The following is a 72,089-nucleotide window of genomic DNA, read 5'->3' on the forward strand; positions in this document are numbered from 1 at the left end:
GCGAAGGCGCGATTCCGGCGGCGCGATTCCTACAGCAGGGGTGGCGGCTGGTAGTAGGATGGGTGATTAGGGTTTTTTATTATCTCTTGTTAGTTAATATTAACAATAAGATGTTAATATAAACAAGTAGGTTAGGGTTTAGCCCATAGCAAAACCCAATAGGCTCCAAGCCCACATCACCAACCAAAAGCTCAGTTCAAACGTGTCCAGCCCGGTTAATAACTTAAGTGGGTTTATTGTTCGTTAATCTCGGTGTAACTCTTACCGGGTCACATTCGGGTCGGTCCGCGTTGACTTGACCCGAACTGACCATATATTCCAACATGAAACCGCACAGGCCCATAATTGTATTCTTCATTAATATATCGTAGATCAATTTGTTCAACTATTACACTTCATCCTTCTAATATTCGTTGAAAATTTTTAATCGAAGATTTAAATAAGAAAGAAAGTAACCTGGTCATGGCCTTGATTAGTTGATTCATTGAAGGAGGCCTAAAAACTTAGGAGTTTTTCCCCAAAGTAGTGTTGGTGGGAAAAGTATTTACCAAAATAGTGTTGGTTTAAAAATATTTACAAAAGTAGTGTTTTAGTCACTTGTTGATTTCTCACTCTTAATCTTATTGGATTGCATTAATTAATTAGATAATTATTGGCTTGATTTTCCTTATAACTACACTAATTATAATTTTCACTCTTAAACCTTAATATTATTTGATGACTTCAATTAATTAAATAACTATTGGACTAATTATCTTATTAACTATAATATTTTAGCCAAGTTTGTTACTTACGATTGAGAAAGTAAATCAGATTATTATTTATTCATAAAATTCATAATATTAAACGGCTAAACCAGAACACAACAATATCATTTTTCAAAATCAATAATATTTTTATTATATGATTCTTTTCACACGTTAATTCAAGAGAGATTAAATTAAATTTATATAAATGTATCATAAAGCTATATAATAATATAATTGTTAGTATTAGTATATTTAATTTTTTACTTTGTAATATTCCGGCAGCTTTGTATAAAACTTAAAAAGAACTATCAATTCTTTATTTTCAACAAAATTTGAGATAAAATAATATTATATTTTAAATTATTTGCATATTATTATATCTCTTGATAAATATTTAATAAATGATAAAAATAATTTCGATGGTAAGGTAAAAGTTATTAATGTTATGATTGATAAAATTTGTATTATAAACAATTATTTTTATTTTACCTTTGAAAAAAAATAAATAACTGAAGTGGTTAGAAAATTATAATTAGTGTAGTTATAAGGATAATCAAGCCAATAATTATCTAATTAATTAATGCAATCCAATAAGATTAAGAGTGAGAAATCAATAAGTGACTAAAACACTACTTTGGTAAATATTTTTAAACAAACACTATTTTGGTAAATACTTTTTCCATCAACACTACTTTGGGAAAAAACTCAAAAATTAGAACCCATAGAATAAAGCCTAAAGCCGCATGCCTCAGTCCTCACCGGCATACGGTACCACTACAAACGGCCAATCCATCAAATTGAAATCGAATCGTAACATGTTTAGGAAACGTTCTTTGACTTTGTTTAATAGGGTTTTTATTAATAATTTGTTTTGCTTACATTAGAGATTACGTTGTGTGAAGAGTTCAATAAATTTGTTATCAAAAAATGTTAGGAGAGACTCACGATTCATTTAACTATGTAAAATTATCATTCTATTACAATAAAAATTTTCATCATTCTAATGAACTTTGTTTACATATAAGATTTTAAGGGCCTTTTTTATGTCTTAAACATGGCCTCCGAAATCTACGAACCAACTCTACAAATTAAACGAAGAAATAAATGCATCTGTGTGAAAACAGAAGGCTTTGTGTCCACACCATCCTCATTCCTCATTATGTCTATAAGCTTAGTTAATCTCAGTAGTTTTAAGTGATATCCTAAAGCTTAGTATGACTCATTATTTGTGTTATGTGTTCCTAGTTGAAATTGATTACAAGATCGAGATAAACCATAGATAAGAGTTTTTTTTTCTTCTAAAGAGGATAAGAGAAGATGCCCTACTAGTGCAAATACATGTTGATATATATATAGAGAGAGAGAGAGAGAAAGAGAGAAAAGATGGAATACGCTAATCCCTATCGTACAAAACCGTACGCGACAACAGCAAGCGTCAATCTACACTTATCATTCAGTTGAAAGCGGTTGAGGCGATCCCGTGTATTTTAAGCGAGAAGGGTACGATTGTCTTTTTGATTTCTCATTTAAATTTGGTAATTTGCGTATAAACGGTTACGATCCTGATATTTAGCTTAATCAAAATCAATTTCTTATTTTACGAAACAATTTTTGTACCAAAAACTATCAATTGAGCTCTCTTGAGTACACGAATCAGTTTTTCAAACGATTTTTGTGATTTTAGGGGTTTGAAATGGAAGACGATTGCGAATGTATGTTTTTTCTGTGTTTGAATTAATCAACTGTAGATAATTGATTAGTCTAGTTTGATTTTATGATGTTTCATAATTTGAACGTATCATGAGCGTGTTACTATATCTGATTATAAGCTGATTATAACGTTGTATAATATGAGCGTCTTATGAGCGTGTTACTATTAGGATTAGCGTAATAGTAAATCTGTATGTTAGTTCTCATGATAATTACGTGATAATTGATTAGTCTAGTTTGTGAGCGTGTTACGAGCGTGTTCATATTAGGACTGTCTTTGATTTTTTTATGTTTCATAATATGAACGTATCATGAGCCTGTTACTATATCTGATTGTGAGCTGATTATAACGTTGTATAATATGAGCGTCTTATGAGCGTGTTACTATTAGGATTGTTAAAATGATTTGATTATAATTTTGAGCGTGTATGGATTATATATATATATATATATATGATGTTTTGTGTTGATGAATCAAGTGTTTTGGTTGAAGGTCAAGAGGTTGATATCATTCCTGAAGTTGCTTCTTCATACAGACCTGTTAAAGGAATGAGGTTTTCGTCAATCGATCAAGCATTTGATTTTTGTTGTGAATATGCTAAAAAAGATGGATTTGGGGCTCGTAAAGGTGGATCTTACGTGCATGGTGGTGTACTAAAGACCAAGTACTTTACATGTTGTAAAGAAGGTCACAAGCCAGCTAAAATGTATGATTCAAAAGGTGATTGCAATGAATCAAGCAAGCCATATTACAAAAGGAGGAAGAGGCCGACAATTAGATGTGGTTGGAGAGCACATATACAGTTGAAATCTGTTGACGGTTATTTTTTTGAGGTAGATGATTTTGTTGAAGGCCATAATCATATATTGGTTGCAGATTCTGATATGCAGTTTGTTCTTTCTGCGGGGAAGTTAACACATGTCCAAGAGGAAGCTATTTATGAGCTTTCTAATATGAACTTGGGACCTGTTAAAGCGTTTAACCTTATGAGAACACAGTACGGTGGTTTTGAAAAGGTAGGTGCAACTAAAGATGATTGTAAGAATTTTAAACAAGGTTTGAATTTTTATATTGGAGAGTATGATGTTGAGATGATTGTTCAGAGATTGTGTGCGAAGAAAACATTTTCATCCGATTATTGTTTTGAATATGATGTCAATGATGATCGTGAGTTAATTCGTATGTTTTGGGCTGATGAGACTTTAAAGAGTAATTATCTTGCATTTGGGGATATTATATCTTTTGATGCTACATTTAAGTCTAACAAGTAAGTTTGTGTGTATGTATAGGATTGTCTGTATGTATATGTTTTTGTGTGTATTTTATATTATTTTCTATGTACAGGTACAAGATGGTTTTTGTCCCGTTCATGGCAATTGATAACCATTGTCGTAGTGTTACTGTCGGTGCTGGATTACTAGCTTCTGAAACTATTGAATCGTACACATGGTTATTGCAAATGTTACTTAAGTCGTTTGGTCATGCACCGAAGGTTGTTGTTATTGATCAAGACCCTGCTATGAAGTAAGCTATTGCAGTTGTGTTTCCAAATACAAGGCATAGGATATGTATGTGGCATATCATGAAGAAAGTTGCGGACAAGGTAACTTCTTAATTGTGTTTTAGGCAGTTTGAATAATGAACGTTTGACAAGCGTTTAATGGCAATAGTCTTTTTCTTTTTTATGTTTTAATATGTGAGCGTTTTATGAGCGTTACATGATTATATATTGTGTCAACGAGCGTTACACAAGCGTTTTAACATGTTTTTTGTGTATCAGGTGGGGGCTGATTCATGTAACAACGAAGATTTTAAGAGTAGGCTATGTAACATTGTGTGAACCGATTTAATTAGTCCTTTAGAATTTGAGGAAAAATGGCATGCTATAATGGTTGAGTTTGAGCTTGACAAGTATAAATAGCTTACTGATATGTACGAAATCAGATTTGACTGGATACCTGCTTTTTATAGAGATGAACTTTTTTCTGGATTGATGCGTACAACATCAAGATCAGAGTGGCAACCATTTTTTTTTGGAAAAGCTACAAATTCTCAATTAACATTAGTTGAGTTTTTCAACCATTTTGATTTTTGTATGGAGATACAGAGATACAATGGCAGACGGTGTGATCATGATAGTAGGTACACGTATCCGCAGTTAGAAACCAGAAATTATCTTGAAAAGGAAGCGGTTAGGATATATACAAGAGCTATATTTAATGATCTTTAAGATGAAATAAATGAAATTGTTGATGGTGTTTCACAATTCAGTTCTTGTGAAGAAGAAGGAGGGTTTTTGAGGTGTAAAATAATGGATTTTAATGCGTATGTTTCAGGTTTTTTGGAGGTAATTATAAGCGTTTATTAAGCGTTTAGTTTAAATTAAGTTAAATAACAAGCGTTTAATAAGCGTTTTACTTTTTTCAACCATTTTGATTTTTGTATGGAGATACAGAGATACAATGGCAGACGGTGTGATCATGATAGTAGGTACACGTATCCGCAGTTAGAAACCAGAAGTTATCTTGAAAAGGAAACGGTTAGGATATATACAAGAGCTATATTTAATGATCTTCAAGATGAAATAAATGAAATTGTTGATGGTGTTTTACAATTCAGTTCTTGTGAAGAAGGAGGGTTTTTGAGGTGTAAAATAATGGATTTTAATGCGTATGTTTCAGGTTTTTTGGAGGTAATTATAAGCGTTTATTAAGCGTTTAGTTTAAATTAAGTTAAATAACAAGCGTTTAATAAGCGTTTTACTTTTTTAGGTTGTGTTTAAGAAGGATGGTGAGTTTGGTGAAGAGTCTATTGCAACATGCTCCTGCAAAAGATTCGAACAATATGGTTTGTTGTGTCGGCATGTTTTCTAAGTCATGAATATGCATCAAGTCAAGAAATTCCCTAAAAGATATATAAATGATCGATGAAGGAAAGAGGCTGCGGTGAACATCAGAACAATTCCAATGTCTGAGTTTGGTAATGATCAGAACAGGAAGATCAAAGAGATTTCTAGAGAAATAAAATACGCCGGTGAATACCTTATCAACAGTTATGTTGCAGATATTGATGAATTAATTAAAGTTAGAGATGAGATGAATTTGATGATTGAAAAAGCAGACTTAACTCGGTATGAAAGGGCATCTAAAAGGGATAGATTTGCTGCTGTTTTAGGTTTTGATCAGCCATCAGAAGTTACTGTTCATGTACCTACTGGAATAAGAAACAAGGGTCGTGGCTCGCACAAAAGAATTAAATCAAAGAAAGAGATAGTCATTAGTAGCACTGGGAAGGGTTATAGGGAGTGTCAACTTTGTCACATACCTGGTAGCGCTGGCAATTGGGTACCTGTTAAAGACACGACAAGACCTGTTAATCAAAAAAGTGTGGTATGAGAATTTTTTATTTTCTTAAATAATTGAAATTAGTAGGCTAGACTCCCTCATTATCCCTTATTGGTACACAAAACTTAAAACTGTCTTATAGTCATGACATATAAAGTAGTTAACCGATTCGTATTCAAGTTTGATATTTGTGTTGCACGCGTCGCCTCTTACCTGTTAAACCTGTTAAGACACGAATTGCCAGCCCTAATACCTGGCCACAACAGCAAAACTTGTAAAGCAATGCAGCAGCAACCGCAACAATGAATTCGTAGTTGAGTGTTTTAGATAGTAAGAGTTAGTTTTTTTGTGTTTTAGATTGTGTGTTATGTATGTACCTTTTTTTTACACAAGCGTTTCACAAACGTATAACAAGCGTATGATAAGAGTATGACAAACGTATAACAAAAGATAAAAATTTTGTTATTTTTTTTAATACATGGGGTTACACCCCATCAGACCCCGTCAGCCCCCATCAACCCCCACTGCTCCCTGTTTCTTGATCTTCTCATGCCCATCTTCCTTGAACTCCATGTTGGCTGACAAATTTGAAACCGTGTCAACCAAAGTACCATACACGGAGTCGTAGCATGTAGTCTGCTGCTTGAGGAACTCAGCAGTCTGTGACTTGAACTCACTGTCTGGTAGCTCCATGAGTTCATTGTATGCATCAAGATTTTTGATTTCTATTGAAGCACGTAGGCCTGTGAGTGTTGAAGGGCGTTGAGAAACTTCTCGTCCTTTTCTTTCTCAAGATCAAGCTTGACATTCACCATGCTTTTCACGGCTTTATCACTTGAAAACATTTTTTTGTTTGATATGATTAACAACAATGGATGTGAAATATATAGACATAATTTGGATGTCTACTAATTATGGGTAGTTGAGATAGAGTTTAGATGTTCAATGTCATTTAATTTGATTAGGCTATGATCATCACACAAACTGCATTTATTATTTTTTAAGCGTGATATATATATATATTTTTTAATCTTGTTTGGTTGTTGACATAGTGTAATTTAATTTAAGTGATTTGATGTATGCTATCATTACAAAAATCTTTTTTCTTTGGACATAAATTTTGGCAGATGAGTTGTAATAAATGTAATTTTAAGTTTTTGACATAACTTGATTAGAAATTAGTTTCTTTTTAACGAGATTCGATGGCTTAGCGTGTGAAAGCGTACAAGGGTGTATAATGAGCATCTCATTACATCGCTCATTACACGTGAGCATATAGTAATGAACTTACATTGTTTGTATGTTGCGTCCGTGAGCATGCACTTATGAGCGTTGTTCAAGCGTTTTGTCTTTTTATTATTATATTTTTTCACTATTTTGGTCCGTGAACCTGCAGTTGTTTGTTGTCCTTTTATTGTACTATTTGGTCCGTGATATTTTTCCTATATATATGCTATATTTTGTCACAGTTATATCCACACATCTCAAAATCAGTTATAATGGATGCCTCATCATCTTCATCATCTTTCAAGGAAGCATTGAAGATGTAAATTGTTGAGCAGGTAGCCGTCGACAAAGCTTGCCGTGACAAGCTAACACATGAGTTTGTGATGCTTAATAATAACATGGATTATAGGTATGTTATTACGAACGTTCTTGTCAAAATGCCTGCTAGTGCTATCCGAGATCTTGCGGTTTTGTTTATGGTTGACATAGGGAAGAATGAGTTAGAACAGTTCAAAGAATTATCAAATGCAATTCTTGAGCTAAACTATTCAATTAAAATGAAGTTGGATTTTCTCAAGTCACTATTAGAGTAGGAGGCAAGTGGGTGATGTTTGAGAGTTTGACGAGCGTTTTGTAATGTTTTTCTTAATCATGTACTCCGTAGTATTTTGTGTGGTAATAATAATATTCCATTGTTTTTGTTAGTTGAGTTTTTCTAACATAAGGTCATTGATTAAAATAGACAACAAATTCAAATTAGTTGTTGCCTTCTTTTGAGTTCTTCAACAATCTCCTCCCCGGACATTTCTTTGTCGTTTAGATTTTCACTAAATTCTCGCCTTCTTGATTAGATTATCTCTTTTCTTGTTTATATCCGACAGAAGGATCTTGGCCAAATACTTTGTCCTCAACTTTTTTAGTTGATTCACTTGTTTAGGACATTCCTTGTAAAATCTGCACGTCCACGGTTTCTTCCCATCATACTTCTCCATGTGTCTTGTTACACCCCAACCTTCGGCGGAACATGCCGGGGCGCGACATTAATTGTATCATAGCTCAGAAGACACTATGTAATTACACGTGTCAATATCTAAATTATTATTTAACATAAACCATACATTAAAGCACAATAATACATAGTTCTCAAAACATATACATATATCAATAATAAACTTAAATTAAATAGCATTCTTCACATCATCGAGCAACCTAAGGTATCACTACTTCAACAATCTTGAAGTCATCCAATAAAGCTACCTGCGCCATGCGTGAAAATACATATATTTGTCAACATAATGTTGAGCAAGTAAACCACAATTTTTGAGTATGTATAGTAATAAAATGACAATTCCAACATTAAATAAAAGTTGTCTTTTCAACCGAATCACATAGATAACGGTTTACTCCGACGGCGTATGATCATACTAATGAGGATGAGGATGAGGATGAGGATACCAACCAACATAAAACAGTAAACACATAGTCACATTTGCACATGTCAACTAATCGAGCAATTTTAATTACGCATATAAGGGAATCCTAGTGAAAACAATAATTTGATTGTGAACGCATAACGCCCCCAAAAATGTAAAACGGTAAAAAGGGGGATGTGGATTTACTTACGTTGCAATTGTGTTGATGAGGATGAGGAACAATACAAAAGACATTTAAACATCCCATGATACGTCAACGAGAGTTCCTAGATACAATAAATGTATTATTAACGGAAGACTAATAAAACGTAACGAACTTGAGAAGTTTAGGGAATGTTATGAACTTGAGATTTAGAGAATTATTATTTTAATAATAATTCTCTTGCGTTTATTTGATTTATACTTGCTTTTAACTAAAAAAGCAATAATAAGAAAAATTGAGATATTCTTATTGAAATAAATAAGTTAGATGTTAATTTTTTAGTTTATTGATGAAACTATGGTTTAGTTATAACATTTAAGATTGTTGATAGATGTTAGTACTAATAGTAATAGTAATCTCTATAATAATATTGTTAGTAATGAATAATATTGATAATAATTAGTAATAATAATGATAATAATACTAATAACAATAATAAAAATTAATAAACATTAATAATAATAATGATAAGAATGTTAATATAAGTTTAGTAAAATCGGGTTTAGGATGACGGGGAAAAACGACTATTTACGTCGGTTATAATAATTAAATGATTATTTGTGTAGAGGATAATTATGGTTAAAAGAAATAAGATAACTAAATAATATTAACAAAAAAAAATAAAAGCCAAAACCGGCTGGGCCGGGTTCGAACCCACGACCCAACCGTTACTATACTAGTGATCAACCAACTGAGCCAACATCAGTAGTTGTTAAAAGTCGGATTCGAGATAATAAATACACGAACCCAGACGAACCCAAGAACCCTAGATACTGAATCGAGAAAAACATACCATGTTTTCTCAATTGAGTATGGGGCTTTGATTCTCCTTCCAAACGTGAATCTATCCATATATAACACTCCACGTAACTCAGCCGAATCGTATGATATTGAGTTCAAGAGGTGTTCGGCCAAACCTGGCCTTAATTCGGTTACGCGTGATAATGATAATCGAATTAAGGATAGGGGAATGGTAGGCGCTAGAGAGTAGAAGGTTTGGGTGTGTTTAATCAGTTATTTCGAACGATTTACATAGGATCCAAAATTTAGGGTTCCTACGGTTTGGTTTTGGTAAATACGATTCAATTACGGCTAACAACGCGATGTTTACTAAAATTTATAGCCGATTAGAGTAATATACGGTCGAATATGCTATTTCCTTAAATTAGTTCGATCGATTGGGCGGGAATTGATGGTGATTTGCAAACTGGGTCGCGAACCGGGTTCGGTAGGATCCATGGGCAGACCGGTCGGACCAGGTTAGAAGAATTAGGTTTAATTTGATTAAAATATATTAAATAATAATGATATAATACTAGATTTACACAGCCGGTCCCTGCAGTTTAGGTTTGGAAATATATTTGGGTTAAAGCTTTGGTTTGGGAGAAAAATGCCAAGTTTCGTAAGTTTTAAATAATTGAATTATTAAATAAAAGTGTTATAACAATAAAATAGTCAAATAAAAGTGATGACTTTATTGATCAAGTGACCCGAACTATTAAACGGGTCGGGTAACATTAAATGAATATAACAGAAAATACCGAAATGTTACATCATTCACTACTTTAGGAAATTTCGTCTCGACATTAGGAATTAAGCCGTAACTTAGAGATGCGGGTTCTTGGACTCCACTTGGTCTTTTCATTCCCAAGTGAACTCGGAACCACATTTAGAAACAACAATTTGTTCTACGTCAAGAGGTATTTGAAGGTTCCCCTTGGTTAAGCACTTCTTGAGATTGGAAATGTGAAGGAGGTTGGATGAACATTGGAAAGTTCATTAGGTAGGTTGAAACGATACGAAATATTACTAACTCTTTTAGCTACCTTGAACGGACCAACAAAACGAGTAGGTAGCGTATTTCTCTTACCAAGATGAGCTACTCCCTTCCGAGGGAATACTTTAAGAAGAAAAATGTTCAACAACATTGAATTCGAGGGGTTCACGTTGCTTATTGGCGTAGCTCCTTTGACGGCTACGGGCGGCAAGAGAGTTTTGATGAATAAAAGTGATTCAATTGGGAGGTTTCTTGGACAAGCTCGGATTAACTATCGGTTCGCGGATGATAAGCAGCGTTTAGGTTAAGGAGGTTTACAATGAATTCCAAAGACGAGTGATAAATCGATTATCTCGATCAGAGATAATGGTCAAAGGCGTCCTATGATGGCAAATGATGTCCTTGACATGAAATCGGGCTACTATACTGGTAGGGCACTCCTCGCAATAAGGAATTGAGGAGAACCGACTTGGTCAATCGATAAACAATAACTCAAATGGTGTTATTTCGGCTTTAAGTATTTGGGGAGTTTTGTAACGAATTTTATGGCTCACTAATTTCCCATAGGAAATTGGGGGTTGATCGGGCAAGCCAAATAGCTCTTGGTGCTTGAATCTATCTTAGAATAAGTGAGGCACCTGGATGGATACACTGTGATATTTTTCTTCATTCCCGGCCACCAGAACATGGAAACGGAGGTCGGCTTACGTTTTAACTGCATCGGGGAGAATAGAGTATCGTGACTTCACGATAGGGAAACAATAGACGATTCAAATTATAGAGTGAGATGTTGCGTTTGGTTTCAAGTTGGAGTTCGGCGCAACACGACATCTCGTCGTATAAGTTATCTTCGGTGACGGAGCCGTGTCGTGCGTCGAAGGTGCGGTATTAAAGGTCATATTGGACGACGACGTAATTTGAGCATGAATGGATTTAATGTGGCTCTTAAGACTAATCTAGAGATTAAAGAATATTATTTCAATACCATAAAGAGAATTTTTACTTATGATTTAAAATAATATTATGATTTAAAATAATATAGAACTTGGGTTAGTTGAAAGATAAAACTAATCATATTACAGAAAGAAACTTACAAATCTAAACTTTATCATAACCCGGAACTTAAAGTAATAGAATAACGCTACTAATGACAATACGATAAGAACATTTATATATATGATATACCAGCGGCGTATCCACCATGTTCTTATCATCTCAACATTGTACCGTTATCCCAAACTACCATCGGTTCTAGGATTATGACACACGATTGTACATATCATGATTTCCATGCGAGGACTTGGGTAATTATGTATGCATCCATAATTGCTTAGGTCATTGGATGGTCCACATAATTCGTTCCATCGTGTGGGTTACAAAAGCGTTTGAAAACATTAATTTGTGAGGGAGCACAAGTTTTAAAAATGTATGACTATAAATTAGGAAAAAGTTCATAAATTTCTAGGACATTATTTAAATGTAAGTCCTTAAAGTAGTAAAGAAATAATTTATTAATAGTTGAGGTTAATAAAATGATTTGGGATGGTTGAGGAGGGTAAAAATGAGGCAGATATATATGTTTTAATAACCAATCTACTTAATTAATGTGAACTTTATTCGTAAAATACGTGAAATATTATTAGTTTATACTGAAATAATTTGATGCCATAAAAGGCGTTATCAATTTATAATTGAGAAAAGAATAAAAATAACTAAGATAGACTAAAGAACACAACACAAGTCTTCGGGTCTCTTGAGGGGTTAATGTGACAAGAAGTACCATGAGAAATTTAGTTCACAAAGGTCAAAGTAGATTATCTTGGAGTAGCTCAAATAGGTTGAGTTCGTAATTTGGAGTTGCGTAATTTGGGTTTTCAATATGGTATAAATGGGTAACCTGAGCTTGTGGGTATGGAATTGGTGAGGTAATAAGGACCGTGATTGACTAAGGAGACTTGAAGGATGCGGGGTTGATAGGTTTGACTTTATGAACAAGGACAAGTTGATGGCACATATTCCGGGGATGATTTGGGTCTCCATGATGGTATCAAGTGCAGTTATTAAGAACACCAGGTTGAGTATGAGCGGTATGCTGTTTGTGGGTTGGTCTGTACACTAGGCAAGGTACGACAAAAGTTAGCAAGGTGGCCATAGCGATGTGTATAGCTGGCACAAGGATTTAGCAGAGCGACAACGATTACAGATGAAGCACAACGGGTGAGGACCAGTGCATGGTTTCCTTCCTGAGGCGTCTCGGTATGTGTCGAGGTTGAGGGTTGTTTTTGATTAACAATATATCTTTGGTGATTGACCTTACGCTTGTTGTTGGTATTTGAAACAAATTTTAGGTTTCGGTTTAAGCGTCAGCGGATGAGTCGGTTTTGGTCTTGTCAGGAACAAGTGATGAAACAACACAATTAAAGTTGAGGATTTAAACTTGAGTCACGTATAACAGTTGCAAACTCTTTGGTGATCATAGTAGTCATAAGGCAGTTGTGAGAATTCAGCAAACGATGATGAAACGATGGTTTCCTATGAGAACATAGAATGAAATGTGATGATGGTAGATACAAGAGGAGCATGATGGTAAATTTTGACGTATGCCTTTCCTCATTTAGGATGTTATGTTTGGGTTGAGGTGGATTATCAAGGAATAGTACAACTTGACGTTTTTACCTGCGTTTTGCCAGTGTGATTGGTGATGAGGATAAGCAGGGGTAAGTGAGTTAAAATTTTCAAAAGTTTGTATGGTGCACAATATTGAGTTGTGTAAACCACAAATGAACTATTAAGAAAAACTGAATTTTTGAAGAGCTAGCGTTTACTCTTAACTTAAGGATAAGTTAGAATCTATATTGAGAATAAATCAGAAATTTTGAGCAATGGGTTTTATCAAAGTTTGATAAATTGATAAGTTTTAACAAATTTTTTAAAAAGAAAACTCAGGTTGAAAACTTGAAAATAGTTTCTGTGTGTGATACCATGAGTATGAGAAAGTCATTCGATTATTAAATAATGCGATAATGTTGTTGGTGTTTTAATAATGTGATAAAATAAATAGATGTAAATCAACTCAATAACAGAGTGTAAATTGTATGATTGACTCATGATAGTCAAGTCTCAAAGAATGAGGAATTTGTATCTAATTATGTGGAAAAAAATTCTAAGTGTAAGAATAGGTCGAATCAATAAATCTTGATTCAAAGGTGATTTAGTAAATAAGTATTTGATGTAAATTGATACTCGTATATTATAATAGTAGTTTGAGGTTAGGATTGTTCTTGAGGTTGAGAATTTCCAATACCTATGAATATTTAATTATAGAAATTTTATCATCTTTAACATTAAGAGAACATAATTTAAAATATAAATTGGTTTATTCGTTGGTTAGGGCTTCATGAATCACCATGGGTCATTCCAACAAAATGAAAACCATTGAAAACTTAAATAAAATCATTTAAAATCGAATTGAGGGGGGTGTTGTGGTAGACGGTTGAAGTAATTCGGGAACCACCCCGTATTTACATACTCCTCCCATCACCTTCAATAAAACACAATACGGAAAAAAAAACGAGTTTAGCCACGTATCACCGCGAATTCGGTTTATAATTTAAGAGTGTGATCATCACATGACCACATTTGATACAATGAGGGTAGTAGATTCGGTTTTGTTTGGTGTGATATGCTTTGACTTAATAAGTTTCACACCCTTACCGAACACTCCAGGAAGGCAACCGGGTCTCGCGGTTGATTGAGATTTATGCGCATTACACTTCCTTAGGCTCGCAAGCCTTGGTGTCAAATGTTCGGTAAACAAGTGTGCCACTCTTACAGTTTACTATATATCCGTCATACGAATCTTCCTCAAGGAGAGGCGAGTGAAAAGGCGAGATTTCTTTTCCTAAAGTTTTGAAAGCAATATTGAGAGTGAGGCATAGCCTCAGATTATGTGTGTGATTTTTGTGTACAGTTGCATATCATAAACAATTTAAATAATTCTAAGCTATGTACAAAATTAAAACAAGTAGGGTGCACACGTATTGGAAACACGTATAGGGACCCTAATTATGCTACTAGGTCATTACGTCTAACCACCTATTTTATAGCCTCGGATCTAATACCAATCTGTTACACCCCAACCAACGGCGGAACATGCCGGGGCGCTTCATCAATTGTATTATAGCTCAGAAGACACTATGTAATTACACGTGTCAATATCTAGATTATTATTTCACATAAACCATACATTAAAGCACAATAATACATAGTTCTCAAAACAGATACATATATCAATAATAAACTTAAATTAAATAGCATTCTTTACATCATCGAGCAACCTAAGGTATCACTACTTCACAATCTTGAAGTCATCCATTAAAGCTACCTGCGCCATGCGTGAAAATACATATATTTGTCAACATAATGTTGAGCAAGTAAACCACGATTTTTGAGTATGTATAGTAATAAAATGACAATTCCATGAGATAATTGTAAATCACTACAACCAGTATAACAATAAATAAAAGTCAACCGAATCACATAGATAACGGTTTTCTCCGACGGTGTATGATCATACTAATGAGGATGAGGATACCAACCAACATAAAACAGTAAACACATAGTCACATTTGCACATATCAACTAATCGAGAAATTTCAATTACGCATATAATGGAATCGTAGTGAAAACAATAATTTGATTGTGAACGCATAACGCCCCCAAAAATGTAAAACGGTAAAAAGGAGGATGTGGATTTACTTACGTTGCAATTGTGTTGATGAGGATGAGGAACAATACAAAAGACATTTAAACTTCCCATGATACGTCAACGAGAGTTCCAAGATACAATAAATGTATTATAAACGGAACACTAATAAAACGTAACGAACTTGAGAAGTTTAGGGAATTTATGAACTTGTGATTTAGAGAATTATTATTTTAATAATAATTCTCTTGCGTTTATTTGATTTATACTTTCTTAACTTAAAATCAATAATAAGAAAAATTGAGAGATTCGTATTGAAATAAATAAGTTAGATGTAAATTTTTTAGTTTATTGATGAAACTATGGTTTAGTTATAACATTTAAGATTATTGATAGATGTTAGTACTAATAGTAATAGTAATCTCAATAATAATATTGTTAGTAACGAATAATATTAATAATATTGATAATAATTAGTAATAATATGATAATAATACTAATAACAATAATAGAAATTAATAAACATTAATAATAATAATGATAAGAATGTTAATATAAGTTTAGTAAAATCGGGTTTAGGATGACGGGGAAAAACGACTATTTACGTCGGTTATAATAATTAAATGATTATTTGTGTAGAGGATAATTATGGTTAAAAGAAATAAGATAACTAAATGATATTAACAAAAAAAAAATAAAAGCCAAAACCGGCTGGGCCGGGTTCGAACCCACGACCCAACCGTTACTATACTAGTGATCAACCAACTGAGCCAACATCAGTAGTTGTTAAAAGTCGGATTCGAGATAATAAATACACGAACCCAGTCGAACCCAAGAACCCTAGATACTTAATCGAGAAAAACATACCATGTTTGCTCAATTGAGTATGGGGCTTTGATTCTCCTTCCAAACGCGAATCTATCCATATATAACACTCCATGTAACTCATCCGAATCGTATGATATTGAGTTCAAGAGGTGTTCGGCCAAACCTGGCCTTAATTCGGCTACGGGTGATGATGATAATCGAATTAAGGATAGGGGAATGGTAGGCGCTAGAGAGTAGAAGGTTTGGGTGTGTTTAATCGGGTTATTTCGAACGATTTATATAGGATCCAAAATTTAGGGTTCCTACGGTTTGGTTTTGGTAAATACGACTCAATTACGGCTAACAACGCGATGTTTACTAAAATTTATAGCCTATTAGAGTAATATACGGTCGAATATGCTATTTCCCTAAATTAGTTGGATCGATTGGGCGGGAATTGATGGTGATTTGCAAACTGGGCCGCGAACCGGGTTGGGTAGGATCCATGGGCAGACTGTCGGACCAGGTTAGAAGAATTAGGTTTAATTTGATTAAAATATATTAAATAATAATGATATAATACTATATTTACACAGCAGGTCCCTGCAGTTTAGGTTTGGAAATATATTTGGGTTAAAGCTTTGGTTTGGGAGAAAAATGCCAAGTTTCGTAAGTTTTAAATAATTGAATTATTAAATAAAAGTGTTATAACAATAAAATAGTCAAATAAAAGTGATTACTTTATTGAACGAGTGACCCAAACTCTTAAACGGGTCGGGTAACGATTAAATGAATATAACAAAAAATACCGAAATGTTACATGTCTCATAGCAAAAATCCCACAATCTACCCCGTTTTCGGTTGTTCTCCATGACATCCTTAATCTTGTGATTGGAGCCTTATTGATTTGTTCAGCAATGGGGTGATTGATTTTCTTAAGATACATGTAGAAGACGGTTCTCTAAAAATACATTAAAAGCAGTTAAGTATTTCACAAATTTTATAATAGATTTTTGTTGAGCGTTTACCAGGATTTGGGGATTCTTGTTGTATCTTTCTTCAAAAAGTCTTTTGATTTCTTTTTGTTTGTCTTGTGGCTTTTTAAACTTTTTATTAGCCAGTACTTCTTGATGTCCACTGTTGTCAAGCAACTCTATCACTCCGGTTTGAAGGTTGAAAACAACCACATAGAAGTGATCTCTATGTAGTATTGGCACGAAGAAAATAGCAACTTCCTTCATTATTTTGACATCACACCTCATCATCTCTTTCTTAATGTTGTACGTAAACGCATCGAGTCTTTGTTCGTTTGTGTGACCAAATGCTTTATTATAATGGTTAGTTGTCTGCATAAGAATTCAAATAAGCGTTTGATAAGCGTAGATACATAATACATGTCAAAGAGTTTAACAAGCGTTTAATAAGCGTTTTTAAGATAACATACCAGCAGTGTGCTTGTACCAAAGAACCTGAATGGTGATTCTACATATTTTTTTCTTTTCTTCAAAGTTCATGAGTTCACAGAATGCATCCATTGCGTTTGTTGTTATATATAAACCAGGACAAAAACTCTCAAAAATCACCTTAAATGAATCCGTGTAAGTAGTCTTGAAAACCTCTTCCCATATGTCGTCAAGGCAAAAAAAATATATACCCCGCAATTGTTTTTTCATCATGTGTGACTGATGTGTTTAGTTCAACCTCTCTTAAAACATATGGTGATTTCAATCCCGGATGTAACTTTCTCTTTCTTTCTTCTCTCACCAACTCTTTGTCTTTATTTTCTTGTATTAATGATACAGGAGATGTAATTTTGAGTATCATTTTTTAAGTTGATTTCGGTTTTATGAAATTTTCACTTGGTGACATACCAGCGTCAGCTTTTGAAATTTTCACTTGGTTTTTCTCTTCAACTCTAGTAACTTAAAAACAACAAGTTCAAGTCACTGAAGCAGATTACTAAATTTTTGTTTTTATAAAGCAAATGCATTTTTTTCTGTCTTACCTATGATATATTCGAGAGTTGCATCAGTGTTTATGGGATCAACACCATCTTTGGTTTCACCTCCTTGTATCATCTCTAATGCAAGGGCACTAGACTCTTGGGCATTTGTATGAACATGCACCACATTAGCTCCAAGTGAGATAACTGTGAAGCAATAAATGTGAGCGTGTAGAAAGCTTTTATGTATGAAACTGGTAAAAAAATATAGATAAGCGTTTAAGAAGAATTTAATACCTTCACTTCTTTTGGAATTTCAGTTTCTTTTGGATGCACCACATGAGCTCCAAGTGAGATAACTGTGAAGCAATAAGTGTGAGCGGTAGAAAGCGTTTATGTATGAAACTGGTAAAAAAAATATAGATAAGCGTTTAAGAAGCGTTTAATACCTTCAGCTTCTTTTGGAATTTCAGCTTCTTTTGGATGCACCACATGAGCTCTAAGTGAGACAACTGTGAAGAAATAAGTGTGAGCGTGTAGAAAGCGTTTATGTATGAAACTGGTAAAAAAATATAGATAAGCGTTTAAGAAGCGTTTAATACCTTCAACTTCTTTTGCAAAGTGTGTTCCATCTTGTCGTATTTAGATCCAACTTGTGAATCTTTCATATTAAATATAAACATATTAACAGAGTGTTTGACAAGCGTTTAAGTTTATTATTTAAGCATATTAATACCTTCTTTTGCCCATGCAAGTACTGTAGAGACAACTGAATCAAGTTTATTATTCCCTCCTAGTTCTGTTACTATAATTTCTTCATCTTTGTTTACTTGAAATTCATTACCAATGACAGCTATTATTTAAACTTTTATAAATAATATTCTTTTAAGTTGTATAAAAGAAGTTTTTAAGTTATTACCTTTTTCGGGCTCCACAACCTCCGTATTTACCACTGGATCACCACACCTTGCATCACCAACCCCTGCACCACTAGCCCTTGCATCATCAACAGTTTTCCCATATTTTTTCTTTTCTTCTGATAGATTATAAACTTCAGGAATCGTACCACTTCCTTCTTCACCAACCACAGTGTCTGAACCAACTACTGCATCTGAATGAACTGACTCAATTGCGGCAGCTGTATAAGAAGTGGGAACTTTCAAAGACATAGATATATATTTTGATAAAGAATTAGATTGATTTTCTCACCTAAATTAAGGAGTGTGTTATTTTTCATGGTTTCACTTTCTTGTGTTTTGGTAACCACATTAGGATTGAACATGTCTTCCCAATCACAACACCTAGCAAAGATATGTGGATTTGATAGATGTTTTTACTTCCCTTCACGGACCAATTTATTGATTTCTTTGCAAAGTATTTCAAATTTCTTCATTTTCTTATCCATTTTCTTATTCCAAGACTGTAAAATGAAAATATAGTTTTTAATTAAATTAAGATATTCTAATTTTATGGATGTCTCACATTTTCTTCCTTTGTTTCTTTTGGTGGTAGGTAAGCAGATATTCCAGACAGCTGAAGTGGGGTCATATAAAAGTCGACCAGCTCTTGCGTGTGTGTTCCCAATGGCATTTGCAAACTCAAATGTGAATACGTATCATCATCATCAAATTCGCCTTCAGCATAATCTGATTCTGTTTCACTTCCCCCCATCTGTCCCTGACATATGTTAACGTATCATTAAAAGAAATACAAATGTCATAAGTGTGAGCGTGTAGAAAGCGTTTATGTATGAAACTGGTAAAAAAATATAGATAAGCGTTTAATACCTTCAACTTCTTTCGGAATTTCAGCTTCTTTTGGATGCACAACATGAGCTCCAAGTGAGATAACTGTGAAGCAATAAGTGTGAGCGTGTAGAAAGCGTTTATGTATGAAACTGGAAAAAAAAATATAGATAGTCGTTTAAGAAGCGTTTAATACCTTCAGCTTCTTTTGCAACTGTTTTTGCATGTTTATCAGCAGAAGGAATATCAACTGTATTATTAGCAGCAGCTTCAGGAATTGTCTTGTCACTGGTGGCTGCAATCTCACCAGCAGCTGCAATCTCACCAGAAGCTGCAATTTCACCAGCAGCTGCAACATCATCTTTACCAGCATCAGCAGTATCAGTTGTAGGCTCAAGTAATCTTTTGTTTGTAGTTTCAACATTAGCTTCAACATCATTCTCATATGCAGGAGCGTATTCTTCGTTTTCAGAATCATCATCTAAAGGAGGTCCATTATTATACAAGTATTTCTCCATCCTTGCAAGAGTTGTTGTTGTTATGTAGTTGACTGTAGGTGTTGTGACCGGAGTCCCAAATGGACCATATTTCTTCCGGTACTCATGTGTGTAAAGCATCGTAAGGAAGGTGATTGGACCGTTGTATTGTTGATTGACATCTTTCCATTCTTCCTTTGTCATCTTTAGGTTTTCAATTACATAGCTGCACCAGTCCACATTTGGAATTATGAGATTTTATCGATTGCGGTGATGAATCGTTGGTTGACTGTTGTTGATTTTGTTATAAATCCTACACATGTGTTGAACAACACAAGAAAATTAATTTTAAACATGTCACCAACTCCTTAATCAGCAATCAATCTCTCTCTCTCACATGTTTTATAGTTATTCTTGGAGTCGGGAATTGGTTCTTGAACAGATCTGTAGTTGCATCATCCCCCAACCTTGGTCTACTCCTGTCTAAAACGGGTATCTTACCAATTGGTATACCCAACACCTCATGAATTTTTTTGTTGTTATCTTAATAACACCACTGCTGATGTTCAATTCATTAAACCGGTGATCATAGTTCATCAGCAACCAATGCCCTAAGATTGATGGAGTTTGGATAATTTGCAGGTTTAATATTGAACCAAATCCTATTTCTTTCAAACAATCTTTTTTTTTTCAGAGCTCATTTCACTCACTGCTTCGACAATGTTAAATGGTGCACATCTGAGCCGCAACTTTCTGTCTATAAATTCAACAAAAGGTTTCCTTTGTACCCTCCCAGCTGGCTTCTTTTCTTTAACAACCTTCTTTTCTTTAACAACCTTCTTCGCTGGTTTTTGAAAGTCTGAGTCTGAACTACTCTCTTCCACCTCTTTCCTCTTATTTGATAAAAATTTGTTGATTGGAACTTCAAAGTCCGAATCAGAGTTTGCTTCAACATGTTTTGTCTTAAGCTTTTTGACTCCGGCATCAACTTGTTTGTTTTAACCTTTCGCTTAACTAATCACACATAAAACTCAGATGTTCAGTTATCACAAACAAGCTTACCAAACGCTCATCAAACGCACAAGACCAGTTAAAGAACATGTTATTCGGTCATCACAAACGCTCATCAAATGCCTAATACTTGTATATGCAGAAACAGTTGTTCAGTTATTACAAACAAGCTTAGCAAACACTTGTCAAACACTCATCAAACGCCTAATACTATATGCAGAACCAGTTGTTCAGTTATCACAAACAAGCTTACCAAACGCTCATCAACGCACAAGACCAGTTAATGAACATGTTATTCAGTCATCACAAACGCACATCAAACGCCTAATACTATATGCAGAAACAGTTGTTCAGTTATCACAAACAAGCTTACAAAACGCTCATCAAACGCCTAATACTATATGCAGAACCAGTTGTTCAGTTATCACAAACAAGCTTACCAAACACTCATCAAATGCACAAGACCAGTTAAAGAACATGTTATTCACTTATCACAAACTCTCATCAAACGCCTAATACTATATGCAGAACCAGTTGTTCAGTTATCACAAAAAAGCTTACCAAACGCTCATCAAACGCACAAGAGTAGTTATTTAACACTTGGTATACAAATATGATGAAATCAACCCAAACACTTTTCAAACGCTTACAAACAGAGGTTAATTGACAACGTAATAACCAATAATTAAAAACAAATAATACAATTTAACATAAATTTAAACCCTAAAACGATTACATCCACTGATTGTTGTCAAACGCTCATGAAAACAACTGCTAAAACCTCTCTAAAACCTAAAACGATTACAGGAATAATAAACAAACACCAGATTTATTAATAATATGAGGTTTATCTTGTTTATGCTTTGATCTTCGTTCTTTCGTTGAAGCAGATGAGTTAGGGTTCTTTGTTTTATCCATCTTCATTACGATTGAATGTAGTGTGCTTCAGTTGCTTCGTCGCCGGAACAGTTGATAGTTTTAGTTGATTGAATGAGTACGCTTTCGTCGCCGGTAACCGCTCTCTTAATAGGTTGATTAATGAGAGTGATTTTAGGGAGACTAATTGACGATGTTACCCTTTTTGAAGAAAGAGGCGCGTGTTTTAAAAAACTTGACCGGACGCTTGATTGTGTCGCGTACTGTTTGTACGATAAGGGATTAATGTACGGTAACCGCGCTATATATATATATATATATATATATATATATATATATATATATATATATATATATATATATATATATATATATATATATATATATATATATATATTTGGGTCTACTAATTATGCAATATGCAATGAATTTGGAGTAATTGGTTTAACTTAGAAGTTTAAGATGAGCTCCATGAGTGAGCTTAGCTTTTCATAGGTCTTCACACATATTCACAAGATGTTTGAATTTACCCATTCATACTGCTATAACGCTATCTATGGTCTTGAAGGAGAAGATGTTAATCAAGACCTTACAATTGTATAGTAGGTCTATTAATCGGCTAAACTGTAGTCAGTGGCGAAGCTTGGACTGAGGCACCGGGAGGGGGGCCGAGCTCAAAATGTATACAAAATTTCACAAACGAGGGGGGGGGGGGCTCAAATTTTCGGCCAAAAAAGGCTAAACTTACATTACGTATAAAAATTTCTGGCAGAAAACGGGTAAATTTACATTACTGCGCAAAAAAACAAGGGGGCCGGGGCCACCCTGGGCCTCAATGAAGCTTCGCCCTTAGACTGTAGTAGACACCTGGTACAATGTTCTAAACATGTTTGCAAGATATCAAGCTAACCATAGACTGCCACATCTTACTAGTTTTGAGAGGTTAAAATTGTTGGACTTGGGCATCAAGTTGTTTTGTGTTATCATTCCCTCAGTCCGGTTCCATGAACTACGGTATCCCTCGATGATGTAAATTCAAGGACCAAACTGAACCCAATAAGTTAATATAGGAGCAGAAGACCAACCACAGTACAACATGTGGTCCTGTTTCGGCCATTCATCAGTACGGTTTCGGGTAAACTCGATTTCTGATCAGCCCTAGAAGTATCATGTCTAGACACATCACAAGTTGCATGCAATCAAATAAAAGACTAAGTTGAAGAAGATAACATGAAAAGTGGCTGGGTGGGAGATATGTGCATGTTCTGGGTTTGAGATTTATGCATAATGCGAGCAAATTGTTGCCCAGAAGCTTCAAACAAAAACATGAATAAAGATGGAATAATCTTGAACAAAATGTGCTCCGTTTACATTATTATAAAAGAACTAAAAAAAACTTTTCCAAACAGTAGAAAATTTCTACAATCAAACTTCTTAAATCACAATATCAGGAATTATCTTGAAAGCATCGATGCATCATCATACCTTCACATAAACACAAAAAGACAACACACTGACTGTCACGTGCTCATACATTACATGATCAGAACATATTGCAGAATCGCCTTCACTTTATTCTAGTGACAAGATTATGAAAGCGGAACACTGGCTAACGATACAAGCTCTCTGATCTTAGATTCTCAGCTATCTCGGTTTCCCACCTGTCTCCATTTTCAAGTAATTTCTCCTTGTCATACAAAAGTTCCTGTAAAAACAATATATACACATATTCAGATCTAGGTAATTGGTCAAAAGTTATATAAAACACTAAAAAGCTTACCTCGTGTGTCTCGGTAGCAAACTCAAAGTTGGGCCCTTCAACAATTGCATCAACGGGGCATGCCTCTTGGCAAAATCCACAATAGATACACTTTGTCATGTCGATATCATATCTGTCACAATCAATCACTGTTAGTGTGTGTGCGTGAGTGAGAGAGAGAGGCCGATATAATTTTACCTTGTCGTTCTACGGCTCCCGTCTTCTCGTTCTTCAGCTTCAATAGTGATAGCTTGAGCTGGGCATATCTAATATGCAATGAATATTTGATACAAATTATAAGAACTATATTATTAAAATTAATAACAGTAAAATAATCATGTAATGCTTACAGCTTCACAGAGTTTGCAGGCAATGCAACGCTCCTCTCCGGTTGGATAACGTCTGAGAGCATGTTCTCCTCGAAAACGAGGGCTCAGAGGACCCTTTTCAAACGGGTAATTAATCTGTATAAAAGTATTAATTGTGTATTAAGTCTAAGTAATTATTATTTGAAATTTTGGATAACAAGACATGGGTAAAGTAACTAATGTCAAATACTTACAGTAACTTTGGGTTCAAAGAAGTATTTGAGTGTTAGAGACAAACCGCGAACAAGTTCAGTCAGAAAAAGCGTGTTAATACTCCGCTCAAAAACTGTACATGATCAACAAGGAGTATAAATTTCATGAAAAAATTATGTAACATCGAAAAAAATTCCACATTTAATTACCAGAACTCCAATCTTTTGAGATCTCCTTTGCAAGCTTCTCTCTTTCTTCATCGTCTGTGATTGAACAGAAACGGTCAAAGATAGTCAAACGGTATCCATGTAAAGAAGTACACCACAATCATTCTCTATACATGCTATTACAAGTTGCATGCTGACAAATTCCTCGACACAATACTTATTCAACTATGAATTCTGTCACAAATGAATTAATAACATTGGAAAGTATTCTTTCAAAATGCATGTATATCCGTTATGCAAACTGTTTAAAGGATAATTACAAAAAAAAAAAAAAGGGAAACAGTGAGACAATCAAATATATATTTGAGTGTCAGATACCAACTGGAGCTTGTTTATAGCTTGTCCTTTTAAAACCATGTTTGCCTTAAGGTTTCTATATCCTGTTAAAAGAGCAACCAACCTCTTGGTTTTACATTAATTTAGCTAATCATATTTCCCAAACACTTAAGTAAATACTAAGTACACAATAGCCACTTGCTCCTTCAATCTAATTGTTACTTACCTTTACTACGCTTATGTATTAAAGTACCTTTTTTATCGTTCACTTTTACTAGTATGCAGACACCAACTAAGAAACCATACTACTTAACCATAATGTACCAAGTTCTAGTCTTCTTGTTACATGATATAGTAGGTTATCACATGTAGAATAAACACTAAAAGATATCCAAGAGATCATCTCTCCGCTGAAGAATAAACAAGTCACTCATTCATTTAACAGTGTAATTATAAGATAACTAGAGAAGTAAAAGGTTGGCAACTTCTAGAAAACAAATGGAGTACATTTTAGCTTGTGAAACCGACACAAAAGGCTTTGTGCATATATACAGTCAAGAGGAAACGATCACATAAGATACTAATCAACAGCATCAAGGATGTTCAGTACAAATGAAAACACATAGAGGCAGGTGTATGAAGTGTCTTATTTGACATCATTTTTCTATCCTAAAAGCAATTAAGTGCAAGCATTTCTTTCCTTTTTGTTCTTCAATATAGCATACATGCATATACATAACAATTTATACATCGTTACCCTTATCATGTAAGACTAAAAAAAAAAACTTAACAGCTACCTTTATCCGTAGAAAAGGAGTGTTTGGTTGCAAACGAGCGTGCACCAGGTACTGTCTCACGGATGATAGACCCCTGCAATGCTTGTCCTGACACAGCCTGGTAATAAGATGAAAGAAGCATATCATCGTGAGTCATGACACTGACCCAAAAGTATGTACTTTATGAAAACATAATTTGATTCTAGCTTTAGAGATTAATGTTTCTCTACTGTTCAAAACATTGGAACTGGTTTTCAGCTCATACTTTGAAATGTAAAGAGAAAGATAATAACTCTTGAAAGACAACATCAATCAAACTCAAAATCTCCGATTCCATTATCATGTAATGTCATACTTCAAATTCTTTTTAATTTGACTAACATTTCATAGATCTTAGGATTAAAATTAGTTTTTTAATTATTGTTTTCGGTTTTCTCCCTCTGAAATTGAATTAACTAACAAATTAAATTAACTAACACTTCTTCCCTCTGCAAGTAAATGAAACATCTTATTGGTAACTAAACACATCACAAATGCTAGTTTACGGCTAACCACAGGTACAAAACCGAAACTGTTACAGGTTTTATGTTAATTCGGGTTTCAGTTAATACAGGTTCGGTTATTGCTCACCCCTACCTTAAACTATAACAAAACTACAATTACAATCGAACTAATTTCAATAAAACTCATTCCCAAACCCTATAAAATTTGAAAACATATTAATTGTATCAGTCCTAAAATGAATTCAACAAAACTTATTATTTCAAAACCCTAAATAATCTAAAAACCTACCTACGATTACTGGATGTACCCAAACCCTCACAAATCAAAAGCGAGCTTCTATCGAGAAAATACACAACGAATCCAATTCGTGTGATCTCAAGCGTGCCCTAATAATAATAATAATAATAATAATATTTAGAAGGTGTGTTTGTGAGAGAGAGGAAAGAGGATAGGATGGATCTTACGAGGTGACGGTAACGAAGAGCAGAGATGGACTTGCAAGCTAAGATGGCGGCCATTGATGAGCTGATTTGATGGTGATCAACTCTCCCCAACGTTAATGGAGGTCTTCGTTTCAGTTCGATATTGGTATAAATTACGAACCGGCCTTGTGCGTCCACGTATAAACCGTACGAACCGGCAATTTACTTCCACGTACAACGATACCCAACCAGGCAACCATACAAAGTTACCAACCGCCGTTGCTTGTTGTTTGTAGTTCACGTGCAAACGAGTCGAGCCGCTCGTGAGCTACTTGACATCGAATCAATAAAAGTCTTGAAAATTAGCCGAGACATATCACGCCCGAGCCTCAAATAAAACACATTTACTTATTCAACCTACTACAAAAGATTGTTTAGGATCGTTATGACATAAAGATTCTAATTTACATTTTTTTAAAAGACCAAGAAAAAAATGTTGTCTGGTTACTTCGTACAGGGTGACCTAATGACAAAAAGGTCACCGTATGCTGGTCCAACCAAGTCATACGGAGGTTTAAGCGCCTCCAAGTTATTTTCAGTTTGGTGAAAACTCACCCGTCCGAAGGCTCACTTGTGGCAATACTGGGGCATCCTCAGGATCGAACCGGATATCACAAAGATCCGGTCTTCTTTCATGGAGTCACTTATGACCTCCCCAAAGTGTTGTCTGTGGGGATTGAACATTGGTTTCCTACCACTACACCAGTTTTTATGTTAATGAAACACAAGTTTCCTACCACTACACCACATTGAAAAGGACAAGCCTGGTTTACATTTTAGTTTTAACTTTTAACCATTTTGGACTTTTATGCATTAATTTTACAATATGTGTTAATTTTACAATTCACTGCCGAGCTTTAGCTTGTTTGAAAAGTTGCACATGAGTTCGAGCCAAGTTTACGCTCATTAAGGTATTCTCAAAATATACAAATATAATTAAAACGTGTATACATTAATTAGAAAGTAATAAAAACAAGTTGAGCCCAAGCTTTAAAATTGGAGATGGAAACAAGTCGGGCTAATCTTGAGATTCTGTAAGTCAAAACAAGCCGAGCTCAAGCCTAATTAAAATCAGGCTCGGATTGGTGGCTCGTCTAGTTTGTGGCATTCTATTTTTCATTTAACATCGTATATCCAAAAGGGTGTAAACCACAAAGTCTCAAAAATAAAAAGAAAAAAAGAGATGTGGTAGGATGTACCTTGGGTGGTGAACGACTTAGAAAAGGAAAACGAGAGGAAAACTAGAAATTTTTGGCGAGAAATCAAGGAATTAGGGAGTATTCTTCATCCTTGAATAAGTAACCAATTAGGTAAGTGAAATTCTAAACAAAAATCTAAACTTTGATGTGTTTTAAGTTGGTGGTTAGCAAAGAGATTATGAGTACTACTTGAGGATTCACGTTATTTACTAGTTATTGAGGATGACATGTTTCTTGTGTATGATGTTATCAGGGTATGTATACAATATTGTTGATGAATAGATCATTGTGTATTTTTTTGGGATTTCTATTGGGGCGGTTTGGTCAATCTATTTTGAATGAGCAAAAATTGTTATACTTGTGTTAAATATGCTCCCTTTATTATGTTTAAAACCATTGAATGTGATGAGAGATTATCATAATCAAGTTATAGAGAATTTGAGTTATTGATCTAATTTGTTGGTTTTGGGGCTTTCATCCTCCTTGATTGAGTAACTAGTGTTTGATGGCATGTATGGATGGAACGGATCCAAACCTTACTCATGCGTATTAATTATCAAGAATAGAAGTAAGAGGTTGAAGCATTGAGAAGAATGAGTTTTATTGAACTAAATACCTAATGCGTCAAGAGATTGAGGTGAGATGTAATATATAGTTGTGATATGTGTTTTGAGTCGTAACAATTTGACATTTTTAAGTGTCGAGTAAAGTAAATGAGGTGAACATAAAGGTCTGAGAACATTTGCAATCGAGAGACCGTCAAACATAATTGAGTAATTATACGTTTCTATAGTTAGTATATATAAATACATTACTTTGTATCTTACTTACAAATTTGAATTCCAATGTGATTGAATATGAATGTACTTTATCAAAATTCTTTATGCCAGCTTGATCTTCAAATGGTCTTGTTTGAGACTAAAGATTAAAAAAGAGATGTTACTCTAGAGAAAGGGGGCTTCTAGTCATAGAGGGAAAACGTGTTTCACCTCGAGATGGTTGAATTGGAAATGAATCATAAAAGGGGAAAAAGGATAATGAATCATGAGGGAATGTGACTCAATATTATGTACAAGGTTAACAGCTAAAGCATGGTCAAATTAATTAGGCAAAAGTATGGAGAGATCGATTGGGCTTATTGCGTGTTGTGAGCGACCCAAGCCAAATTAGCCCAGTTGAGGCGGTCGAAAGGAATTAGGGAACGTCACCAAATATAACCAAGTGAAGGAGAGCAAATAGGTCATAACGAATGTGAATAGCGTGAGTTCTTCTTTCCGATCTTCCTATTACGTATCCTTGGTTAATCTCAGTTTCCTATCTTTGATAATTCATAATTCAATTGAAACTTATCATCTTCTTGCCTATTCGTAATGTTTGGAATGACCATATACAACAATGTGTTGTGAAAGTATATGTTTGTGAAAATTATTGAAGACCAAATAATACCTAGCCTTTTTTTGTTACACTGCATTTCTTTAATAGTAGCATGTATAATATATTTATATAATAAAAAATAAGTTTGTCCGTAATAATAACAACAAGAACCATGATTTAAAGCTTTACACATATAAAATTCCACGAGACTACGTGTAACGTAAATAGAAACTGAAGCATCAAAGTTCATTAAATAATATGAATATGCAATTGTAATCTACTGTCCTTTTCTAGGATAAGAAAATTGCAAGGATATTGAAATTCAGAAATGGACCACTGATCACCACCACCACCAACTAATTACGGCTACATATCAATATACTCAACACAAATGAATTCTCATAACTTCAATTTCAACGAACTATGATTGGGGTGATACACCATTATAGATACTCATACACCACCTTTTGTTTATACGGTTCGTATAGGGCTATATGTACGGTATAGCTCTACCGCCGTATAGACAAAAAAAGTTTAGGCACTCTTATAATATGTTTTGTCAGTCAGTTTAGAAAATTTTTCTTTTTAGTTTTTTGGTCGGTCAATTTCGAAAATTTGAAATCGTGACGAACGGTTTGGTTTAAAGTTTATACCAAAAACCGGTCATATAAAACCGAATTGGACCGTAAGACTATCTTATTAACATTACACATTTAATCATGTTTTAAGCTTTAATCCGGATATTACATTCAGTCAAAAGACATTAAGCTTAATCTTATCAACCATCATAAAAATCTTTCATGTTTCAAGCTTAGAGACCTGAAAATATGTTTATATGGGCCGTATAGCATTATACGGATCGTATAGGCTCGTATAGTCGTTTTCAAGTGCGCTTAACAGTGGTCAATGCCATACTGACTTTTTCTACAAAAATTTTCTATAACCGTATAGTAGGGTGAAGAAGCAGATGAGGTCTAGACCAATGATTCCACCGGGTATGGATTAGGGTATAGTAATTAGGTTAACAGGAGCGTGGATCTAACAATTCCGAAGACGGTAACCTGCAAAACATAACACCATGAGCTTGCTACAGGAAGGACAAAAATGGAGGTCTTCCCGTAACCACCCTCCTACGTGAGAATAAGTGTCGTTCTTGTAGAGAGAGAAAGTACATAAGTGATTGGTATAATATGTGAAGTGTGAATTAATACCTCATGATGACGAGTCTAGTATTTATAGCCGGTGGTTAAAAGAATATTATTGGTTACTTCTAGAAGATATTCCTTCTAACTGACTGGACATGTGGCAACGTTTAATAGGAGATGGCAGCTAGCCATGCGCATGGTCGTAACAAACTATCTAGTTGTCCTCCTCTGATTGACTACCATGTCACGTGCTTTCTACGAAGGAATGTTCGTATTATCCTTCTAGAAGGAAGTTGGTTATAATTGTCTTGCTGATGTCATCTTTTCTTCATTTCGCACTTTTGAGATGTTTCCGCGTAATGGAGACAATGCGGGAAGTCTTTATTCGTTAAGACAGTTGTCTGACTCTTTGCTTTCTTATATATTTTGCGGGTGAAGGAGAAGATTCTACAAATGCCTTCTAAAGGAGTCTTGAATGATCTGTGGTCTTCAGGGATGACCTGCAGATACCTTTTGAGGGATCCTTGAGTGGTCCGCGGGTATTATTTGGTGGGTATTTGGAGTTTTCACTACCCTACCTCTATATATGGTTTATATTGTAGCAGATGATATACAAGCAATTAAATACTTATACGGCTCGTATAAGTCTATAAAGTCGTATAGGCTACAAAAAGTTATTTTTTCCCTGTCAGTCATGCGTAGCTTATACGGTCCGTATAGGCTTATACGAGTGTATAATCATATCAAGTCAGCATGAGGGTGTATACATTATGATCACATCCCTTTTGTTCTTTATTTAACTAAAATCTCACCAATGCACACAGAATCAACCGAGGATTTTTGTCTATTTGTAATAATTGTCATTTACTTTGGGGTGTTGACAGCATCATTGAAAGTTGTGCCTGTTTTTAAGGGATGTGAGTGTATCAGTATTGGAGTCTTTCTTGCCTTTTTAATTCTTGATTTATGAAAACCACGATTTATAACTAAAGCTTTTTGGGTGTAGATCTATACTATGTAATATATGATGTTTTGTTTGATCTGGCTTTTGGCATGTTTGTGGGTATGATTCTTCGCTATAAAGTATTGATCCAAATTTATTGTATGTTTTAAGTTCCAATTCAATTGATCGATAATAAAACCGATAACTGATGTGACTAGTCACACTACTAACTTACAATTTTGTTGCTAATACTAATCAACTCTAAAGGAAAGGCAACTATGTTTGCCATTAATAAACCTTTCATTTTTTTTACTTCAATCAAAATATTGAAAATTGTTTTGATACAACGTAACTAAAAGCTAGAGCACGTGAAGATAATTATATGTTAGAAAAGTGATTGCGCTGACAAGAAAAGTGAAAGTAAAAAGTGTTATCGGTAACATCGTCACTTTGGATCATTATTTGCCAATACTAATTGGTGATAATTTGAATTATTAAAATCCAATTTATCGGTTTACTTAGCCCGTGATTGGTCAATTATTATTCTTTTATGAATTCTGAGTACAAAATGAATCTTTTTTAATGCATCATCTCATTTGCAGCTAGATGTGTTAATCAATTGCTGTTGCTGCTAATGACTGCTGCTCATTGTTTTTTTTTAATCTTTACCATAAAAGATGCGTTTATTTTTGTTTGTGTTTTAACCTCTTCAGAATCATAATAATCAAACTTTATTAATATCATTTTTAAAATTTTAACCAAATGTTTGATGATTATTGAAGTGATCCAAAGGTCCTTTTGGTGGGTATGGTTCTTTACTGCAACCCTATGCTTCTTTGTTTGTTACTAAACATTTTATTGTGTAGATATTTTTTGAACATGCAAGGATGGCAAAAAAAAGCCACCAATTCTTAATGGATTCTTCACCCCCTGACTCTGCTTGTGTCAGTTGTATTGCTCGACTCGTGTACCCTTTTTAGGTTTTAGGAAGTTATTTTAACACTAGGAAATTGTTACATACACCGTACACGTAATGTATTACATTAGTAGCCAGTTACATGTATGCAATAATTCATATGTATGAGAAATGAGAATCACCTCCCTATAACCATACAATCATAAATTTTAAGTGAAGCCTGAACCTAACCAACTTAAGAAAGAAGAAATTAGAAAGATACTGACGGATAATAATCTAAACTGGGTTTATTCTAATCGGTGGTTTCAAATTATAAAAATCTACTTACATCGGTCCTCATTAATAAAAACATAGCAACGCTAAGTTATTTTTCGAATTTCAAACTAATGTTTTAAGTCTTTTGATCGGAATAAAGATATAACTCGATAGATGTAAACCTTAACTCGAAACAACGCACCAAACGGCTTGATTAGGGCTTCAATTCGGGTGTTTGAACTTCCAATTAACAAAAATCAAGCCGGTTGGAGCAGCTTTGAGCTAAGTTTTACATCAATCAACCCGTATCTTCTTTCTATCAAAAGCCTTAAAAATCAATTTAAAAATTCGGCATAAATTTAACGCACCGTTAAGTTTTATTTTTTAATAGAGGATAAATGAGAGTAGATTTTTAAAATTTTGGAACCACCAGTGGAAATAAGCTCACTTGGAATTACTATCCGTCAATAACATTTAGTAGGGATTTTTAAAATTCAATAAGCCTATTAAAAACTTGTGGGGTTGTTTGTGTAACATATTGGAACTTGAGGATTATCATATTAAAAAGTTGTGGGGTTAATTATATAATTAGTGAGACTTGAGTCTTGTCATATTAAAAAATGATATGATTAATTGTGTAACTAAATGAAGTTTGTGAGATACAATACATAATAGAGGGTTAATTGTGTAGCTAAATGAAAGTTGTGTACGTATGAAAATATATGTGTGGGGTACCATGTGTATAACTAAATGGAATTTATGGATACAATATGTAAATAGGCATACACTTTCAAAAGTGTTTTTTTAATATATATATCAATGTATAATTGATAAATAGAGTTTGTTACCAAGTGAAATAAGATATTAGGGATGTGAGTTTTTGAATGACACCAAAGTAAGAACATACCTGCCAAACACCATCTAAGGACATATCTATTAGGGGCGTGAGTTTCTGAATGACACCAGCTGAAGAAACACGGATCCGTTTCCCTATTCAGGTCTTGGATCCAATGAGTCCACAGGGTAGGATATGATAACAACTAACACAGTATGAGTATAACTTCCCAAAGTCCAGTGACCGGAACATGCAAAACAGAAACCGTGAGTCTCGTTACGGGGAGGACAAGAGGGGGGGGTGTCTTCCCGTAACCACCCTCCGGCGTGAGAATCAGTACAGCTCTTAAGAGAGAAAGTACTTAAGTAAATAGAGCAAGTACAGAGAGAGTATATGTGAGTAAATATGAATGAGTGAATGAATACCTCATGTAGGTTGACAAGGTATTTATAGCCGAAGGATGTAGGAAGGTGATTGGGCCAGCTGTCCTCTTCTAGAAGATCTCAGTAACCGTCTGGACGCGTGTCCCTTTGTGATAGGTTGAGCTATACGTCCTATGTGCATGGGTATAACAACCTAGACACGCGTCCTCTTATGATAGGACGGATCACACCATGGCCATGTGCACGGTTATAACAACCTGGCCAGGTGTCTTTCGCTCATTGGTTGGCGAGTCACGTATTCTTCAAGTAACAATCATGATTATTCTTCTAGGAGATAGTTAGTTATCTATAGCTGGCCTGTTGGCATTGCCTTCCGGTCATTTTGGCGGGCAGATGTCCTGTCCCGCGAATGACTTCTGAGGGTGTCTAGATGCTTCCGCGTGTGATGCAAGGATGTTCCTCCTCTACCATGTTGTGCGGGTGATCCATATGCTCCTCGGGTGGTATATGAAGGGTTCCTCTCTTACCCGCGGATGTTACTTAAGGGTATTTGGGCCTTTTTGGTACCCTACCTTTATAAGTCCACCCAGTCCAGTGTTTCTTCCATGTGAAGTTTTTATGCGGGTGAAATTTTGGATTTAAGGTAAAATTGGGGGGTTTTTGAATTTTGAAGTTAGGTAGAAAATATCTTCTGTTGGTGTGGATAATCATGAAAAAAGGACAAGTTTACCACTCCCAGGCTCGTGAACAGATGATGGGATGTTTATGACGGCTGTCACTGTACCCGACTGTGCAACTTTTTCTCTTTTTCGAATTTCCCGTGTGACATGGTGACCTTTGATTTGAGTGATGAATTTCTCTCTCCACTGTTCATATCCTCGCATTAATTGCGATGGGTATAAATAGTGGGAGTATCTTCCATTCGAAGTTTTATCGCATTTGATTTCTAAGTATCTTTCTTCTTTTCTCTCTCGAGATTTCCGATTAATCACTAAATCTCCTCCAATTTTCATTATTCTTTCTATAATACGATGGCTGGTCAATCTAAGGTTGGCGAGATAGAGATTCAATGGGATCGGTTTGACTTTGAAAAGTTAATTGGGACTTATGGTATCCCACCGGAGTGGAAACCGGAATTTCCCTCTCCTGGTTCTATAGCCAGCCTGCCACCTCCTAGCAAAATGGCTGTGTATTATGATTACTTTGTCTATGGGAATTTCCGTTTTCCCATTACAAAGTTTTTTATGAAGATTTTAAGTGCATATGGGATACATTTATCCCAGTTGCATCCTCGCGCCGTCATGCGAATTCGTCATTACGAATTCGTGCGTACAACACTTGGAATGTTACCTCACTTTGACCGATTTCCCGTCTTCTACAGACTCGCCAGCCGTGGCAGTTGGTTCACGTGCCGAGGATTGTCCGATAGGAGTATCGGTTACGAGGTCGAAAAAAGGTCAAAGGATTGGCGTTGCAAGTTCTTCTGGATATCTGAGGAGGGGTGCCTGTTGCTATGGTCCGCCGTCCGATCAATGATGTACTCCCAGACGTTGTCGCGGCCGCTCACGAGGGTCGTGATTGGTTTCGTGTCCTTATGTCGGAACCAACGCCTATGCGAGCGCTACACAAGGAAGCCCTTGTATGGGCAGGCATGAACCAACGTCTGAGTTTTTGGAACCCGTATTTATCGGTCTAGACGAACGTAAGTTGCCTTCTATGATTTTTCTCTTGCTTTGAAACTTTATGACTGATTTTTTGTGTTTTCCCTTTCAGGTCAGGGTCCCATGATAAAAGATCTTTTCGAGGATAAGGGTTGTGTCCGATAGAGCATCCGCGATGCGAGTGACAGACCCATCCTTGAGAAGACGAAAGACCGATTCCTTTTTCCAACAAATGTGCGGGCCGAACCCTTAGTTTCGGATGCGACCTTAGAATTAGGTGCATACGTTTTAAACCCTCCTCCCCTTAATGCCCTCACTTTTGATGGGGTGATCGCCATTCTATCATTGAGTGACGACTCCGCCACTCAAGAATAGGGGAGCTCTGATGATGATGCCTCTGAATTTGCCTCTGTCTCACACCTATTGACAGAGCTGGAGAAGAAGAGGACTTTTAGGTTCTTTCAGGCGAGTGATGCGGGTGCAAGTACCGCGGACGCCGGAGAAGGATCTTAAAAGAAGAAGCGGAAGACTCACCGTCCCAAGAAGCCACAGTATAGTCTTGCAGAGCGTATGGATACAGTATAAGGTATGTATTTCATTTTCTGCATTTTACTGCTTTGGAATGTTAACTAAGCGTGATCTTCTTGTGTAGATCCGTTGATCATTGGGGACGATGTGTCTGAAAAGTTACCACCGCCAACCCCCAGATCTGAGAAACAACCGTCTCCTCCTCCTGAGAGGGAAAGAGAAGATAAGCCGCCTACTCCTCCAATTGAGACTACTACGGAGGAGCCAGTCGTCCAGTCTGGGAATGATAGTTCTTTTGACTATCTTTTTCAAACTGGGAATGTCACTGGCTTCCAGGAGAGCAGCCCAGCTGTGAATGCAGAGGGTTTTAGGACCGAGGAATCTCCGCCCCGTTCCTCCTCCACAACTTTTTGCTACTTCCTCTCCTTTGCCTACGGACGGTGAAGGAAGTTTCCCATATGGGCGAGCATTTCAGAGTGCTGGGGAGACGATAACACAAAATGCTCCTCAACAATCAACCTCAATCCCTGTTCGCCTTGAAGCTTCAGGTTCACGTTATTATGGGGATGCGAATCTAGGGGACGATTTTGATATGTTCGTCCCTCCATGGGACATTATCAATGGGTCCAGGTTTTCTGATCCTGGGACTTGCATGAGTTTTGTTAAACACTGTGTGCCGCCTGCCGAAATGGCGCACCAGCGTGAACGTTCCTGCCATGATCTCCACAACGACTTATCTTTTTCCTTGGCTAACACTTTAGCCTACAGCCAGGAAATCTTACGTGAATGGTGTACCATGGGCGGGAAATTAGGTGAAGCTTCTCGAGCTGTCGAAGCTGCGAAGAAAGAAGCTGAGGATCATCGCTTGGCGGCCAGTGCAGCCAAGTGGAAACAGACGGATGCGGAGATCGCCCTTAGGGTTGAACAAGATCAGAATGCTTCCTCCGCCCGTCAATGGAAGGAAGCCTGTGAGAGGCAAAATGCCGTTCTCGAAGCTTCCCGGGCTGAAGCTCAAAAGAGAAAAGAAGACTTGGCGGGAGACCTTGAAGCTAATTCGGCTTTAGAAAGCCAAGTATCCTGCCAAGGCAACCTGATTAAAGAGCTTGAAGCGGAGCTAAAGCTGCAAAGGGAGCAGGTCAAGCTTAAGGACAAAAGTGCTGCTGAGATACAAGCTGCCTATGACTCCCTTTTGCAAGCTCGTGAGGAGGCAGAATCTCGCGCTACTGAAGCTTCCGTAGTTAATCAAAGAATGATCGACGTGATACGGGAGCTTCAAAGCAGGGTGGAGCGTACGGAGCAAGACCGTCAGTGGTTCCTCACGCGGGGACTCGACTCTGTAAGTTTCTTTCGTCCGTTATCAGCATGTATTTGATGCTACTGATATTAATGAATCACTTTTTTGCCTTTGGCAGGTCATCCGTTATGTTAAGGGAAGCGCAGAGCTAACTGATAGCTTTGCTAACTTGATGAACGCCTCATCCCAACTTGGTCGTGTGAGAGGCTTCAATGAAGGGATGACCTATGCTCAAAGTGGTCGTTCTTTTAGAGATCATCCACTTCATGACCTTGATGTCAAGCAGGAGCGAGATATGCGGATTAAGGAACATGATGGCTTAGTGTTTCCTTTACAAAATATGCTTCCGGAGTTTGCTTCAGCCAGTGACGGCGTACAGCAATTGAAGAATTACCTTGACGATGAATCTGAAGACGCCTCATCTGAGGACACTCCACCAACTCCTCTGGAAGATATTGTAGCTCCTAATCCATAGAATAGGATAGGCTAGATTTTGAGATTTTGTAACTATTCCTCTGTATTTTTTGTAATCGTCTTTTGATTATCTAATGGAAAGAAAGGTTTTGTCTTGTTGAGAATATTATATTGTTTGTATGATAATGTCTTTGCGAGATATTTTGAAATTTAAATTTTTGCAAGTTGGACACTTTTGATGACGTGGCAGAGAAAGGAACTTTAAGGGACAACTGACAAGACGTATATGACGCCTTTTGACAGCCTGTTCACACTTTCTTGAATTTCCCGCCTGACGTGTCAACCATCCGACGATCCGCGTTTTCTCTCTCTTCTGTTAGTCCATCAGTTGCATTAATTGCGATACATATAAATAGATCATACCCATATCCTATTCAACCTTTACTACTTACAAAATTATCCATTTCTCTTATTGAAAGCAAATATGAGATTTCTTCATCTCTATTGCTCTAGCTTCTTGACTCAAGTTCTTCTCTAAGATCTTAGTATACCGATCTTATTTAGATGGTGGAGACAAGAAAAGTGCTCCTGTAGTGCACGAGGTCATTGTGAACCTCAAGAAGAAAGACTATGAAGATGTTGTTAACGTGTATGGTCTGTCATCGGAATGGGAACCAGAACGTCTAGGGACTGGTTTGATTGCAACCAGTCTAACCCCGAAGAAAATGGTTGTTTATCTGGATCATTTTACAATGGGAAACTTTCGGATCCCGATGACGAGGTTTGTCCAGCCGGTCTTGACAACCTATGGAATCCACATATCCCAAATCCATCCCTTTGGGATGTTAAGAATTCGACATTTCGAATTCTGTTGTCAAGCTCGCGACTTTGAACCCTCCGTTGGCATGTTTGCCGTTTTTTACAAGATGACCTTCCGCGACGGGTGGTACAGCTTTGCCACCACCGGGAAGGGGTTATAGGTACAGAATGGATCCATAGCCTTCATGGCTGGTAGTAAAAAAAAATTTAGATCAGGGAAGATGTTATTCCGTTCGCGATGACTCATCGCAAGGCGGAGGACGCAATGCCAGTGGTTCCGGTCGCTGCTCATGAGGGTCTCCCGTGGTTCATGACACTAACCGCCACGCCAACTCCCATGCGCCCTATACACGAGGGGCGATGGTGAATGCTAAGATGAGTCGCCTGTGGCCATTCTGTGATTTGGAGCCTTATTACGAGAGGACCAACAAAAGTAAGCTTGGTGTTACTTCAATTTTCTCATTGGTAAGTGTCTGATTTCTGACTTTTATCATTTACTGGTATAGGTGAGGGTTCCGCCTTCGATACCCTGTTAGACCATGAAGGGAGAATGATGGTGCGCCGTCCCATCGATCCAAGGGATGTGCCCTTTTTAGAACGTACACGTGTCAACTTCCTTTTTCCCACCGCATTTCCTTTGGAACCTGTAGTTTCCGAAGCGATGTACGCTAAAGGTGAGGACTATGTTCAAAAATCTATTCAGAAAGGTGAGGGCATTTTACAACCCCGACCCGTGACTGCTATTACTTAAGGCGGAGTGATTGTGCTATTTTCGTCTAGCGAGGAGTCGTCACTCTGCGAAGGAGAATTAAGAGTTGGTGCCCCTAATATGTCATGTTCAACTGTAGGTCTAACCCGTAGGCAAGATTCAAAAGCCACCACCAATCCGTCGACGGGTGATGAAGGTGATCGCCAAACGGTTGGTGACACTAACGTTGAGGAGGAGCTTCAAGTTGCTGGTGCGGGTGCTTTGAAGGCCGCTGGCAAGCGCAAGGTTCGACCCGCGAAGGCTGCTCCATCCAAGAAGTCAAAAAAGGCGAAAACTGTCGATTTGGAGTCACGCCTTCATCAACTTGATTCTGAATATGCTTCCTTGGGTGAGTTTAACATTCTTCAAATTTGTTGAATATTGTTAATCAACCGTAAACCTGACGTATGATTATCATTCTACAGTAGGCCTAAAAGACTTTTATGAAGATATTTCAGGTTTGAAGAATTCAACTCTGCCTCCATCTCCACCGCCTAACACTGCCAAAGATCCAGTCGTTTTTGCGAACGATTCTCCTTTGAAGAATAAGGAAGTTGATGATACTGATCACGTCAGTATGTCGCCTTCCTTCAACGTTCATCGCTTCAGAGACCAAGGAGGCGTTAGTGCATTCGACTATGGGCGTCAGACCTCTCCTCTCCCTAATGAGGAACACTCTTCCCCACATCATTCGCGTTGGTCTTTACGCCGAGATTCAGCATTTCGCGACGTGGATGTATGCTTTGAATATCTGCGGGAAAGCCTTCCTCCTGCTGAAAAGGAGCGAAAACGTCGCCGTATTCGCCAAGAGTTACTAAACTCAAACTCTTATCATATGGCGAATACTATTTCCACCAATCATGAAATAACCCGGGATTGGTTGGCAATGAATGAGGAGTGGGATGAACTGATGGCTGCGGCGTCTGATGCTAAGGGAGAAGCCCTTAAGGCTATAGATGAGGCCTGAGAAAGCCGCCAAGCGCTGGAAGCAGAGAAAGCTGCTCGTTCAGTCGCTGAGGAAGCCAAGGCTGTTCTCCAAAAGCAATTGGATGAACAAGCCGAGTTGATAAAGACCCTTCAGGCTGAATCAGCGGCCAAAGACAAGCGCTTGACTGACCTTGCCACCAAAAGCTAAGATCAGGCCTTGGAGTGTGCCGGTCATAAGATGGAGCTTGTCCGGGCTAATGCGGACAAGAAATGGCTGCTGGCGGAAGGAATTCCAAGGTATGTGTCTTAACTTGTTGTGAATAACCAAATTGCTCATGATTATTTATATTTTTATTATTCCAACAGGTCATCGCCGATGTTCGGGCGAGTGATGAACTTGGGAATTGTGTCGCCATTCTTCCGAATGCTCCCAAACATGCTGGCCGTCAACTAGGCTTCCAGGAATGCTACAAATTTGCTTCAGAATCTAAGTTTCCGGAAGAATATGTTTTGCACGGCCAAGATACTGTTGTCGTCCTTATCCAGAAAACAAAAGCTTTTGACACTTTGAAGTTTTCTCTTGCGGAGCAGATATCTGAGCTTGCAGATAAGGAGGATAACATTGAACAACTAAAGGACCTCCTTGATCTTGGTGAGGACGATGAAGAAAACGACGCAGAAGATGAGAACGCGGAGCATAGAGATGCAGCGTTGTAAATATATTTTTTCTTTCCTTGTAATTTAGATCTCTTTGTAATCCCTTTTGATATGTAATAAGAATTTTTTGTTCTCTGGTAATTTCTTTGTTTTATCCTTCGTAATATAAGTGTTTGTAGGATTTTATTTGTTTTGTCAATAAAGGATTACATAACAATACATGTCACATATGACTGAAATAAAATTTCCATAGATGAGGCATAAGCCGAATTACAAAATATGAAATTACATAACTTTGCAAGTCTACTTGGGCACGCAGGCCGAAAAGAAAAAACGTATTACATGTAACACTTCTTTAATTGGGCCCCATCCCAAGTTTTAGGAATCTCAGTTCCATCCAACTTTTCTAACTTGTAAGCACCTTTAGATAACACTTTTTTAATTCTATAAGGTCCTTCCCAAGTCGGGGCTAATTTGCCCAGAGGCCTCATTGTTGCGGAAGACAAAGTCTCCCGCATCAAACTCGCATTTCTGGACCCGCGAGTTGTAATATTTTTGCAATTGGCGTTTATAATTGTGCTCGCGGATCGATGCTAATTCCCGCCTCTCCTCGAGGAGGTCAAGATTCATCCGTAGTTCATGATCATTTTCATCAATCAATAAAATCTTGCGGATGGGATCCCAATCTCGGCCGGAATCATGGCCTCTGTGCCGTAGGTTAAACTAAAGGGGTTCAGAATTACTAGAATTCTTTTGGGTGCGGAAGGCCCAAAGTACATGGGGCAACTCGTCAACCCAACCCGTTCTTTTAGTTCCTAACCTTGCTTTGATTCCTTCCTTGATTGTCCGGTTGGTTCTCTCAACATGACCATTTGCTTGCGGATGGGCTACGGATGTAAAAATTTGAGAGATCTGCAATTCTTTCAACCATTCCTGTAGCCCATTGTCCGTGAACTGAGTACCATTGTCACTAACTAGTTCCAGCGGAAGACCAAACCGGCATATTATGAATTCCCACAGGAATTTCTTAACGCTTACCGCTGTTATGGATGCCACTGGTTTGGGTTCCACCCACTTCGTGAAGTAGTCGATGGCTACTATTAAAAACTTGACGCGTCCAGGGGCTTCGGGGAAAGGTCCCATTATATCGATAGCCCATTTCTGGAACGGCAATGCTGAAGTGACTGGAACGAGTTCGTTCTTTGGTCGTAGCGTATTAGGAGCATGACGTTGGCATGAATCACACTTCTTGATCTCATGCACAGCATCCAGATGCATTCCCGGCCAGTAATATCCGGCATTCATCAACTTCGCTACAACCATACGCGGGCCTGCGTGAAGACCACATATGCCTTCATGAACTTCTCTGATTAAATAGTTCGCGTCCTCGGCATCCACACATCGAAGTAGTGGACCGAGGAAGGAATGTCGGTATAGAACACCGTCATGCATCTGATAGTTCAAGGATTTGTGTTTTATCTTCCGGGCCGCGGTTTTTCCTTCCGGGAGGGCTCCTGATGACTATGCTATGATGGGTGTCATCCAAGCTTACACTCCGGTTTGGATTACCAAAACTTGATGATGCGGGACAGACGGGCGATCCAGTATTTCAATGCGGATGTCTTTAGCGAAGTGTTCGAATTTCGTTGAAGCCAGCTTGCTAAGGGCATCCGCTGACTTGTTCTCGCTTCGTTTTATGTGAATTACTTTGCACGAAGAAAACTGAAGCATCAAATCTTTCGCCTGCGACACGTATGAAGCTATTACGTCATTCTTTGCTTCGTAAGTGCCATTGATTTGTCCCGCAATCAACATGGAATCCACGCGGGCTTCCAAGTGTCTCACCCCAAGCTTTTTGGCTATCCGTAAGCCCGCCAGGAAAGCTTCATATTCTGCCCCGTTGTTAGTACTCTTAAAGTCTAACTTTATGGCGTATGTAAATTCGTGGCCTTCGGGATTGACTAGCCTGAGGCCTGCGCCAGATCCCTTATTGCTTGAAGCTCCGTCCGTGAACAATGACCATATTTGTCCTTGCTCCGGAGGTTCTTGGGGTTGTTGCTCAATCAAACATTCTTTCTCTTTATGTTGCGGGATTTCAGTAACAAAGTCCGCCAACACCTGCCCCCTTAATTGCTGGCCTAGGTTTATATTCTATCGCATGTTCACCTAGCTCGATGGCCCACTTCGCCAATCGCCCAGACAATTCCGGCTTACTGAGAACATTCTTGAGTTTGTATCCAGTTAACACGTTGATGGGGTGCCCCTGAAAGTACCTGAGGAGGCGTCAGGCGGCATAGACCAGTGCTAAGACAAGTTTTTCCAGCATTGAATATCTAGTCTCTGGGTCTGACAATGTTCTGCTGACGTAATAGAACGGCGTCTGAACGTTTTTTCTATCCGTCAAGAGTACAGTCCCAATAGCAATGTTTGATACCGACAAGTACAATGTTAAAGGTTCCCCCGTATAAGGTGCGGTCAACGTGGGAAGTTCCATCAAACATTTTTTAACTTCCAATAAAGCTTGTTCCGCTTCCGCGGTCCATTTAAATTGTGCTTTCTTGAGGCAGTTTCTTAATGTTGAGACGAACGGATAAGATTTAGCTGCATGATTCGCCAAGAAACGATTCAAGGCAACCAATCAACCGTTAAGCGTCTGAACCACTTTGAGGGAGGAAGGAGAAGGCATCCGGGCTACGGCTTGGACCTTATCCGGATTAGCCTTGAAGCCCGCACCAGTAACAATTACTCTAAGAAATTTCCCTTCTTCCATTTCGAATGAACACTTGGCTGGATTCAGCTTCATGTTGATACCTCTTAAGGTTTCAAATGTCTCTTCAATATCCCTCAACATTTGGTCTTCCTCAACACTCTTGATCACAAGGTCATCCATGTAGACCTCCAAATTTCGACCAATCTGATCCTTGAATGCTATGTCCATCAATCGTTGATATGTGTCCCCCGCATTTTTTAGACCGAATGGCATCATCTTATAGCAAAATGTACCTTGATCTGTTCGAAATGCAGTTTTGTCTTCATCTCCCGCCGCCATGTGGATTTGATGATAACCTTTGTAAGCATCTAAAAAGCATTTGAACTTAAACAGAGCCACTACATCAACTTTCAAGTCAATTTCTGGCAACGGATAATAGTATTTGGGACACAGCTTGTTTAGATCCTTGAAATCTATGCACATCCGCCTTTTCCCATTGCTCTTAGGAACAATAACCGGATTGGCGACCCAGGTATGATATTGAATTGGACGAATGATTCCGGCATGGAGCAAATCTTGTACCTGATCATTTATGGCTTTCGTCTGTTCCGGGCCCTTCTTTTGCTTTTTCTGTACAATTGGTGTAAACATTGGGTTTATCCTTAATAGGGCTGTCACTTTTACCCGAAACCCGAAAAAACCCGTACACGAACCCGAACTAATCCGACACGAAGAACCCAAACCTGAGAAAAGACTAACCCTAACCCAAACCGAAGTAATTCGGGTTGGTTCTCGGGTTTGATTTATAAGATTTAGGTCAACCCGAAAAACCCGAATAAACTTATTGTTTTGAAATTAAATATATTTTATGCATAATAGGCTCTTAGCTACTAAATTTATCAGAATATAGCTCTAATCGACTGTTGTCCTTCTAATTATTATGGATCGATTGCTTATTATTATTTTATGGTTTCCGTTTATTACTAATAGTAGCCGAAATCGGACAACCAAACACGCCCGATTAAATATTATTATGGTTCGAGTTAGTTTTTCTCTTCTTTTAAATTGTTTCATCAAGTTAGATTAGTTTATTCTTTGATTATTTGTGTTATATATAAGCAAAGAAGAATATGTTGTTTTAATTTTACTATTGTAGTTTTTAAAATAAATTTGGTTTTGCGTTTTTTTCTAGGATACTCGAAATCCGATTAACCCAACCCGAAGAAACCCGAACCCAAATTACCTGAACTCGAAAAACCCGTGAGAGATTTGGGTTGGGTTTCGGGTCAAGATTTAAAACTTTGAAACCCGAAGAACCCGACCCGAAAAACCCAAAACCCGAAAAACAAACCCGAAGAACACCCCTAACCCTTAACTTGTGTTCTGCAATACTCCGCGGGACACCAGTCATGTCCGCAGGTTGCCACACAAAGATGTCCATGTTTTTGGTCAATAATTGCTTTAGGAAAGTCCTCACTATTTTTGAAATAGCGGGTCCAATTATGACTGTCTGATCAGGGAATTTTTTGTTCAAAACCCATTTTTCCGGTTCAGTCCTTTGAGATTGTTTTGGAATCTTACTGGGCTTTGAGCTTTCTATTGCGAAGCAATATCGATTAACATGAATTATTGCTACACCGGTGCGGGTTGAAAACCATACTGCGCAGTGAGCCGTGGACGGGTGAGCATTAAAGTCACCGATTGCTTCTCTCCCTAAAATGATGTCATGTTTGGAAGTTGCTGGGAGAACCAAAAACTCAACTTCCTCAATTATTGAGTAGATCCCATCACTTAAAGTGACTGGGAAAGAAATCACCCCTCGCGGGTGCATTACCTCCCCTCCAAATCCAGATACAGGAGCATGAATAGGCTTCAACCTCTCCTTATCTTCCTCATCGAGTTGTTCAAAGCTGTCAGGTCCCCGATTTCAGCTGGATCATACTCAAATCATGTCATAACTCACACAAATAAATGTGTTGAGAAGGGAGTTAATGACGAGTTGCTATATTTAGAAAGATTACTGTTTATTAAAGGCGGAATCAATAATAAATAGGGTAGTTGCTATCAATATTCATATGTAAATAACACACACAAGATTCACTCAAAAGATTTCCATTTATACGAAGATCATCATACAAAAGGATAATCAATTTAGGGTTTCTTGTAGGAAGGTTATGTCAGTACTATTCTAAGATAGCCGTCACACTCAAAATATTCTCTCTGAATTGAATGAGACTATCAACCTTAGGAGGCGTGCCCTAAATTATTCCTTTTATAGGCCTGACACCTCCTTAACAGCTGTCATTCCTTCTAGAAACCCTAAATGATAAAACATATTCAAATTACATATTAATAAATAATCCTAAGTGTAAAACAAGTCTTCTGGGTAGGCTCTGCATCAATTTTGTCTTTCCGAGTATGCTCTGCCATCCTTCATAACTTGGTAACATAGAAGTGTGCCCGGGATCAGTTTTCGGGTAGACTTTACTTGAAGGGTATTTTACCAAGTAAAATACCCACCGGGAAGACTTCAATCTTCTTGACTTTGCCAGACTTTGCCCAACAAACCCTTACGAGCAACCTTGTTCTTCAATGGTCCCTTCAACCCTTTGCTAGTGAATAGCTTATTAGCAAAGTATGCTTGGTGGAACTGTTCCTTTGCTTGAGTTGAACCTTGCCCGATGATCCTTAAGATATTCCATTAAGACATCAAGCATACTTGGACAATACTTATTAATGAATACCTTGCCCGGTCTTCCAATCACTTGGCTTCATGAGCTTGGTTAGCCAATAGCTTACTCGGGAGTGAGCTTTACTTGGCTAAGAAGAACAAACCTGCTTGATAAAGTGCTCCATGCCCGGACTTGCATAAACTAGTGAACCTTGCCCGGTAATACACTAATTTGCAAACCCTGCCCGGATTTCCACTAAAGAAGACTTCAAGAAGATAACCCTGCCCGATAGACAAAATATCGTACCCGGCTAAGTAAAAGCTTGCTCGGAAGTCTAAGGTGTGCCCGGATCCATACTTAGCGAATTCTGAGGAGGTTGAGAAGATTCCAATCTTCCATATGTTCCATAGAACAAGCCTTTGACTTAACAATCTCCCCCTTAGGTCAATTGCTTGACTCAACAATCTCCCCCTAGATTGGAATACCTCAGCTGACCCAAAACATTTCTATGGTTACTTACACTTAGCCAAAATACACATTAAATCAAAATCAATTACATATTCATAACATAAACAATTACATATTCAAAAGCTGTCCCAAGACATTACATATCAAAGCCTAATCTAGGAAGCTTGTCTCTTCCTTGCATTGTGGGCGGCTTGTCTTCTGTTTACTATTTCTGATGCCCTTTTCATCTTAAAGATGTCAAGGATTCGATGGTGAGTATGACTTTTTGGTATGACCAAATACCTTATATCCATCAGATCCTCATTATGCAAGTAAGTCAAATCTTCATCCTTCTTGATTATCACCAGTACTTTTCCATCAGAGTTTTTCAGCAAGTAATGGTCAACATTTTCTTTGTATTAAACTTCAGTTATGATGCCATCTCTTTGGACTGTGTAGTTGGGGCGTGTCATTCTGATGTGTGAAAATGTATAATATAAATAAAGAACGAATCACAATTAAGCTTTAAATTTATAAAAACGAAAATCCTATAGAAACCACACAAAAACCGGCAAGTGTACCGATCATAAATAGTATAGCATCAAGGAAGTCCGGATGTCGAACAAAAAGACACGTGAAAACGTATTTAATTACGAAACTCTAACTAAGAATCACCAAAATATTAAACTTGATTTTAGAATATTTAGAAATTAATAAACTACTTAACTTAATTAAAAGAAAACTGTTAACAAGAAACTTCTAGAAAACTTTAGTGCAAATTCAATATGTAAAAACGTCTACCTAGGAATGAATCATGTTGATAGAAATAACAAGACAATGGATTGAAAATATTCAAGACACCGGTTATAAAAGATGACACAACCAAAACTTGTTTAAGAAAATCAAATTACCTCTCAGTCTCTCTAACAATCTTTAACTTATTTTAATTGATTTTAAAGAACAAACCGGAAAAACAATTATTAACGTGTTCAAATGCCGACTCTCCTCTCGGTCTCCTCGACACACTATCCTAATGGAGACGAATACTACGCAACCAAGGAAAGAGGAACAATTTAACTCAACCCAAATTAAACCAACTAATTGCACGTAAACACTCAAACTCGACAAGACAAAACCCGCTCTCGCGCGGTCTTAATTCTAACAAGTAAAAGCAACGAGACAATATTACTTCTTATCACCTCTCGGTCTCAAAGAAGGTGTATTCTAACTGATTTTAGATGATATATTACCCACTCATCCCTACAGTTGATCACCCCGCAAATAAACCCAAAACACCAAGTAAAGAGCTTAACAAGCAATCAATTAATCAAAACCGATTCAATTAACTAATGCAAGAGGATTATAAGCAATAACAAACAAAACACAGCCATCACACACAATCTAATTCATGGTTGAGTTAAAATTTACATTAATAATTTAAGTCTTAAACATTAACAATCCATTAAACAAGTCAAAAACTACTCAACAATCATCTATCCTAGGTAGAACAAACAAGATTAGCCTAACATATATTTTGGACAGCAGCAAACACTTAATAAAAACATCACAAACATCATCATAAACATTATAAAACTCATTCAAGATTCAACCACAATCAATTACAAGTCAAACTATCAATCAATTGCAAAACAATTCAAATCAAAAGACCAAATCACAAAAGTTAGGGTTCTTGAACAATAACCAAAGTTTGAGATCAATTACTTAGGGTTTATGGCTGAGATTTGTGATGTATAAGGTCCCTAGCAGCTGCACAAGTTCACCCCAAGCCTCCTTCTTCTTCCTCTAGTCTCCACAGCCGCCAAACAGCCGCCGGTTTCTTTTTTCTTTCTTCTTTTTGGCTGCTGCCTTGCGATCGGAACTATGATGTGGGGTTAGTGTTTTATCAATTTCGGGGTTAGGGGCTGGAGAATGGCTGATATTAACTTAATATAATATATTATAAGGCTTTTAAGAAGTGGGCTTGGGTCGGGCCTTGATTAAACTTTGAAACTTTGACAATTAAGCCCCTAGAATCTTCCAATTTGCCTCTTTTTTCCACTAAACTTCACAACCTACAAGTAAACAATTATATTTGTAAAACTTTGCACTTAACCCTCTAAACTTACATAAATTAAACAAATAAACATAAAAACATATAAAATTGTAAGGAAATATAAGTGTGTTATTCAACACATCACATTCTTCTTCCAACGCTTAAGCATGTGTTCATGTTTGACACTGGATTCCTGTCTCTGTCATTCATTTGGTAGTATAGTTCAGCCTTGTCCATTTTCATTAACTTCTCTGACCTTCTTGATCTGTGAAGTTGAATCATTCTGCAACTTCTCTTTTCTTTTAAGAACCGGAATCCCTTGTCAGCTTCTTCCTTCAAAAACTTTGAGAGATCATTCATTTGCCTTCCTGCCATCTTGTTTCTGTCTCTATAATCATACAGGTTAAGTGTGGCCATTCTTTCTAGTTGTTCTTGATTGTACTCATAAAAGTCACTTCTCACAACTATCTCTTTCAGCTTTCTGCTTTCCATAATCACTCTTAAGCATTTAGATACAGAATCATAGTAAAGTTCTCTTGGAAAATCCACATCTGATTGTGGTCTTTTTGTTCTTTGTAGTACAGACCTACTTGATTCACCTCTTCCACCTTGTTGATGTCTTCTTGAAATTGGAGGCCTGAATGGAATAGACTTCTTTGGTTTTCCAGGCCTTAAGTTAAAAGTGTTGATGTAGATTGCCTCTACCATCTCAGGTGAAAAGTTAGCTAGTTCAACCATATCCTGTCCAGCTTGTTCTTTAAGAGTTTTTATCATCTTAGCTAACCCAGGACTGTTTGACAGTCCTGCAGGAACAAATTTTCCATCCACAAAGCTTCTAGGGTTATCACCTTCCCTTAGAGATTTCTCCCAATCAGCCTTTTGGATATAGAATAGTTCTTTCAAGTCTTGCTTTTCCAAGGCATTAAAAGAGGCTTCATCCATCCCCCTTTGATTAATCATTATCCCCCTTAGAATATTTATCATTTCTTCATTCTCCCAAGGAACAATTAGTTCATCTTCAGGATCAGGCTTAACTTCTTGAGGAGTTGGGGTTTCAACCGGTCTTACTTTTTCTTTTGACTTTTCCCTCAATGTTTGAATTCTTCTTTTCTTTGCTTGAGGTTCATTAGTTGGTTCATACTATTTTGAGGAGCTCTCAGTTTGTACCCTTTTCAGCTTTTCTTTTCAGTTTATTGTACTGGGCCAACACTGATTCTCTTGATAGGTTCCCAACTATCTCAGGCTTTAATCCTTTCTCCAGCAGGTATCCACACATACCTCCAAACTTCTTTTTCAAAGTTTCCAATTTTTCAATATTTTCATTTTCTTTTACACATTTTTCTATCACTTTCTCTCTTTCACTATTGTAAATATCTTGAAGCTTATCATAATTGAAATGGCTCAAATCTTTTTCAGAATATCCATGCCTTCTTAGACATTCTCTGTGTTTCTGAGCATCTTTATTCTTTTGTTGCATGGCTCTTTAGATCTTTGCATTTTCTTCTTCAAGCCTCTGATTCAACTCATCATCATTCATATGAGCAACACTTTCAAATTTCACACCAAGTGCCCTCATCTTCATAATCAAAGGATTCTTTCTTTTAGCTTCTAACATACTTAGCTCAATGTTTGCCCTTTGTTCCTCAATCATTGTGACTTGAGGGGACATAACACTGGCAGCTTCTACACCTTTTCTATCATTGCCATTTTGATCATCAGATTCATCAGACTCATCCTCAGTTGAGTCAATTACTGCATCAATCTTGGGTTCATCTGAAGGTGGATGTTCTGGGTTTGGTTTACTCACAACAGGAACATCAGGAACACCTTGAACCTTTTCTCTTGGTTGCAAGGTTTGCAGTGGGACTGCTCTAATTGGGCTTGCCTCGTCATCAGGAGTCTCTACAAAGTATTTATTTTTATCATCCCATCGTCCTTTCTTTGCAGACTTAGTTCCTTCAGCTGGCATAAATGTTTCTGGTCTATCCCTTTTTCTTGAGTATTTCCTTCCATACTTGGGATCATTCTCATACTCCCATTCATCTGGGTTTTGTCTAATATCATCTTTAATCTGTTGAGCCCATTTCTTTGCAGCCATTGAGGCAATGGACTCACCAATCTCCTCTTCATCATCATTTCAGTACTCAGATTTGTAGGTTTAGCAGTTTCATTTGAATTCTTTTCAGATTGACTTTGGGTTTGAAACATGCTAACCACTATGGCTAAGGAATTGTCCACTTCCTCATCTCTCTTTAGATTTATCAAAGCCTCAATCACATCTTGATCAGCCACTTCTTCATTAATTACTTTTGCTAAATTGGCTAGGTTGATCAAGGCTTCCTGCTCTGCCAGCTCTTCTGGAGTCAAGGTCTGGGCCAAAATCTTCCTCTCCCTTGTTTCCCTTAGAATATTTTCTTGTTCTCTTCTGGCAGCAGCAGAGGCTTCTTCATCATCTCTAAACAAGATATCTTTCTCAGGATAAGCTTTAACTGGCTTTTCTTCTGTCACCTTTTCTTTGCCTTTATTCACTCTTTTCTGCACTACTTCCTCTTAATCAGTTTGCTGATAATCATCAATTTCTTTGTCAAGTGCTTCTAATTCAGGATCATGCTCTACTCTCTTGGAGCCCTCAGGTTGTTCAGTTTCAGCAATTGGCTCCTCAGTAGCAGCAATTTCATCAATCTGTTCTTCAGTTAAAGTATCAATGGCCATATCATTCAAATTATCAGTAGCCACATCAGTGGTAGCTACATTCTCTTCAACATTTATCTTTTCTACTCCATCTCCTGTCTCCTCAACATTTCTCATTTCTTCTTCCTCCTCACTCCATACCACAGTTAAAACTTCATCATTAACATCATAATTTTGTTCTCCCACATCTGATTTATCTCCTTCATAATCAACATCCTCTGATCTCCTTTCATCACTTTCCTCACCATCATCATATGCATTCATGATGCATGTTAAACCATTAATAGTTTGTACACCTGTTTCAATTTCTGTTTCAACACTGACCATATCCTCAGTTGGCATATTCACATTCTCCCCCTGTTTTGGGGCAGCTAAGGTCTTCTCAACCTCCTGCTCCAGGGCTTGAATTTTCAATTCAGCTCTAACCAACTTATCTAACAACATAACATTCTCCATGGTCACCTCCTCATTCCTCTTTTTCAATTCAGCATTCTCTAACATCAAGTCCAAATTCCTTTGGAATAAGTCTGTGTTAGTGGGTGGTGATATAGGTGGTGATGTAGAGAAAGGTTCATAATCAGGTTGTTCTTGAGTTGTAGTTTGAGTTTGGATAATGGGTTGTGGTGGTGATTGTGTATGAAGTGGGTTTGAAATAAATGGATCAGTGTGAATTTGGTGGTGTTTGTTGTGTTAGGGATAAATGAGTTGATGTTTCAGGTTGGCTCAAGGTTAAGGTCTGAGGTGGGGATTGAGTAGTTTGGTGTGGTGGAGTTTGTGGTGATGATGGTACAATGGGTTGGTCAATGTGTAATGGTGATTGTGGTGGTGTTGGAACAGGTAGGTCAGTTGGTAATGGATAGTGTGATGGGGTTTGTGGTGGTTGTTCAGGTTCATCAATTTGCTCCCCTGATCAGGTGCATCAACATTCATAGCTCCTCCAGCTCCTCCTTCATCTCCATCATCAGCATTATCATATCCTCCTTCTGAACTATCATCCTCACTCTCAACATCATTCTCACCCCCTTCCTCCCATGAGCTTAACTCAGGCACTGGCATAATCTCCAAATCATGGTTCAACAACCATGGTAATATTTCAAAAGGAGTGTTTGAGTTAAATCTATTGGTAACACCTGGGTTTCTGATTCTTCTGTATGTGTCATGATTCTGTAGTAGGTGTGTTGTGCCAATAGTGGCAGATCTTGTAATTCCCAATTAAAGATTATCTGTAGGAATCTAGGGTATTGCAGGAATCTGTCAACTTATGCCTTCTTCAAATTTCCAACCAAGCCATCAAATATCATTTTAGAAAAATTGAATGGCAAATCATATATAATCCCAATAGTGGCATTTGCTAAATCACGACTCATCAGAGTCCATGATCCTTTTCGTGGAGCAAACCCCTGTATCACATGATGAATAAGGAATCTATACAGCAGAGGGAACATCCCCTTTTGAAATTGTTCATCATGGAATGTTCCCTGATAACCCTTTGTCTGCTCAAAGATCCTCAACAAATGACTGTATTGAAATTTATATGATTATGGTCATCATCTCGTAACTGTAGACACCTTCTTATCATCCCATCTGTAACATGTATCTCATGGCTTGCAACTGTTGCTTCGATTCTTCTACCATGAATGTCGTCCACAAGTCTTGCAGAACGCTAGAAATCTAGGGAATGATTTCTGGAGATGATTGGAGATTCTGTTAAGGTAAACCGCACGTTGGATCTAGCCATCCAAGAAATCATCCTCTCCACTGGCTCATTGTTGGAAGTGACCTCCAACAATGCGCACATGTTGTTCTTTGGTTCAAAGGCATACTTAGGTTGAACTTCTTCTTCTTCTGCTATATCTGAACAACACAATCAAACATATTCAAAGTGAAATTAGCATAAAAGCTCATTACTTTAAGCAATTTCAAGTCATAAATTTGTAGAAGAAAGAGAGAAATTTTATTGAGAACCTGATCTTCGACAAATTAATAACCTAAACACACAAAACAGAGTATTAGTAATCAAGTACATAATCGAAACCCGTTGGATTTTAATCATTATCGGAAAACACATTATCAATGCTTACCTAGTCGGAATTAGGGGGCTGATTAAAATTAGGGTTTGTATTAGTGATGAATATGATAAGTCGAGTAGGTTTCTTTGAGGGTAAGCAGTTGCAGTGGAAGTAGAGAGAGAGAGAGAGAGAGAGAGAGAGGGAAAATAATGTTGAAAATATCCCTAACTCTCCCTTTTATACCTTTTGAAAGTGGGTTTTAAATGCATTTTGTCGTGTAGTGAATTATTAGCTGTCAAACATAATAATCTTTTCCACTTTAAAACCTTACCCGATAAAATTAAAAAGTTACACTTTGCCTGGAAAAAGTTTCATTATTAATTGACAAAGTTTACCTGGCATCTTCCACTTACAAACCTTGCTTGGTCAAGTTAACTAACTTAAAGTTAAGTAAAGATGAAGAAAGTTTACTCGAAATACCAGAAATAAATGTGTTGACAAGGGAGTTAATAAATGAAGGAAGTAAGCTCTGATACCACTTGTCAGGTCCCCGATTTCAGCTAGATCATACTCAAATCATGTCATAACTCACACAAATAAATGTGTTGACAAGGGAGTTAATGACGGGTTGTTATATTTAGAAAGATTACTGTTTATTAAAGGCGGAATCAATAATAAACAGGGTAGTTGCTATCAATATTCATATGTAAATAACACACACAAGATTCACTCAAAAGATTTCCATTTATACGAAGATCATCATACAAAAGGATAATCAATTTAGGGTTTCTTGTAGGAAGGTTATGTCCGTACTATTCTAAGATAGCAGTCACACTCAAAATATTCTCTCTGAATTGAATGAGACTATCAACCTTAGGAGGCGTGCCCTAAATTATTCCTTTTATAGGCCTGACACCTCCTTAACAGTTGTCATTCCTTCTAGAAACCCTAAATGATAAAACATATTCAAATTACATATTCATAAATAATTCTAAGTGTAAAACAAGTCTTCCGGGTAGGCTCTGCATCAATTTTGCCTTTCCGAGTATGCTCTGCCATCCTTCATAACTTGGTAACATAGAAGTGTGCCCGGGATCAGTTTCCGGGTAACTTTACTAGAAGGGTATTTTACCAAGTAAAATACCCACCGTGTAGACTTTAATCTTCTTGACTTTGCCAGACTTTTCCCGACAAACCCTTACGAGCAACCTTGTTCTTCAACAGTTTCATTGAGATACCCTTGATAAATGTATACTCCTTTTCTTTGATAGCAACCTTCTTCCATAATCCTTCCAAGTCCAATGTTTTCTTCTTGTTCTCTTCATATACACTGGTCTTGTAGAATGAGTGATCAAAGTCTTCAGGATAAATCTTGAAAGACCTTATCAATTTTTTATGATCAAACAGCCATGCTACACCATCAACTGTATTGAACTGATTCTCATTAAAGATGATGTCAGATGACTCAATAACACTCATATGGTCTTTCACATATAGTATGTAAGCTATTGAGTGTGTAGAATATCCAACAAAGAAACAATCCAAGGACTTAGTTTGAAACTTGTTCAAGTAATCCCTGGTGTTCAGAAGAAAATATTTTCTCCAAATGGCTTGAAAAACTTGATATAAGGCTTTCTATTGTTGAAAATTTCATATGGTGTCTTGTTATGCCTTTTATTAACAAGTACCCTGTTCTGGACATAGCATGCAGTGTTTATGGCTTCTGCCCAAAATGTCACTGGTAAATTTGCATCTGCTATCATGGTTCTTGCAACTTCAATAAGTGTTTATTTCTTCTTTCTGCAACACCATTTTGCTCAGGAGTTCTAGGAGCTGTGAATTGCTGAAATATTCCCTTTTGTGTGCAGAATTCTTCCATGACTCCATTTTTGAACTCTGTACCATTATCACTTCTCATTGTTTTAACTTTCTTATTCTGTTTGTTTTCAATCATTGTCACACAGACCTTAATCAATTCTGCAGTCTCATCTTTTGTACTTAGGAAGTAGACCCAAGTATATCTTGAATAATCATCAATGATAACAAGACAATATCTTTTCTTTCCTATACTTGGCACACTCACAGGACCAAAGAGATTCATGTGAAGTAATTCAAGTACTTGATCAATTGAACTAATGAATTTTGACTTATGAGTTGATTTGTGATGTTTTCCCTTTTGACATGAACTGCAATGATCTTCCAGTTTGAACTCTCTTGTAGGTAATCCAATTACATGCTCACCCTTAACAAGTTTGTTCATATTCTTCAGATTCACATGACATAGTTTCTTATGCCACAATTTTGACTCATTTTCAGTGGCTTTGGAAACAAAACATGTACCACCCCTTGAAACAGCTTCCTTCATGTTGAGCTCATATAGGTTGCCATTTCTGGGTGCCATCATCATAATCATTTCAGGTGGGATGACAAATTCAGGTTTTAAGATGAAACAGTGTGAGTCATCAAAACCAACTTTGTATCCCTTATCACACATTTGTGATATGCTCAACAGATTGTATTGTAAACCTTCAACATGAAACACATTATCAAATGAAACTTTTCCATTTGTTAAAATTCCTTTCCCAACTATCTTTCCACCATTTTCATCACTTCCAAACGCCACAGAACCTTCAAACTTTTCTTCATAATTAACTAGCGAACTCTTGTCACAAGTCATGTGCCTAGAACATCCACTATCCATGTACCATATGTCATTCAGTGGAGTGGACTGTTCCTGCACAAAAGATAAAGTTTGATTAGTTAGATGATGAAATGCAAGTTATTTCAACTTGCAACTCATCAGTTTCAGTTTTAGTGGTTGCACTGGAAATGAGTGTTGTTGGTTCAGGATCTTCATGAGTCAACTCAATATTGTCTGAGTTATCAGTTTCATATCCACACTCTCTTGGAGTTTTCACAAATGAGATTGTGACTTGAGATTCTTCTAATTCATTGTTAAGGTCTTGAACTACATAATCTTCTTTTCTGAGTATTCTCTTACATCAGGTGTTCTTTCCACTTCAGTCTCAGCCTTAGGTTTCCAAAGAAATCCTTCTGGTTCATATCCATGCTTTAACAAGAACTTCTCATCACCTGTTAATTCAGATGGTTTCTTTCTTGAAGAGACACCTTTGTTTCTGGTCTTTTCAATAATAGGTGAAACTTGAGATTCATCAGACTTGACTGATTGAGTGTCTTGTTTGATTCTTACAGGCTGATTATTCTTCTTGACAGCTTTCTCTGGCTTCTTAGGAGACATACTTCTTCTTATTGATTTAGTCACTTGTTTCTTTGTTTTGATATCAATTTACTTTTCATTTCTTGTCTCCTTAGCTGATGTCACTTCATCTTTGTTCATGGTTTCATTTTCACACACTTTTCCTTTTCCTAGGTAAGCATCATACTTTTCTTTGTATGAACAAAGTCTTGGCCATACTTTGTTTCATCTGGGACATGAAAGGGTTTGAACTTGAATCTTTCATTACATGAATCTGTGTGATGACCATATTCATCACATCTTTTACACCATACCTTTCCTTTGAATCCTTCATGCTCTTTTGGTTTCTTGAACCTTTCACTTGGCTTAGGTAACTTGACTCCAAGAGTTTTCTGAGTCTTCAGACTATCAAAATCAATATAAAAGGGAACAAACTCCTCAATTTTGATGTCTTGTCTTTCAGCTTTGCTTTTAACAAAGACAATTTTCTCCATAATAATTGGTTCCTCATCACTGTTCTCTCTATGCCTTGACTGCCTTTTCTCATATTCTTCCATAGTTTCCACTTCTCCAACATCAAATACTTCATGACTGGAAAAGATTGGATAAACAAAGATAAAATTTTCTGCATCAACTTCTTCAATTACTCTCTCCCTTTTGTTTTGTTTTATCCTTTCCAACACAGCCTTGCTTGGTGGCTTGACTGCATTGTAGCTTACCTTTCTCTTTTCATAATTGTCATAAGACACATGCTCTCTTCTTATCTTTTCATTCTGTTTCTTCATTCTAGGTGTTACACGTGGATACTTAGGAAGTTTGTCAATAGATTCTGGTTTCTTGTATCTTCTCCCCCTTTCAGCTTCTTTGACCTGTTCATCTGTGATCTGATCACTCAAATCATCTTGATTGAGATCATTAGAATCAAAGTCATCCTCAGAGACTTGAACTCCAATTGACTTATCTTCTTTAACTTCTTCTTTCACAACAAATTCACCTTCTTCATTCACTTCAACATTTCTGTATAAATCAACAAATTCTTCTTTATCTTGAAAGACATCTCTGAACTGTTGCAGGTATGCATCTCTTTTCTCTTTATAAACTTTGGGCATAAAGTTGTTGTTGAAGGCAGGTGGAACAGCTTTATATCTGTCTTTTTCACTTACTTGATTTAGAATACCACAGATGTTTCCTGTAGAGACCAAGTTCTTCAGGAATTCAACTTCAACTTGCAGTTTTGTGTTCTTCACCTTTTCTTCAACTAACATCTTCTTTAGTCCATCTATCTCAGTGATATATCTGGTTTGGGCTCTGTAACTGATCATGCAGTCATCTTCCAGACTTTTAATCTTTTCTTCACTGATTAGTTCACTAGACTCATACCCATTGATGATACTTTGTTTCCTAAAACACTCACTTTCCAGCTTGCCTACTTTTGTTTTCAATTCATTGATAATTTTATTTAAATCAATAGTAGGAGCAGAGTGTACCTGAGATGATGAACCAACTTCCTTTTCAATTAAGGCCATGAAAGCCATATTTTCCCTCTTGATGTTATCTATAATGTCTTCTTCATGATTACTTCAATCAAAATTACCCTCATGCTGTGAAGTTACAGCCACATTCCCTTGATTTCTGGGTTGATTTAGGTTGGATGGAACTGAATTGTTTGGAACAGTTTGATGATTCTGATAGTTGTTCCTTTGAAATCCTTGATTCTGTGGCACAACTTGTTGATTATTGTTCATTGGAGGCTGTTGGAAGTTGTTGAAGTTGGGGTTATAGTTGTTGGAGTTGTTATTGAAGTTGTTCCTAGGCTGAGTCTGTTGTTAAAACTGATGCTGCTGGTTTCTTGGTTGGTTTTGAAATTGGTTCACTTGATAGTTCCTTGGCATGTTGCATTCTCTAGCAAAATGACCTGGCTGTTAGCAGTTGTAACAGATGGCCATTGACTTGTTAAACCCAATCCTTTCATTTGGCCCTGATAGAAGTGATCTACCAATTCTGTTATACAACCTCTTGCTTCTGAGTGCCATTTCAAATCCATGTCCTCCAAATCATCTGCATCAATTTGCTCCAAATCATCTACATCAATTTGCTCCAAATCATCTTGAACAATGCTTGTATAAACCATGTTCTTTGCAACAAAATCATTAGAAGATTCAGTGAACATTGAGAACAAACCATGATAGTCTGATCCATGACTTCCATTGCCACCAACAAAAGGTGTATGTCCACTAGCCATTGAGGCTGAATCATGTTCTTCCAAGAGTTGGACATTAAAACTCTGCTGATTTTGTGAGTTGCTTGAACTACTACCAACAAAATCCTTAGGTGTATCAACACCATGCTCATTTGGTTCTTCAATGATGGGAATCTGTTGCTGGTTTTTGGTTGACAAGTTCCCCATAAGTGTAATGAGAGCATTGGTTACTTGAAAACATGGCTTCTCTTCTTTGATCATTTCATTCTCAATCATTTCTATTTCTGCAGCTTGAAGGAAGCATACTACATCATCCACCTTCAACTCATTGAAATTGGGCTTTTGAAGGATGAATTTGCAAGCAGTGTACCATTCTTTGGGCATTGAATTGAGCAACTTGGTATTCAGGTCAAGATCAGTCATGACATAATCAGTTGCCCTCAACTCATTCACAATAGCTAGAAAACGCTCTAGTATTGATTTCAATCTTTCTCCCTCCTTATACTTGAACCTTTCCAACTGTTGCTTCAATCTTTGCTTCTTTATGTTCTTCAGCTCAGTATTCCCCTCATACATCTCAAGTATGGCATCATACATTTGTTTGGCAGTTGTATGATGTGCCACCTTGGTTAAAATCTCCCAAGACAGTCCTAGCTTAATCATAGCTAAGGCCCTGTCATCCACCTTTCTCAGTCTTTCTCTTACAGCAGGAGATGCATTTGCATTAGCACCTTCATTGTTGTCTTATGGACCATTCTTGATGGAGTTCCACATATCTCATTGTAGCAAACGGCTGCTTCAAACAAGACCTTCCATTTAGTGAAATTTTCCTGTCCGTACAATCTAGGAATCTTGTTAGTAGATACTTCTTGTTCTTTGTAACCAGACATTTTGAGAAATCAAGAATAGTTTCTTTGTAAAAACAGAGTTAAATAAAAATAATCATATCTGAACACCGTTTTTCATATCTGAGTTGTCTGATGCGATTAGAACAAGATTTATATATAAATATTAAATCTTTAAACAAAGTAAGGAAGAGAAAACACCAAATGATTATAGATCTGGAAGAAAAATGAAGAACAGAGCTTCTGACGTCACGTTTCAATGGAACAGTGGTCTGCTTACGTCATCTTTCTTCAAATCTTTAATCAGCAACAATCTTTCCAAAATAGCATCAACAAGCTCTGATACCACTTGTCAGGTCCCCAATTTCAGCTGGATCTTGCTCAAATCATGTCATAACTCACACAAATAAATGTGTTGACAAGGGAGTTAATGACGGGCTGCTATATTTAGAAAGATTACTGTTTATTAAAGGCGGAATCAATAATAAACAGGGTAGTTGCTATCAATATTCATATGTAAATAACACACACAAGATTCACTCAAAAGATTTCCATTTATATGAAGATCATCATACAAAAGGATAATCAATTTAGAGTTTCTTGTAGGAAGGTTATATCCGTACAATTCTAAAATAGCCGTCACACTCAAAATATTCTCTCTGAATTGAATGAGACTATCAACCTTAGGAGGCGTGCCCTAAATTATTCCTTTTATTGGTCTGACACCTCCTTAACAGCTGTCATTCATTCTAGAAACCCTAAATGATAAAACATATTCAAATTACATATTCAGAAATAATCCTAAGTGTAAAAAAAGTCTTCCGGGTAGGCTCTGCATCAATTTTGTCTTTCCTAGTATGCTCTGCCATCCTTCATAACTTGGTAACATAAAAGTGTGCCCGGGATCAGTTTTCGGGTAGACTTTACTTGAAGGGTATTTTACCAAGTAAAATACCCGCCGAGTAGACTTCAATCTTCTTGACTTTGCCAGACTTTGCCCGACAAACCCTTACGAGCAACCTTGTTCTTCAATGGTCCCTTCAACCCTTTGCTAGTGAATAGCTTATTAGCAAAGTATGCTTGGTGGCACTGTTCCTTTGCTTGAGTTGAACCTTGCCCGATGATCCTTAAGATATTCCATTAAGACATCAAGCATACTTGGACCATACTTATTAATGAATACCTTGCCCGGTCTTCCAATCACTTGGCTTCATGAGCTTGGTTAGCCAAAAGCTTACTCGGGAGTGAGCTTTACTTGCTATGAAGAACAAACCTGCTTGATAAAGTGCTCCATGCCCGGACTTGCATAAACTAGTGAACCTTGCCCGGTAATACACTAATTTGCAAACCTACCTGGATTTCCACTAAAGAAGACTTCAAGAAGATAACCCTGCCCGATACACAAAATATCGTACCCGGCTAAATAAAAGCTTGCTCGGAAGTCTAAGGTGTGCCCGGATCCATACTTAGCGAATTCTGAGGAGGTTGAGAAGATTCCAATCTTCCATATGTTCCATAGAACAAGTCTTTGACTTAACAATCTCCCCCTTAGGTCAATTGCTTGACTCAACAAAAGCACTGCTCGTACATGATGTCAGATGTACTACCAGTGTCAAAGAAAACATATTGGGAACGATAGTTGCCGAAAAGAGCAGTGATAATCAAGGGGTTGTTGTTACTGGGACCTCCTTTGATTCGCGGAAAGATCACTGGCTCATTCTTCCACTCTTCTTCTTCGGACTCTCGCCTCTTTCCTCCAACCCTACGTCCACCTTGGATCATGTGAACGTTTAAGTCCTTGACATGCTTTTTGGACGGGCCCTGGTTGTCCCGCACGGGAGTTTTACCAATCTCGGGTTTTCCTCCTTTCACCAAGTGTCCAAGTTTCCCGTACTTTACAGCCACCTCAATCTCGCTTTTTAGTGCATTACATTCGTTCGTGTTTTGGGCGATGTCATCATGGAACGAACAATGTTTTTTGGCATCGAGGAACAACCTCCTCGTGGGTGGCTGTGGTTTTCTGAAAGTCACATTTTCCGTGGTAAGGATTTCAGCAGGAGTCTTTGAAAGTGGAGTCCAACTGTTGGGGCCTCGATTCGAGGGTCCCCCTTTGTTCTTATAACCGATGAGAGACCTTGCATCGAATGGCTTTGATACCTCCGTGTTGGCTGAAGTCTTGACCAGATTGGCCATTTTGCCTGTTTATTGGGTCGTGGAGTTTGGAACTCAACCTTAAATTTCTGATTTGAATTATTGTACCCCAATGTTTTTACAGTCCTGGAGAATAACTTTGTCGCGGTCATAATATCATCCCATTCCTGTGGCATTCCATCTCTACCAGTGAGTGTACGGATCAACGCGTTACACTTGACATTCTTGCACCGCCAAGCATGTCCTTGCTGATTCCCCCAATGTTCAGACTTTCGTCATTGAACCGTGTAATAAAATCTTCTACATATTCATTATCTTGGCGGATGACATCTAGGATTTCTGATTGGTCACGAGTATGCTTCTTCTACTGGCTGAACTGTAACGATTCCGGCAAATTCAGGTATACCCTAGCCGGAAAATACCATTTATGTGTTATTTAATACTGAATATATGAATTATAATGTGTTTATACGAGTATATAAGATTCACAGTACGAATTATACTCGAATGTACAGCTAGTCGTATTGGAATTACGATTAACCGATGAACGGTTATTGAAACCCGAACGAATCGGGGATTACATTATAGACGAAATATATGATGTTTAGTAAGGTTTACGAAGTATTAAAGCTTCGGGATAAGTGAATTATAGCACTGAAAAAGGATTTCGATTTAATGGTACGTCGGTACGTTAAACGAAACCTTTAATACCAAACCAAGCAAGAGGTGATCGATCAAGTCGAAAAAGATGCACAATTACCGACAATATGATGTGTTAAGTCAATAAATGTCATGGTTTAAGTTTTTTTAAAAGTTTTAAATCGGTTTTATATAAATTTCATTTTTAAGCCGAAAAACGACCGTTTTGGCCTCGTTTTGAGCGGAATTAAACGTTTAACCGAAAAACGAACTGAACCAGATTATCCACAACATTATCCGGATTACACAATCTGAATGTGTGGCCAAGATTTAAGATGTGGGCCCCACCCCACACCCATACTAGGACCGATCGGTCCTTTTCATATTCATTAAACATTTCATTTTCTTTTTTCTAACACCCCAACTCCACAATCCTCTCAACCCTTTACACATTCAACCAAAAACCTTTGATTTATAAGAAGATCCACAAGGTATAAACATGTTATTATGGTTTAATCTTGGTTTTTAATTCCAAAATCTTGAGAAAATGAGGTTTCAAGTGAAAAATGGGTGAAAACCCGAGATGAAACCGATTCTTGCATGATCAAGTGATGTATACAAGTTATACAAGGGATCTTGGTCCAAGAAAGGAGTTAAAAGAGTCAAAAACGAATTTTTACGGTTAAAATCTTTGTTTTGATGTCTTAACCGAAACCATGAAAGAAATGGCTTGATTTTGGGTATAACTTGCTTGGTGTGGTGTTGTTGTGCTTGTAGGTGTTGTATCTAGTTGCTAGCAAAGGCTAGAAAGCAAGATCTTTGCGATCTAAAGCTAGAAACACAAGGTAGTTCGGTTTTTCGTATGATTTGTATGATTTGGACAGATTATGGTAGACTTAGATTTTGGTCATTAAATTTCACGGAGATGATCTACACATGAAAATATGAGATCTGTGAAAATTTGGTAATTTTTGGATAAAGGATGAATATTTGGTGAATTTAATGCTCGGTTTTGGCTAAAAATGGTGAAAAATAGCTAAACATCATGAAAAATTCTGGAAAAATTCAGATAATCTTTTTATAACATATAAAAGTCACACACAAAATTTCAGGTCCATTGGAGAAGTCTAAGTAGGCTTTTCGGTAAAACAAGTTCTAGGATTTTCTAGCTCGGTTTTGATGAAAATGGCATGAAAAATGAGATTTTGGTTATGGAAAAATTACAGGGAACTATGTGGATGGCAGGGATCATCCCATAAAAATTTGGGATTTTTCTAAGGTCTTTTGGTATTTTCGACATATTTGGTGTTTAAATGACGTTTAAAAATAGATAAATAAATGTTAGATATAAAAATTAATTCTGGAAATATTTTTATAAAATTCCTTACCGTCAAAAACTGATTTGTGCAAAATTTCAAGATCCGAGACTAAGCGGATATTTATTTGTGCCAAAAAGAACATAAAAACAAACTTTTAAAGCTTAAAACGCGTAAACCGGTAAAGTTCGCCTAAGCGAGCTGACCGGTGTATAAAAACCTTAAAAATGGACTATTTTTATGAAACTAAGTTAATCAAGTAAAAATAAATCATCCAAAAATAATTCGGATGATTTGGGTATTTTTACCCGACTTAGCAGTTTCCAGTATATTAAAGACGGAAACGGGCCCCGCGGCCAAACGGGGTGTCTAAACCGAGCTCTAATTTCACCACTTTAATTAAAATATCAGTAACAACTATTTTCGGGTCGTATGTGACCAAACTCATTTTTGAAAACATAAAGACGGATAACCGTGCTAGGCACGCAAAACGAGAAAACAAACTAATGGTAGTTTTGACTAAAGAACTCTAAGTGATATCACAATCTAAGTCCTGAGAAGTGTTTCGGGGTTAACATTGTTCCCGGATCGTGTACGGTACTGGGTTAACAGTGTCCCCAGACGTACCGGTTAACACGAATTTAAGTTATATTAATAGAAATTGTGTAGTAACGACTTAGGGATCGTATTACAGATCCGGACCGGTAGCCGCGCACAGTATTACATCTTTACTCACGAAAAGGTGAGTTTCACGAGCCCCTTTTTACTGAACTGTTTTAAATATTTTCCCGGGGCGGAAAGCATGTTTTTATCAAAGTCTTTAAGTACATGCCGATCGCATGGAAATGAATGTATTTATATAATGTTTATTGTACGGGAATCGTACGGTAATGTATTAAGATGGTAATTGTCTGAGTTGCTAATATTGTAAGGCCCGAAACAGTGTTCTGGGTTAACAGTGTCCCCAGAGGTTATTAAATGTATTTCTGGGTTAACAGTGTCCCCAGAGGTTATTAAATGTGTTTCTGGGTTAACAGTGTCCCCAAAGGTTATTAAATGTGTTTCTGGGTTAACAGTGTCCCCAGAGGTTATTAAATGTGTTTCTAGGTTAACAGTGTCCCCAGAGGTTATTAGATGTGTTTCTGGGTTAACAGAGGTTTCACTTGTAGGCTCAGCATAATTACATCGCTAATTTATGATTATTATAATGATTAGTCATGGTTTATTTAAATTAGTGAAACTCACCAACTATTCGTAGTTGACCCGTTTTCTTTACATGCTTTCTAGGTACACCCAAATTGGAATGAGTGATACGTGCTTGATGATGTGTGCTATTTTGTGGAAGCTTAAGGGTCTATAATTTGTATTAAACATGTTAACGTATTATCGATAAAACTTATGTGATAACGCCTAGACGGTAACGAAACTCGGAACAATGTAATACGTTTAAATTAATGTAGTGGTGTTTTCTTTATAAGCAATGCTGTTGATATCAGATGTGTCTGTTGCATCCCGTTTACGTTTCCGCTGCGGTTACGGGGTGTTACAGAACTTGGTATCAGAGCCATTGGTTATAAAGAATTAGGATGTCTTTAAAAGATACCTAAAATATAACCAGTAGCTCAAGTGTTATAGGATCTGAATATCAACTAATAATTTATTGTGACAAGGTCTGGATGAACTTGGATGGACAAGTGAGTTATTATGGTCCGGAACATAATAACAGACTTGTCCGCACGAGGGAATTCAGGGGAAGTCACGGGGGACTTTAATAGGTAAAATTGGCAATATATATGCAAATATATGATAATATTGTTATGTGGTCAAGTTGTATAAGTAAGTGCATATTATTTGATTATGATTTACACTATGGAAAGAACTATATGTTTGTTAACTTGTGTGCAGGTAAGAATGTCGAGAACTCCTAGTTTGTCGGTGGAGGAGGACCCGGAGGAAGTCAGCTCCGGGAACTCTGGGAGCCTACGCGTATCATCCAGCTCTGAGCCTAGCGATGCTAGTCGTAGGAGCTCTGGCCAGTCCTCCCCAGTCAGGATTGTCAGATCCCCTACCCCGCCCGCACCACAAGCCATCCCTGTCCCTCCCGGATTCAGACCCCGCCTCACGGCGCGGATCAGTGTCCCGCATGTCCCACCTACCTCGCCCCCACCCAAACCTGCTACCCACAGGGGCGAATCCTCCCGTTCCCAGCCCGAGCCTGTGACTCCACCTGTGTGGGGTCTCCCTAGGCAGGAAAGGGACGCGGCGGCATGGCTTCGAGTGCTCACCGAGCAGGTGAATGAGCACTCCGCCGCCTTGACAATGGGAGTGCAGAGGCGGATGTATCTGGGGGACTGCATACTGGACCACCAGTATGCGATTGCGCAGCTGAAGAGGGAGTGCTCATACTCCCAGTGGATGATCGGCCGGATGGAGACGCGGATCGGGTTATGCTGGCTGTGATGGTGGTGTTGGTGGCTGTGTTGGTGGGGTTGGTATACCACCGTGTTTAGTGATGTTAGGATGGTAGAAGTCATGGACCGCTTTTTGATACTCTGTGTAAGCAGTTAAGTGGTGATGCTAACATAGAGTGAATCTTGTGTAGTTATAATACAACCACTGGCCCTTAGGGGGTCTCTTTTGGGGTATATCATTATAGATACTTTTGGGTATCATTCAAGCACTGACCCATTGCGGGTTATGTCGAGATGATGCCGACATAGGCCCTATGTATGAAAACTTAACTTATGTAATGATGACAGGAAAGTATGTGAACTGACATGGATGTAATATGTATTAATGTTTATTAATGAATGGAATGTTTGTTGTGTTTTATGATTGGAACTTGTATTAATTATATGTATTTTTCTGATGATTGTGTAGAACGGCACCAAAACGATCAGCTCAAATGTCGGAAGTAGATGTGAGCCGTTTGATTGCTCAACAGTTAGAGGCGGCGATACCGGATATAGTATCGCGCATCGCCGCCAGTATTAACAATTCGACAAATCCAACACCTCCGAGCAATCAAACGACCACCAATAATGATGGGGAACGAAATGCTAACCCTCCACAGAATGATAACACGATTCCGAGTAATGACGCACCGCCTAGGGTGGTCGTTACGGACAGTAATGGCCCTATACCAACGTTAGAAACGAACCGTACTGAACCGATTCCTGCATCCAGGGGATGTTCGATCAAAGACTTTATGTTGTGCAAACCTCTAGAGTTTAGCGGGTCTGAAGGACCAAATGGGTTGGTTAAGTGGATCGAGAAAATAGAATCCGTTGTGAATATCAGCAACTGCCCCGAGGATTGTGTTGTTAAGTATGCTACCTGCACATTCACGGACCATGCCTTAACATAGTGGAACACGATAGTGCAGACCCGGGGTCAGGCGGCGACAAACCGCATGACCTGGACAGAGCTCAAGGCTCTTGTACTAGAACATTTCTGCCCGAAAAACGAATTGCAGAAATTAGAAAACGAATTATGGAACCTGGAAATGCAGGGGGCAGACCATTTGGGTTATACGAACCGGTTTAATGAGTTGTCGCGATTGGTGCCATGGCTGGTCACCCCAGAGTCGAAGAGGGTTGAGCGTTATATTTGGGGGCTAACTCCAGTTGTAAGGAGTATAGTCAATTCTGGGGGACACCAGACGTATGAGGGTGCGGTGACGCAGGCTGGTATCGTCACATATGATTTCGTAAGGAGCGGTTCACTGAAGGTGGCAGGAGAATCCGCTGGGGGAAAGCGGGGTACACATGACTATAGGATCCAGGAAAAGCAGCAAAATAAACGTGCTAGGCCCACTGCCCACAACTACGCCATGACTAGTTCAGGCGGAAGGCAAGAACCGCAGAAGGGAACGTTTCCTAGGTGTGGAAAATGCGGTTACCACCATGATGGCGTGTGCAAAGAGGTGGTGTGCCACCGGTGTGGTAGGATTGGGCACTACGCACCGAGTTGTAGGACAAACCTGAACAACCTGAACCGACAACCGCAACCTATCCGTGCGCAGCCATTTAAGACCCAACCAGCCCGACAGCAAAACCCGCAAGGAAACCAAATGGTGACCACCAGCCGTGCTTGCTATGAATGCGGCAGCACGGATCACTTCAAAAGACACTGTCCGAAACTGAACCAGGGAGGAAACGGGAGGCAACCCACGGGTCAGGCATCGTCGTCCAATCCGGCGCGAGGCCGAGCATTCGTAATGGGGGCGAACGAAGCACGCCAGGACCCCAGTGTAGTGACAGGTACATTCCTCGTCTCTGATCATTACGCTTCTGTATTATTTGATACAGGCGCCGATAGAAGTTTTGTTTCCGTTAAATTCCTGTCGATAGCAAACCTTCCAATTGGTGAGACCATAGAACCTTATACCGTAGAAGTCGCTAACGGTAAAACCATGATAGTTAATCGAATAGTTCGGAATTGCCCTTTTATTCTGAACGATCAATCCCTTCCGATTGACTTGTTACCGGTAGAATTGGGTAGTTTTGACGTGATAGTGGGAATGGATTGGTTAGCACGCAACAAAGTAGAAATAAACTGTGAAAAGAAAATCGTCAAGATCCGGGTGTCGGATGACGAAGAGATATTAGTGCAAGGAGAAAAGTCAGGCACCATGATACCATTTATATCCCACCTCAAGGTGTTAAAATACATACGCCAAGGATGCGTGGCGTATCTAGCAAGCTTGACGGCCACTGATTCTGAGGAGAAACGGGTGGATGATATTCCAGTGGTACGCGAATTTCCACAAGTCTTCCCAGAAGAACTTCCTGGATTACCGCCAACCCGACAGGTCGAATTCAGAATCGACTTATTACCTCAAGCTGGCCCTGTTGCTAAGGCGCCCTACCGACTTTCACCATCCGAGATGCAAGAATTATCCAACCAGTTGCAAGAATTGTTGGATAAAGGATTTATACGTCCCAGTTATTCCCCGTGGGGTGCACCTGTACTATTCGTGTAAAAGAAGGACGGGAGCCTTAGAATGTGCATTGATTACAGGGAATTGAACAAGTTGACAATCAAAAATAGGTATCCTCTTCCCCGAATCGATGACCTGTTCGACCAACTACAAGGTGCGAGCTACTTCTCAAAAATAGATCTTAGATCGGGATACCATCAGGTTAGAATTCAGGAGGAGGATATCCCAAAAACCGCATTCCGGACTCGCTACGGCCATTACGAGTTCTTAGTTATGCCTTTTGGGCTAACAAATGCGCCAGCAGTGTTCATGGATCTCATGAATCGAGTCTGTAAACCCTACCTCGATAAATTCGTCATCGTGTTTATTGACGATATTTTGATATACTCGAAGAGTAAAGAAGAGCACGAGCAACACTTAAGATTAATTTTAGAGCTTCTAAATCAGGAGAAGTTGTATGCAAAATTCTCCAAGTGTAACTTCTGGTTACAAGAAGTGCAATTCCTTGGTCACGTTATAAACCATCAAGGAATACACGTTGATCCAAGTAAGGTGGAAGCAGTTAAGAATTGGCAAGCGCCTAAATCGCCAAAGGAAATCCGCCAATTCTTAGGCTTAGCTGGATATTATCGTCGATTTATAGAGAACTTTTCCAGCATCGCCCAACCTTTAACCCTTCTGACCCAAAAGGATCGAAAGTATGAATGGGGTGAAGAACAGGAAACGGCGTTTCAAACGCTAAAACAAAGATTGTGCCAAGCGCCGATCTTAAGTCTCCCCGACGGAGACGATGGTTTTGTCGTGTATTGTGACGCATCCCGGAGAGGGTTAGGATGCGTGTTGATGCAAAATAATAAGGTTATAGCCTATGCTTCTCGACAGTTAAAAACACACGAGAAAAATTACACTACTCATGACTTAGAACTGGGAGCAGTCATCTTCGCACTTAAAATCTGGAGACATTATCTCTACGGTACAAAGTGCACCATCTTCACCGATCATAAAAGTTTGCAACACATATTCGATCAGAAAGAACTGAATATGGAGCAACGAAGATGGGTCGAGTTGTTAAGCGACTATGACTGTGACATCCGTTATCACCCCGGCAAGGCTAACGTCGTAGCCGATGCCTTGAGTAGGAAGGATCGGGTTAAGCCATTGCGAGTGCGAGCACTGGAAATGATAGTCCAGTCGAACCTTTCGGACCTGGTTCGAGTCGCTCAACGCGAGGTAGAGGTGCACAAAACGGTTTTTTTTTAAAAAATGGTTCGGTTATTAACCGGACCGGTTTTTTTTGGCCCGGAAAAATACCGGTTCGGTTAATAACCGGTTTTTGTCTGTCAAAACCCTAACCGGTCTAACCGGTTAGGACCGGTTTAGAAACCGGTTAGAACCGGTTAATAAACCGGTTTTTTTTATTAACCGGTTTTTAGGTTAACCGGTTTTTTTTTTTTTTTTTTTTTTTTAAATAACCATTATTTTTTCACAGTATAAACAAACCGGTAACTACAAGGCAAACCGGTAACTACAAGGCAAAACGGACTGACCGAAGCCATTCTTTGCTTTCGTTGTTAGGGTTCTTTGCTTGGAAGATTAAAAACACATAACTTTCATTTATAGTTTTTACATTAAAAATACAAACATTAAATCGTTATCGCATATTCGTAACTCAAAAATACAAACATTAAAGAATGCTTAGACACGATTACATGAACAACTTGCTGTTTCTTACTCATTATTTGCCTCCATGTTTGTTGTTTCTTTAACTAATTTTCTTCGCTACCCGATCCCGAGCTATTCCTTAGGTAATCGTCGTACGCGGCTTCTTCATCGGTCATTGGTTGAGTGTGTCCTTCATTGACCTCGTCTTCATACAAGCCCGCCTCATACTCCATTTCCCCCTCGAGTGAGCGTTGATGTTGTGCCCTATCTAAAGAGTCCAAGTAATCCTTGTAGCAAATCGACATCTCTATAGCTGGTGGAGTGAGTCGAGTCCTCCTAATCGATATAACCCTGCCAGAAATAGAAAAAGCAGACTCCGAAGCTACCGTGGAAGCTTGGACCGTTAGTAAATCTTTGGCCATGGCGGCGAGGATCGGAAACTCATCCTCCTTACCTCTCCACCAAGCCAGCAAATCAAGACTTCTAAATTCATCCGGAGTCATGTGTTTCACAAAGTTGGTACCACCATACCTTCCAAGTTCACTGCTTGGGGTGTTTACCTTTTGACGTTTACCGGCGTCTTCCCAAATCATGTAGTACATCCCCATTTCAAGGTCGGTTTGGGATTGGGATTGAGCAACAGCTCTTAACGAGTCATGAATTTGGGAAGACGACCCGTATTTTGTAAGGTAAACATCATACATGTTTGACAAGGTGGTGTTGAAAGCATTCTTTAAAGTTTGGCTATAATAGGGGTTTTGATCGTCGTTTAACTCTAGCTCATCACAAATTTTTTCTATTAAAGCTTCAACACCACCAACATTGATGCAAGGGTTTAACGCAGCAGCACATGTCAAAACAGCGGGTAGTTCTTGAAAATATTTTCTAAATTTTTCTTTCATTTTTACACCCATATCAAAATAAGGTGCACCCCTACAATGAAGTTCACTCAACTTTGTGCACATGACAGCAATTTTTGGTAAAGCAATGGGGCTTGTTGGATAGTAAACCCCGGATAAACTAGTTGTGCAAGATTTAAAAATTTGAAGGACCTCCGTAACGATCTCAATCAATAACCAGTTTCTAGGATCGTACGGTGCACATTTACCCCTACTTGACAAAATTTGATGAAACGCAATTAATGATTCTTTTTGTTGGATGGCTTTCTCAAACATATCACAAGTCGAGTTCCATCTTGTTGGACAATCCCAATTTGGCCCCAACCATTGACAATTAGCTTCTACACAAAATTTTTTGTATCTTGAAAATGTTTTATTGTTGCTAAAAACATCTCAAAACATTCTTTTAAAATTGTTTCTTTGCATTTCGATCACGTTTAACCCATCTTGCACGGCCAAGTTGATAATATGTGCAATGCATCGGCTATGAAAAAACGCTCCATCACAAATAGGTTTATACTTTAATTTTAAATGGCCAACCGCGGCCGTATTGTTGGACGCGTTATCAAACGAAATTGAAAAGATTTTATGTTCAATCTTGTATTGTCGAATGACTTTATCCAAGAGTTTAAAAATATTTCTACCCGTGTGCGGGTAATCAAACAATTGAAACGCAACGGTTCGTTTCATCATTTGCCACGACTCGGGGTCAACCCAATGAGCCGTCACACAAATGTATGAGTCGGGCGAACCATGAGGTACCGACCACACATCCGTTGTTAAGTTTACACCAGTTTGTAAGTTTGAAAAGTATGAAATTAGTTCGGATTTAGCGTTTTTCCATGCTTTAAGACAATCTCTTCTAAGGGTCGAACGACTTACGTGTTGGTAGCGTGGTTGAACATACTCTTGCATCATCTCCGTGAATTGAGGGTTGTCGAAGTGGTTGAAAGGAAGTGTTTGTTGAATCACAAAGTTTGAAAACTTT

At 37.7% G+C, this 72,089-nt stretch overlaps 3 protein-coding genes across 3 annotated transcripts; 1 reads left to right on the forward strand and 2 right to left on the reverse strand.

The window, feature by feature from the left end:
* The first annotated feature begins 2,915 nt into the window (after positions 1-2,915).
* On the forward strand, positions 2,916-5,333 carry LOC143530735 (protein FAR1-RELATED SEQUENCE 5-like). Its single transcript, XM_077026194.1, has 5 exons — positions 2,916-3,727; positions 3,805-3,984; positions 4,732-4,807; positions 4,916-5,152; positions 5,232-5,333. Exons 1-5 carry the CDS (start codon positions 2,916-2,918, stop codon positions 5,331-5,333), a joined length of 1,407 nt encoding a protein of 468 aa, XP_076882309.1.
* Positions 5,334-23,352: 18,019 nt separating this feature from the next.
* On the reverse strand, positions 23,353-26,697 carry LOC143530732 (NADH dehydrogenase [ubiquinone] iron-sulfur protein 8, mitochondrial-like). Its single transcript, XM_077026190.1, has 8 exons — positions 26,533-26,697; positions 25,586-25,682; positions 24,495-24,548; positions 24,327-24,418; positions 24,115-24,228; positions 23,963-24,030; positions 23,786-23,897; positions 23,353-23,710 (listed from the first exon to the last, which is right to left on the reverse strand). The coding sequence occupies exons 1-8, from the start codon at positions 26,584-26,586 to the stop codon at positions 23,615-23,617; spliced, it is 687 nt and encodes a 228-aa protein (XP_076882305.1). The 5' UTR covers positions 26,587-26,697; the 3' UTR covers positions 23,353-23,614.
* A 16,589-nt stretch (positions 26,698-43,286) lies between these two features.
* Positions 43,287-49,472, reverse strand: LOC143530736 (uncharacterized). Its single transcript, XM_077026195.1, has 4 exons — positions 49,183-49,472; positions 44,710-45,268; positions 43,460-43,988; positions 43,287-43,408 (listed from the first exon to the last, which is right to left on the reverse strand). Exons 1-4 carry the CDS (start codon positions 49,470-49,472, stop codon positions 43,287-43,289), a joined length of 1,500 nt encoding a protein of 499 aa, XP_076882310.1.
* Between the last annotated feature and the right edge of the window lie 22,617 nt (positions 49,473-72,089).

This window comes from Bidens hawaiensis, unplaced genomic scaffold (genome assembly GCF_021521415.1).
Source record: "Bidens hawaiensis isolate Kalapana, Puna unplaced genomic scaffold, B.hawaiensis_p1.1 tig00009014_1, whole genome shotgun sequence".
In the NCBI taxonomy this organism is placed as follows: Eukaryota; Viridiplantae; Streptophyta; class Magnoliopsida; order Asterales; family Asteraceae; genus Bidens; species Bidens hawaiensis.

Excerpts from the sequence above, each read along its gene's own strand:
- LOC143530735 (XM_077026194.1), top strand. The coding sequence starts at position 2,916 with ATGTTTTGTGTTGATGAATCAAGTGTTTTGGTTGAAGGTCAAGAGGTT. Across the intron at positions 4,808-4,915 it reads ATGTTTCAGGTTTTTTGGAG|AGATACAATGGCAGACGGTG; the intron begins GTAATTATAAGC and ends ATGGAGATACAG. Across the intron at positions 5,153-5,231 it reads ATGTTTCAGGTTTTTTGGAG|GTTGTGTTTAAGAAGGATGG; the intron begins GTAATTATAAGC and ends TTACTTTTTTAG.
- LOC143530732 (XM_077026190.1), bottom strand. The coding sequence starts at position 26,586 with ATGGCCGCCATCTTAGCTTGCAAGTCCATCTCTGCTCTTCGTTACCGT. Across the intron at positions 25,683-26,532 it reads CTCTTCGTTACCGTCACCTC|GCTGTGTCAGGACAAGCATT; the intron begins GTAAGATCCATC and ends TCTTATTACCAG. Across the intron at positions 23,898-23,962 it reads GGGAGCCGTAGAACGACAAG|ATATGATATCGACATGACAA; the intron begins GTAAAATTATAT and ends TGATTGTGACAG.
- LOC143530736 (XM_077026195.1), bottom strand. The coding sequence starts at position 49,472 with ATGGATGAAGCCTCTTTTAATGCCTTGGAAAAGCAAGACTTGAAAGAA. Across the intron at positions 45,269-49,182 it reads AGGCCTGGAAAACCAAAGAA|CTTTGAACAACTCGATGAGG; the intron begins GTCTATTCCATT and ends GGGACCTGACAG. Across the intron at positions 43,989-44,709 it reads GGGTTAGGGGTGTTCTTCGG|AAAAAGCAAAAGAAGGGCCC; the intron begins GTTTGTTTTTCG and ends CCAATTGTACAG.